The 71,419-nt window shown below is 45.3% G+C and overlaps 2 protein-coding genes and 2 pseudogenes across 2 annotated transcripts; 3 read left to right on the forward strand and 1 right to left on the reverse strand.

Annotated features, from left to right (window-relative positions):
• The first annotated feature begins 5,735 nt into the window (after positions 1–5,735).
• Positions 5,736–6,632, forward strand: LOC120858117 (annotated as a pseudogene).
• Positions 6,633–19,110: 12,478 nt separating this feature from the next.
• On the reverse strand, positions 19,111–47,640 carry LOC120858118 (annotated as a pseudogene).
• Positions 47,641–49,296: 1,656 nt separating this feature from the next.
• HOXC13 (homeobox C13) lies at positions 49,297–57,083 on the forward strand. The gene is made up of 2 exons (XM_040234348.1): positions 49,297–50,117; positions 55,540–57,083. The coding sequence occupies exons 1-2, from the start codon at positions 49,382–49,384 to the stop codon at positions 55,794–55,796; spliced, it is 993 nt and encodes a 330-aa protein (XP_040090282.1). The 5' UTR covers positions 49,297–49,381; the 3' UTR covers positions 55,797–57,083.
• Positions 57,084–65,214: 8,131 nt separating this feature from the next.
• On the forward strand, positions 65,215–66,790 carry HOXC12 (homeobox C12). Its single transcript, XM_040234350.1, has 2 exons — positions 65,215–65,815; positions 66,552–66,790. The coding sequence occupies exons 1-2, from the start codon at positions 65,215–65,217 to the stop codon at positions 66,788–66,790; spliced, it is 840 nt and encodes a 279-aa protein (XP_040090284.1).
• The last annotated feature ends 4,629 nt before the right edge of the window (positions 66,791–71,419 follow it).

Consider the following 71,419-nt stretch of genomic DNA (forward strand, 5'->3'; position numbering starts at 1 on the left):
AGTGAATGCTCAGAAATGGTTGTTAGTAAGAATAGAAGGAAATCTAGCTTCGATCCTCCCTTTTCCAAAATGTGCTGTGTAATTTTCCTAGATTTGTGTGAGTTGTTTCATTGCTCTCGTGACCTTGTGTTTCGTTTCTCCACTAAACTGTAAGGTCCTCTGGGCAGGACCAGGTATTCTTTGATATTATTGAATAATTGATACCTAGCCTAAACCACAGGAGATTTTAGAACAGGTATCAAAAAATTATGATTGGCTCTTCTGCCATTTCAAGTTCATGAAATGTATTATCTTGATCTATGTCAGAGAAGTTTGCTCTGTATTAAGACATAATTCATCCATATTCCTTAAATGTATCCAAAGGAGTCCAAAAAGCCTTATATGTAGTTTGAAGAAAAAAGGAGATCAGGAACATAGGTGCACAGAGAAGGTGTGTAAAAAACCCACAAAGCAGAGTGGGGCTGGCAGAGAATATTGGGCCTGTTTGACTTGGCTGAACCCACAATGAACAGAACCTTCTCTTCCAGGACTGTAGTCATGTACTTTGCAAGTCTGAAAAGACAACCTCCTGGCGTGAAACCGCAGTTGCAGGGTGATCCTGGAGCTCGGGGTTACCTCCGTAACATCCTTCTCTTCCCCAAACTAGAGTTCCCTTTCTTCTTATTTCTTCTTCCAATGAGAATATAATTTTGGCAAGAGTTGATCATTTCCCACTTACTATCTGTTCATTTTGCCATTATCTCTGTTTGTTAACATTTTGGAACCATTTGCAGCAGGTATTTTGTCTCGGCCCAGCTTTTTCCTGTTACCCTGCATCCCTGGGCTTGGCCATCTCCTTGCTCTATCATTTGGTGAGAGTAGAAGAAAACAAAACCCTCCTGATAGCCACTCCTAGAGAAACTCTTCCTGCTGGATCAGACCCCTCAAGGAACAGCTTTCCATCTGTATCAGAAATCTCTTTCGACTGTCGGTATCTAGTTGGTTACCAGAAACGTGGACAATTGAGACGACTGAATTGTTGATGTTCAGTCTCTCAGTTGTGTCCGACCCTGCGACCCCATGGACTGCAGCACACCAGGCTTCCCTGTCCTTCACCATTTCCCAGAACTTGCTCGAGTGCTTGTCCACTGAGTCAGTGATGCTAACCAACCATCTCATCCTCTGTCATCCCCTTCTCCTCTTGCCTTCAATCTTTCCCAGCATCAGGGTCTTTTCCCATGAGTCAGCTCTTTGCATCGGTGGTCAAAGGATTGGAGCTTCAGCCTCAGCATCAGTTCCTCTAAATATTCAGTGTTGATTTCCTTTAGGATTGACTGGTCTCCTTGCAGTCCAAGGGACTCTCAAGAGTCTCCTCAGTTCAGAGATGACAAAGAGCCCTTTCTAAAAAGGTGAAAGGCCTTGGTTTGATGGGGATGGAGCTTAACATCTGAGAATGTATGAGGGGTAGATAACCTTTCCCAACCTTCGTCCTCCTTACTCCACATCAGCATTTGTACTTTGAGATTCGTACAAAAGAATATTTAACAGTGCCGTTCCCCTTCAGCTGGCAGCTTATTGGCTGGTTCCATGACATGTCCCACAAGGGAACAGGTTGATTTAGACAGTAGAAAGCCTCTGCTATTCAGGACACGGGAGTGAGGGAAATGGAGCCAGAAAATGTTTCATAAGACAGTGAGAAAAGAACACGAAAAATACCCAAAGTACTGCAGACCTGCTTGAAAGCAGGACATATTTAAAAGACCCCAAGGACTGAGGTGTTTATAACATGAGTGACGAGTATTAAAGCCAAAAGTTCTCCACTTTCAAATGGGCATATTCCTAAACCTACCAAGCAAAGCAGAACCCACAGCATCCATTGTGCTATTTTATTTTGCCCATATTCATGTGTTGCTTTGCAATTGTTCTCAAGTTGCTTTTGTTGTAAAAGGTAAACTTTTATTCAGTTTACCTTCGTAGGTAAACTCCCCCTGGACAGGATCTGACTCCTCAGAAGAGTCTCCCCAACCAGAGGTGCCCATGTCAAGGCTGTACACAAGTTCAAACGCAAAGATGAACCAACCACAGTGTAAAGCCCAGAATCAACACCCTGCCTCTGAGGACCTCGCTCCAGACTAATATATAATCCAACCATTTCCTTTTCGTGAGACAAGTATTGTCTGAAGGGGTCTGTGTGTGATTTTGAGGGGAAAGGGCAGACTCAACAGCAGAACTCAGGCCCCAGTTGGCTTTATGTCTGAGCCTGTGAAAGGGGAAAAGAAGCGAATCTTCCCTGTGATGGCTGACCAAGGAAGGACGAGCCTTAAGATTCACCGTGGAAAGAGGCTTTTCAGAGCCTTTCTTAGAACAACTCAACTCTTCCAGTTTAGTCTATTCCTCTTCCTTGCCTTTCCCACCTATAATTCTCTCTTGGCAAGAACTCCACGCTGAATATTCTCAAAGTACTTTGTAGACTTTAATTAGTTCCGTGGGAAGTAAGGCAAAACGCAGCCTTCACTCTGCCAACAGGGATGATGGCAGTGGGGGCGGAAGGAAGGCAGGGAAAAGATGGACGACCAGAGCAGCTTACAACCTACTGAAGGCCATGTGGTACAGGAGGAACTGAGGTTAAAATCCCTGAGTCTTAGTACGAATTTCTTAGCCTTCCAGATTCCTAAACAGGTAGTGGGCTCATCCTACTAACCTACTTTGCTGGGGTGCTGTTGATGAATGCTTATAAACCCTATCCTAGATGATAGGTTTGGAAGATTGTTAAGGAAAGCATGTCATTAAGTCCATACTCACCCCCTCCTCGACAAATAGCCCTGGAGGGAAATGGGTGTTAGCCAGCACTGGAGGGACTCCACTTCAATGGGATGGTTGAGGTTCAACAACAGGAGGGCTTTTCCAACCATGAGGGAACTCAAGGGCATGTATTAGGGGGTGATGCTGGGGAGGGGACTAAGGAAGGCCTAAAATGGGTGACACATGGGAAAAAATGGTACAGAAAGATGATCAAGAAGTGACTGAATTCCACTCAAGTCACTGTGGATGGTCGCTTTCCTAAAATCCAGGATACAGTTTTATAGTAGTTTCCTTTCCTCTCTTTCTAACAAAGTAAAACTTTTCTGAGGCCTACCACAAAAGAATTGGGTGTTTGCAAATTAGGGACATGTTTCAAGCCTGGGATTCATCTGTGTTTCTCTAGAAGAAGTATCTGAGCTTTGAAGGTAGAGACTTAGGTTTGAATCCTTTGTCACTTCCATCTGTTTGAATGAATTAGTTACTAAACTTCTCTAAGCCTTGACTTATTCATCTGTAGAATGGGTCCAATAATAGTTCTTAACTCAAATGTTTGTTATGAGCGTTAAATTAAGGTAAAGCCTTAGCACAAAGCCTCACACGTAGCAGCACTTAGTTCGTTTTTGCTACTGTCATGGTCTCAGTCTTTTCTCTGTAGGGTTATCCATTTTGGAGTTTACCCATGGTCTTTTTTTTTTTTTTTATCAATTTCTGATGGTCTCCCTGGTCTGCCTCTTGGCTATCTCCTCCCATCCCTAATTAATGAGAAGTCAGGGAATACTAATACCAAATTCTTTTTCATGTCATTTAGGACAAAGCAGAATTAGGAAGGTTAACCAGCTACTGTAAAAAAAGATCACATAGATTATCATAGCTCTACACACCAGATATGTTCTCATAAAGCTATTAAGTGGCTATTTCTATGTTGAGTAACTTTTAGATGACTTTCTTTATGCTTCTGAAGTAATATTCTCATAGAAATAAGAATCACTGTTAAGGGGAGAGAAGCTAATATTTGAATGTGAGACAACTTCCATATCCAAGTCTAATTGAATCTTCCCAGTCACCAAATAAAGAAGTCCTTATTATTCCCATTTTATGGGTTAAACAACTGAAACTCAGCGAGGTTAAATAATTTATTCAGACTCACTTTTCTAGGGAAGGGATGATGGAGCCTAAATATAGACATAATTCTGGCTCCCAGATCAATTCATTTTCTACTGTATCACACTCAAAGGAGTATTCCTATTTGTAAATGGCCAAATCTATGTGCGTTTAAGTTTCCCACACAAATTCCAGAAGCACTTGATCAATAAATTCACATGATCTTGAGTATTAATTTAATTTTTAAATATTTCCCCTTATACTTTAAAATAGATATGGATCCTCTTTAGGAAATTATCCAGGTCTTCCCTGATGGCTCAGTGGTAAAAAAATGTAGAGACACAGGTCCTATCCCTGATCTAGGAAGATCCCACAGGCTGTGGTGTAAACAAGCCCGCGGCCCACAACTATTGAGCCTATGCTCTAGAGACCATGCTCCAAAACAAGAGAAACCATCTCAATGAGAAGCTTGCACACTGCAAGTAGAGAGTAGGCCCCGCTTGCCACAATTAGAGGAAAGTCCACACAGCAACTAAGACCTACCACAGCCAAAAGTAGATAACTAAATAAAATTTTTTAATTTTTTAAAAAGAAATCATCCACATTTCCTTTCATTAGTCAGTCAAAAAATGACTGTTGCCAGGTAATAATGAGAACATATTTATGATTCTATTCATGTAGAACTCTAGAAAAAGCAAGCTATTCTACAGTGACAGAAGTTAGGTCAACGATTGCCTAGAAGGGCTGAGGCTGGAGGAGTAAATGGCAAAGGGGCAAAAAGAATCTTCTGAGGGGGGAAAAATATGTTTATCTTGATTGTGATGCTGATTCTACAAATGTATTTTATGTTATATTATTCAGTCACTAAGTTGTGTCTGACTCTTTGTGACCCCATAGACTGCAGCACGTCAGGCTCCTCTGCCCTCCATTATCTCCTGGAGTTTGCTCAAATTCATGTCTGTTGAGTTGGTGATGCTATCTAACCATCTCATCCTTTGTTGCCCCCTTCTCCTCCTGCCCTCAATCTTTCTCAGCACCAGTCTTTTCCAGTGAGCTGGCTCTGTGCATCAGGTGGCCAAAGTATTGGAGCTTCAGCTTCAGCATCAGTTCTTCCAATGAATATTCAGGGTTGATTTCCTTTCGGACTGACTGTTTTGATCTCCTTGCAGTCCAAAGGAGTTTCAAAGTCTTCTCCAACACCACAACTTGAAAACATCTGTTCTTTGGCGCTCAGTCTATTTTAAGATCCAACTTTCACACCCGTACATAACTATTGAAAAAACCAATATAGCCTTTCGTTGGCAAAGTGACATCTCTGCTTTTTAAAATGCTATCTAGGTTTGTCAGTTTTCCTTCCAAAGAACATGCGTCTTTTAATTTCATGGCTGCATGGCATGCATTCCATGAAATTACAAATGTATATTCATGTTAAAATTTATGAAAATTTAGAAAAACTGACTGTATATTAATAATCTATACACAGAAGAAGTAATGCCTCATTAAAAGTTATAGTATAAAACAGAGCACCAGGGACTTCCCTGTGGTCCAGTGGTTAAGAACCTACCTTCCAATGCAGGGGATGAAGGTTCAGATCCTGGGTTGGGTAACTAAGATCCCACATGCCATGGGGCAACTAAGCCCATGTGTACCACAATTAGAGAAATTCCATGTGCTGCAAAAAAAGGCAACACATAAAAAAGGAGCCCCCATACCTCAGCAAACAGAGCACAATTTCCCTACACCTCATTGTGTATGAAACATATTTCCCCTCCTGCCTCAGAGCAGCTATGATGGAAGATCTGGACAACAGTCTCAAGTTCCTCTCAGGGAGGATCTTGGACCTAAAGCAATAAATGGAGATTTTTCAAAGTGATGCTGCTTTATGGGGGGACATATCTGATTCTCTTAGTGAGAGAGATAAAGTAAAATTCACTGTTCACACAAAGAGTTCATTGCCAAATTTTTAATAAAATGAGTTTTCTGTTGTTGGAGAGCATGAGAAATTTACCTGGCTTAATGATTCCTTCATTGCAAATGAAGACTATGCACGTTACAGTATCCATCCAGCACTGCCGAGACCTGATTGTGATGCTTCAAGCGAAGAACTACAGAAACTTGGAAAAGGAGAAGGGGCTATGACAAAGGAAGAATTCACAAGGATGAAACAGGAGTTGGAAGCTGGTATTTGGCAATATTCAAGAAGACGGTGGCAATGCACGAGTGTTCCTGTGTTATGCGGCAGCACGTCCTATTTTAAGGAAAGATTTAAATTTCTACAACTTCTTGGAATTTAATAAAGATTTGAGTGTGGGAGGGAAAAAAATAAAAAAGAGAAACTTGAAGATTTCTTTAAAAACATTGTTAAATCAGCAGATGGAGTAGTTGTTTCTGGAGTAAAGTCTGTAAAATGATTTTTCTGAGCATGAATGAATATTCCTTTTAGGATATCATAACTGAGTGAAGGGTACATCTGCTAAATCTGATAGGATCACAAGATCCCACAAAAGTGCTGGCGATGATTGCAATAGAGTTGGTTCTTCATTATCTGCTTTAGGAACTCAGGATTCTACAGATATATGCAAGTTTTTTTCTTAAAGTTTCAGAACCATTTGATAAAACAGGAAAAATAGAAGCACAGGTATCAGCTGATGAGGACCTCAAACTTCCTGATCTTTTAAAATATTACTTAATAGAATTCAAACTGCTAAGGATCTCCTCTATCGGAGATGTAGGTCACTAGTGTATTATTAAAATGCTAACAGAGCACTGAGTAAAGCAAGATAGAAAAATAAAGACGCTCTGCAGGCTGAAATGTCCCAAACAATTATGCTGTCAGAAACTTGAAAAAATATCTCAATCTGCAAAACAAGAATGTACAGATTTTAAAACAAAAAGAGTCACTGCATTCGGGAAAAAATCAGTGTAACTGGCAGAGTTAGAACTGAAGCACGCAAAGGGTAACCGTAGTTGCTACAGAATTGCCTGGAGATGTTATGGAGACACATAGGCAACACGCCACTTTCCTTAAAAAGGGCTGCCTTCCTTCAGATTTAATTCTTTTAACAATTAAAACAAATTTTTTTCTATTTTTTCAGTCACACTGCATGGCATGTGAGATCTCAGTTCCACAGTCAGAAATCAAACCTGCCACCCAGCAATGGAAGCACAGCATCTTACCTGGACCACCAGGGAAGTTCCCAGATTTAATTTTTCTCTTCTTAGTTATGTTAGGCATTTACTGCTCACTGGAAACAAAAGAAACAGATGATAAAGGGCATCTACTCTCTCCTTTTTCTGAGAAACAATGGCCTGGTGCCACCCACAGGACCTGTAGACCTGCGCCTGCATCCCAGAGAAACACAGATCATCGCACCCTCCTTGTCTTCAGATGCCCAAAGTGCTGTCTTTATAAAAGTAACCTCTAGAGCTGTGTTTATTTTATAAATAGTATCCCTTATGGCTGTCAGTCTTTTTTTACCTATAAGTAATGCCTGAAGTTTAACCCTTTCAAAATACATTGTTCAAACAAGGTGAGATTTGTTTGTTTGTTTGTTTTTTGTTTTTTAAAAACTTACACCACCTTAGTTTACTCTTGTATCCCGGTAAAGCATTTTAATCAGACTTATTTTTAATCAATGAACATTTCTTAGTTTGGGGACAGACTTTATGTAATTTTTATAAGTATGATTTCTGAAGAAAAGCAAATATATTAGTATGTTTGTCTTAAACTTACAGACTAAATCAATTATTGTCAAATAAACAGTGATAACAGTGAAATAAACAAACACATTGCCTTCTATACTCCAGAGCAAGCTGCTTCCTGTAGTTGTCAGCTGCCCAGGGGCAAAGGCTGTGTCTCTCTGGTTCTTAATCTCTAGCATCTAGTACAGTGCCTGGGACACAAGTTCTCAATGGGTAGTGAAGAGGACTAGCTATTTCCTCTGGAATTTATACTTTGGGAATTCCCATAGAATTCAAATGTTTAAGCAGCTTGCTAAATATTTATCAAATTGCCCAAAGTGGAAGAGCCATATCAGGAAGCTTAAGTTAAAAAAAGAAGTTTGTGCAGAAGTCAGTTCTCAGTGGTTCCAATTTTATATTTAACCATAAAAAAAAAGTGAAGAAATTACATTGATTTGCTAACTGAAGTTGTTCTGATGTCAACCAACTTTGAGTAGCATGTCTACAGGGAAGAAAGAAGCTCTAAGAGAACAAAGGACTAGTAAGAAGAACATCTATGAAAATAGCAAGCGCTTAAGCGGTAGATTGTAACTGTGGGCTTAGTATTATGATTTCATTCATACATATAGTGGGGAGAGAATATAATAGTGTATTCTCACATCTCACATCGCTTATTCACCTTTGATAGATGATCTTTCCTCCTACTGCCCCCTCCATTAAAACCAGCTAATGCTAACACTCACAACTTCCATCCCCTTGGTCTCTAAATTTTATTATAACCAATAGCCTTTCCAAGTCTCTTATGTTAATTAGGGGCTTCCCTGGTGGCTCAGAGGTTAAGGCATCTGCCTGCAATGTGGGAGACCTGGGTTCGATCAGATGTGGCCTTACTGCTTTTAGATCAACTTCTCCACTTCTGTTCTCACCCCATCTCCTTCCTCTTTCACCTGTCCTTGATCCTTGTTTTCATTTCCCTCACCCCAAATAAATCTATCCTTGAATCTCTTTCCCCTAAAATGCCAATCCCCTTTCACTCTTCAACCCATCATCTTTCCAAAGCTTCCTTCTCTGGTTTTTCCTGTCTCAGTTTATGGAGTCACTGTCTACTCAGTCTCTCAAGCCAAAAACTTTGCAATTATCTTTAAGTCCCTCTCTTCCATTGCAAGTTGATCATCCAGGCTTGTGACCAGTTGAATTGTAGTTCAGAAATATCTTGTGAATACATTTCTCTGCTGTCTCTTCTCTTCTCTATTTTGGCTCGGACTATGATCATCATTACCCTGAACTACTGCAACAACCACTATATATTTTTTTCTACAAGATTGCCGGGAGAAATATCAATAACCTCAGATATGCAGATGACACCACCCTTATGGCAGAAAGTGAAGAGGAGCTAAAAAGCCTCTTGATGAAAGTGAAAGTGGAGAGTGAAAAAGTTGGCCTAAAGCTCAACATTCAGAAAATGAAGATCATGGCATCCGGTCGATCACTTCATGGGAAATAGATGGGGAAACAGTGGAAACAGTGTCAGACTTTATTTTGGGGGGCTCCAAAATCACTGCAGATAGTGACTGCAGCCATGAAATTAAAAGACGCTTACTCCTTGGAAGAAAAGTTATGACCAACCTAGACAGTATATTCAAAAGCAGAGACATTACTTTGCCAACGAAGGTCCGTCTAGTCAAGGCTATGGTTTTTCCTGTGGTCATGTATGGGTGTGAGAGTTGCACTGTGAAGAAGGCTGAGCGCCGAAGAATTGATGTGTTTGAACTGTGGTGTTGGAGAAGACTCTTGAGAGTCCCTTGGACTGCAAGGAGATCCAATCAGTCCATTCTGAAGGAGATCAGTCTTGGGATTTCTTTGGAAGGAATGATGCTAAAGCTGAAACTCCAGTACTTAGGCCACCTCATGTGAAGAGTTGACTCATTGGAAAAGACTCTGATGCTGGGAGGGATTGGGGGAAGGAGGAGAAGGGGACGACAGAGGATGAGATGGCTGGATGGCATCAAGAACTCGATGGACGTGGGTGAGTGAACTCCGGGAGTTGGTGATGGACAGGGAGGCCTGGTGTGCTGCGATTCATGGGGTCGCAAAGAGTCGGACACTACTGAGTGACTGAACTGACTGACTGACTGACCAGACATCTTCCATTCTGCAGCCCAAACTTCTACACCTCCCCCACTGCTGCCACCACCAAAATTATCTTTGTGAAATATAATCCAGTTGGGTCACTCCTCTGCTCAAACTTTTACCTGCATTGCCTATAGGACAGAGGCCAAGCGCTGGAGTGTGGCACTAACTGCCCGTCAGGCAAACTCCCCATCACTTACCCTAGGCTGCCACATTGACTTGCCTATTGTCCTGTGCTCTGTGAAGCCACGTATGTCTTCACATGTTGGTTCTTCTGTCTGAAATGCCCTTCTTCTGGAAAATTTTTACTTGCTCTTCAATGCAGCTTAAATATCACGACTTCTGAGAGGGCTGTGTTCCTCTCTAAAGAGTTGGGTGGTCCCTCCTATATGCTCCTGGCATTTTGTTTATACTTTCTTTTTTTAAAAAAGGGTTTTGCCTCTTTAAAAAGTTATTTACTTATTTATATGTATTTGACTCCACCAGATATTAGATATTCGGTTCCGTTCAGTTCAGTCGCTGAGTCGTGTCCGACTGTTGCTTCCTGACCTGCATACAGATTTCTCAAGAGGCAGGTTAGGTGGTCTGGTATTCCCATCTCTTTCAGAATTTTCCACAGTTTATTGTGATCCACACAGTCAAAGGCTTTGGCATAGTCAATAAAGCAGAAATAGATGTTTTTCTGGAACTCTCTTGCTTTTTCCATGATCCAGCGGATGTTGGCAATTTGATCTCTGGTTCCTCTGCCTTTTCTAAAACCAGCTTGAACATCAGGGAGTTCACGGTTCATGTATTGCTGAAGTCTGGCTTGGAGAATTTTGAGCATTACTTTACTAGCATGTGATGTTAGGTATGTGGGTTCTTTACTTGCAGCATGTGGGATTTAGTTCCCTGACCAGGGATAGAATCTGGGCCCTTTGTATTGGGAGCCCGGAGTCTTAGCCATTGAAACACTAGGGAAGGCCTTGTTCCTATTTTCATCTTAACGTTTATAATGTTGTTTTAAAGTTTTTTGAGAAATCAGTTTTCCTCTACTACCTCGCTATAAACTAAACTGATTCAGGACAGGAATCAAATTTACTTGTCTTGTATCTGCTGTGCCCAGAGCAATAACTGACATCTAGTAGAGACCAATAAACATTTGTTGAGTGAGTGACTGAATCAGCAGCAGTTTTCTCTTGGGTAGTCCCAGGAAGCTTGTGTGAAGTTAATACTACTTCTTAAAATGTGCAAGAGAAAGTGCATTTGAATAGATATGCTATAACTGCAGGGTAATACACCCCAAAGACAAATGCAAATGATATTTGCTCTTTTTCGATTATTTGGATTAGCTGATGTTTTAGATGAACTACTATTTAGGATGAACTCTACCTCTACCTTCTCCCTGTAACGTTGATCTGGGTGAGTATATAATCCTTTCCTTAGATCATCCTCACCACTGTACCTCTCACCCAGAACAAATCGTGAGAGTCATAAACACTACCTCATTCTGGGATAGCAGATCTGGGTGCTCTTTCCTGGACTATTGTGAGTCGTACTCGACAGAATTTGGTGCAGATTTACTTACAGTTTTCCTGGCTGAAAGATTTATTTTAAATGTTTGCTGTTTTCACCTTCTAATTCTGAAATCCTTTTTTTTTCTTTCTTTCTGTTTTTTTTTTTTTTTTTCACTCCTATGTCTCAACCCTAGGAATAGGGACTGGCACATAGCAGATATTTGATAAATAGTTGTTGAATGAGTGAACATTTTTATAATTTTCAGATACGTTATACATATAGAAAAGTACATATATCAAATATAATCCTAAATAGGGCTTCCCTGGTGGCTCAGTGGTAAAGAGTCAGCCTGCCAAAGCAGGAGACATGGGTTTGATCCCTGATCCAGGAAGATCCCACGTGCTGCAGAACAGCAAAGCCTGTGTACCACAAGTACTGAAGCCCGAGCACCCTAGAGCCAGTGCTCCTCAACAAGAGAAGCCACTGCAGAGAGAAGCCTGTGTAGTGTAACTAGAATTAGCCCCTGCTCTCCACAACTAGACAAAAGCGCACACAGCAACAGAGATCCAGCATGGCCAAAAATAAATAAATAAAATTATTTTTTAAATATATATGTATAAAGTTTTAAATAAATAAAACAGATGCCCATGTACTTAATAAACAAACTCAGCAAAGTTGCAGGATACAAAATCAAGACACAATAATTAGTTGCATTTCGATACACTAACAATGAACTATCGAAAGAAAATAATCCCATTTGTTGTTGTTGTTTAGCTGCTAAGTTGTATCCAGCTCTTTTGTGACCTCATGGAAGTAGCCCTCCAGGCTCCTCTGTCCATGGGACTTCCCAGGCAAGAAGACTGGAATAGGTTGCCATTTCCTTCTCCAAGAGGTCTTCCTGACCCAGGTATTGAAGCCAGGTCTGCTGCATTGCAGGCAGATTCTTTACCACTGAGCCACCTGGGAAGCCCAATCCCATTTATAATAATATCAAAAATAATAAATGACTTAGGAATAAATGTATTCTGTGTATATATTTAATGTATATAGATAAATTTATCATTTATATATATTAATTTTTGTTGGTACATTATGATGTTTTGACACCTTAAAAGACCTTTCTGGTTGGGTTGAGACAGCCCTTCCTGGGCTAGCCAATTTTTAAAGTTAAAAAAAAACCAGCTGGAAGCATGTCTTTGGTATGCAAACTAACCACTTGGCAGTCTTGCCTCCTCTAGCTATTGCAGCCCCAGAGGCAAGATTCCTTTGCCTTATCATTCCAAGACTAGATCCCAGGCAACCAGAGACCATCTCTAGAGCCCAAAGTCCACCAAAATTACTCAAACTAACCAACCCTAAGTTGTTTACCTTTCCTGGCCTTGCCTTTTCCATGGAAATCCCAAGAAATTCTACAGCTTAAACTTTCCTGTCACTCCTGTCTTCTGCCTCCTGATCACCCTGGTGTTTTCCCATGTGGTCCCACATGGGGTGCCTCCTGTTTCTAGTGTGGGTGAATATAATAAACTTTATTTTTCCTGAGCATATCCTCTATCTCCTCTTGTGGTTACACCCGAGTGACGGTCTCATCAATAAAATGCAAAACAAGAAACCTAATCAAGAAACTAAAGATTTGCACACTCTAAAACAATGCGGAAAGAAATTAAAGAAGACATAAATAAATCAGAAAATGTCCCATGTTCATAGATTAAAAGACTTAATATTGTTGAACAGTCCATGCTACCCAAAGTGATCTACAGATTCAATGCAATCTCTATCAAAATCCCAATGGCCTTTTTTGCAAAAATAGGAAAAGAAACTTGAAATTCATATGCAATCTCAAAAAACCCCTGAATAACCAAAACAATTTTGAAAAAGAAAAACAAAAATGGAAGCCTCACACTGTCTGATTTCAAAACATATTAAAAAGTTGCAGGGACTTCCTTGGTGGTCCAGTGGTTAAGAATTCATCTTCCAATGCAGGAGATGTAGGTTCAATCCCTAGTCAGGGAACTAAGATCCCATATGCTGGCGGGGCAACTAAGCCTACACACCACAGCTAGAGAAGAACCACAGTGAAGATCCAGCATGGCCAATAATTAAAGAAAAGTTCATTTGTTAAAAAAGAAGAAGAAGAAACTACAGTAATCCAAACAGTGTGGTTTTGGCATAAAGACATACATATAACTGGTGAATAGAATAGAGAACCTGGTAACAAACCCTCAAATATATATATAGCCAAATCATCTTTGAAAAAGGTGCCAAGGCCACACAGTGTGGAAAGAATAATGTCAACAGATGGTATTATGATAGCTGGATATTCATGTGCAAAATAATAAAATTAGACCCGTACTTTACACCAGATACCAAAATTAACTAAAACTTAATTAAATACCTGCATATGAGATCTGAAACTATAAAACTCCTGGAAGAAAATATAGAGGAAAGCTTTATGATACTGGATCTGGCAATGGTTTTCTGGATATGGCACCAAAAGCAAACAGAGACAAATGGGACCACATCAAACTTAAAAACTTCTGTGCAGCAAAGGAAACAATAAACAGATTGAAAAGGCAACCTACAGAATGGGAGAAAATATTTGCAAAAGATATATCTGATAACAGATTAATATATAAAATAAATAAGAAGCTAACAACTCAACAATAAAAAAATCTAATTAGAAAATGGGCAGAGGGCTTTAATAGATATTTCTTCAAAGATTTACATATAGCCAAAAAGGATATAGAAATATTTTAAGCATTATAATCATAGTCAAGGCTATGGTTTTTCCTGTGGTCATGTATGGATGTGAGAGTTGGACTGTGAAGAAGGCTGAGCGCCGAAGAATTGATGCTTTTGAACTGTGGTGTTGGAGAAGACTCTTGAGAGTCCCTTGGACTGCAAGGAGATCCAACCAGTCCATTCTGAAGGAGATCAACCCTGGGATTTCTTTGGAAGGAATGATGCTAAAGCTGAAACTCCAATACTTTGGCCACCTCATGTGAAGAGTTGACTCATTGGAAAAGACTCTGATGCTGGGAGGGATTGGGGGCAGGAGGAGAAGGGGACACAAAGGATGAGATGGCTGGATGGGATCACGGACTCGATGGATGTGAGTCTGAGTGAACTCCAGGAGTTGATGGTGGACAGGGAGGCCTGGCGTGCTGCGATTGATGGGGTCGCAAAGAGTTGGACACGACTGAACTGAACTGAACAATCATTGAAAGTGAAAGTGAAGTCACTCAGTCGTGTCCGACTCTTTGTGATCCCGTGGACTGTAGTCTACCAGGCTTCTCTGTCCATGGGATTTTCCAGGCAAGAGTACTGGAGTGGGTTGCCATTTCCTTCTCCAGGGGATCTTCCTGACCCAGGGATCGAACCCAGGTCTCCTGCATTGCAGGCAGACGCTTTACCCTCTGAGCCACCAGGGAATAGTACAATCATTAGGGAAATGCAAATCAAAACTACAATCACCTGACACCAATTAGGAAAGTCACTGTCAAACAACAGTATACAACAGAAAATAAATGCTGGTGAGGATGTGGAAAATTCGAACACTTGCGCCCTGTTGGTGGCAATGTGCAGCCACTAAATGTACATATAAAATAATATGGAGGTTCCTTCAAAAATTAAAAATAGAACTATCATGATCTAGCAATCCCACTTCTGGGTGTTCATCCAAAAGAACTGAAAACAAGATCTCACAGAGATATTTGCACATCCGTGTTCCTTGCAGCATTATTCATAACAACCAAGAAATAGAGATAATCCAGTTGTTTGTCAACAGATGACTGGATAAAGAAAATGTAGAATGTAAATACAATGGAACATGACTCAGTCTTTATAAAAAGAAGGAGAGACTCTGCTTTGGGAAAGCAAGTGTTCCCCTTACTTGCTGCAAGTAATAAATCCTTCCTTCTCTGGAAAAAAAAAAAAAGAAGGAAACGTTTTCTTAGCTACAGAATGGATGAACTTTGTAGATATCATGTTCAGTGAAATAATTCAATAACAAAGAGAAAAATACTGCCTGAGTCCACTTTTATGAGATATCTAAAATAGTCAAACTCTTAGCAACAGAAAGTAGAATAGTGGTTGCCAGGGACTCGGAGAAGTGGAAAAGAATTATTCAGTATGAAGAGTTTCAGTTTTGCAAGATGAAAAAGTTCTAGAGATGTGCTTTATGCACATAGTTAACACTACTGTACTGCACACCTAAGGTTAAGATGGTAAATTTTTTGATCTATGTTTTTGATCACACACACACACACACACACACAATGAATAGAGTTGCTGGCTGATATGTATCTTCAACTTTAGAAGATAAAACTAAATTGTTTCCAAAGTGGTTGTGCCAATTATACTCTATCCAGCAGTATATAAGAATTTTGCTCCTTATCCTCACCAACATTTGGTATTGTCATCCTTTTTAAATTTTGCCAATCTATGGATAATTCTAATTTGCATTTTATTGATTACTGTAGAGTTTGAACATCTTTTCAGATATTAATTGACTATTTGGATTTCCACTTAAGTGAATGACCTATTCATGTCTTTTGCCCACAATAAAAAATGATTTTTTAAATCAATTCTTTATACATTCTGTGCACAAATTCTTTGTAAGTTATTGAATAGCAAATATCTCCTAGTTCATGGCTTGTCACTTTTTTGATGGAGGCCTTTAAAGAAAACACATTTTTAATGTAGTCAAATTTACCCATCTCGTCTATTATGGTTTACTCTATTTACATCTTGTTTTAAGAAATCTTTCTTTACCCTGAAGCTTTGTGGAATTGATTTTTGAAGAAGTGTGAAAATGGAATAGGAATCCATCAAAAGAGGTACTTTTTCTTTACATAGAAGGCGGATGCCAAAGGTGGTCCATCTACACAGAATTAGAGCTGATGCTGCTTCAGAGAAGAGTTGATCTAACTACAGGAAGGGTTTCCTATCTATGATGGCTTATTGAAGCAATGGAGTCTATTTCACTCTGCTTGGGAGTGGTGGTGGTTGCTTGGGGGTTGATGAATACTAGAGAGATAATTCAACTGGAGGGGAGAGGCTAAGAGTCAAGGGACAGACAAAATAATCCTCCAGTTCTCAGTGAGCCTAAATATATCACTAACAAGCTGCAAGACACAAACTGAAAATAGTGTGTACCACCCTATCCAGGTCACCCTGTCGCTGCTGGCATCCTTATCCCTTATCCTTCGCCTGGAACTTTCTATCTAGTGAAAATAAAACAATCTAAAGAGAATATGGTCAAAACCACAGTGGAAAGGATAAAAGGTAAAGCTTTGAGAATTAGAAATACTCTTCTTGAGGAACAACAGAAGTGTGGATTTATCTTCCCTGGAACCTTTAAAAGTTACACTAAAACAGCTTTGAGTGGAAAAAGGAGGAAACCTCTGGAGCTATTTGGTTCCCTGTGGAGGACTTTTATTTGAGCAGAGGGCCAGGGAGGGAGGGTGTCTCAAGATTGGATCAGCTGAAAAGTCCTTCTCCTTCAACTTGACCCAAGGTGGCTGCCCCAGTGAGGAGAACATTTCAGAAGGAGTCAGCGGACAGGGTTTGGGGAAGAAGAGGAGACAGACAGAAAGACTGGCCTCTAGAGCTCCTAAAGCAAAACAGGAGTGGAGTGAGAAGAAAAGCTCTAGAGTGGTAGACCGACAGGGTGAATGACGCTTCTGGCTCCTGCAAAGGGACATCACCATCAATCTTTAGTTTTTCATCCAAGGCAAGTGAAGGGGAGCAAGAGAAGAAGGACGATGCAACGTAAATTATTACACAGCCCTTGGCTTTCAGAGTCCTGCCAGTAAAAGAGGTTTATGGAGTGAAGCTTCGAGCATAGGGTTCTAGAAAATGCTCACACCACCTTCAGGCACATTTCTTTACATTTGTGCACTCGTGCGTGGACCCCCTCCATGTGCATACTCAGACATTCATGTCCATAGAAAGAGCAGGTATGCAATAGCATGCAACATAATTTCACTACACTTTTCAGATACAATCCTGTCCATTCTTGTGTTTCCACACAGGCTCCAGGCTAGATTCCAGGCTGACGTGGGTTTTATTCAGGTTTGCTTGGTTGAGAGGAGCAACTATAAAGGTGATGAGGAGTTGCAGAAATCTGCACTAAGTGTTCCGAATTGAATTCAGGAAATGATTGTTCTTGAGGAAGGACGTGAGGAAAGCAGTGATTCACACAGACCATTTTAACTATGTAGATGGAGTTAAATTTTGATTTACTAGAAGCAGAGACTGGGGAGGAGGCAATGCCGTTGAATAGACACAAAAGACGAGTCTCAGAAACATCAGATGAAGAATTAGGACTGTGACAACAAAGATCAGACAGGTTGAACCTGGGGTAGTGTCTATCTGTCTCCTCTTTCTATTTCCAAATTCCTGGGAGTCAGGATGCAGCCAGGAGCTGGGGAGAGAGATCTTTGATCTTATGCTTCTTCACGCTCTAGGGAGACGGTCCTGACACCCTGTCTGGGTTTCTCAAGAGCTCACTCAGAGGCCTGCAGGTAAGGACCTTGGAGCCAATCTGTAGCAAAGTCCTGGTTGTTGTGGGGCAGCTTCTGAGACAAGCTGAGAAAGCAAAGGGGAAGGGAGACTCGGGCTGTTGACAGGGCAACTCTGTCATTTCCCCCCTGCAACCCCGCCGTGGTTGGCTCTTACACCACCTACACTATTATGACCTTCCTTTCTTCACTTGATTTCAGAGTTAATGGTCAGGAAGGGACTTCAGGCATTCGTGCTTCAGTGGTAACAACATCTAGGACAAGCATGCAGAAATCTTCCATACATTTAAGAGCAATGACAGAGTCATCATTGAGCCTTGTCATACCATCATTTTAATTGTATTTGTATTTCTTAGCCGTTTATTGCTTGAACCATATGCAATTGCTGACATATTTGGCCATTTTAGTCTACCAAAACCATACTCTCATAGATTTCAACTGAATATGAAGAACCTCTTGTGTGTTTACTAGGACTAGGAGGCGATTTGGTGTAGTGGTTAAAAATCAGAGCCAAATTGCTCTTCTTCTCCCAGATCAGCTCCACCATCTAATCTTAAATAAGTTATTTAACTTCTCTGCGTCTTCATTTCCTCATCCCTAGACTGAAGATAATAGTACTTCAAAGGCTTGTTTTGAGGGGGTTTTCTAGTGGCTAGTGGTTAGGATTCTAGGCTTTCACTGTTGTGGTCTGGGTTCAATCCATGGTTCAGGAACTGAGTTCCTGCAAGCTGTGGGACACAGCCAAAAAGAAAGAAAGGAAAAAAGCTTGTTTTTGAGATTTAAATGAGCTATCACATATAAAGCACTTAGAATAGCACTCAGACCAGACTCTATATAAATAGTGACTATTTTTATACCCTAGTCCTTATCTTTTTTTAAAAAAATTGCTTATTATCTTTAATAATTCTATTATTTATAAATCCTTCCACAAAGGGGCATTATAGTTCTTCAGTTTATTGCAAATATATCTTTTAAAAAGTCAGCCCTACTGTTGAAGCTATAATACAATTATTTTAATTATCAGCACTATACTCAAAAGCACAATGGAGAACATCTTATTTAAATAAAATAAGGATAATATTTCACTGGGGAGTATATCCAACAGATTTTTTTCTCTATATATATCTACACCCAGTGGTGGTGTTTACAGGCAAATTTTAAACAATTGCAAATTTTTTTAAAAGCCATGTTTTGCTCAGGAATACTTTTATACACATACTCTATTGATTGTTTTATACAGTTGTGTCCAACTCTTTGTGACCCCATGAACTACAACCCACCAGGCTTGTCTGTCCATGGAATTCTCTGGAGTGGGTTGCCATTCCCTTCTCCATAGTAGATACTAGTCTGCCAAATTTCAGATGGCAAAATGCTAAGCTGTCGGTCTGGTATCGTCCAGCTAGGTATTTCTTGTTATCCTCGAAAATGTGTCATTGAGAAATGTTGAGATCATCTTGTCACCACCACTTCTCAGAGGTGACCCCACCATGACAGAACATTCATATACTGAAGATTCAAGGCCTAGCAAAAAGCTTCCCACAAATCCACCAGATATCACAAGGTTCTGTTTGACAAGTTCTGTTGCTGATTTCAGGTGCTGCCTTATTTGCTCATTTCTTCATCTGTCCTTTGGCTTTGTTTATGCCTTTCTCAACTCCCTTCCAGTTGATCTGCACACAGCCACTGTGGCTGGCAATCTGAAGGAGAAGAAAGCCACCACCTACTGCAGTTGCTGCAAGTTTTCCAACTTTCTGGAACAAAAATCCCACACACCTGTCACTCACTTCATCCATTACAATCTGGGTGGCTACTGAGTGATTTTCTACTACAGGTCCACAACTGTGGCCAAACACTAGATTCCACCAGTGGTGTCTTTTTACATACTCAGTTAAATCTAACATGTCATAAAAGTCATCATCACTTTCATATTCTTTGGGAGGGGAGTTCTGGGCCCTATTTTTAAATTATTAAATATTTCAGTCATATAAAAAGTATATATTATAAGAAAATTAACACTATGTGCCAACTTTTCAGCTTAGAAATAAATTACAAATATAAGGAAAACCCATGGATAATCTTCCCCTATCATATTAGTGTTCTTCTTTCTCAGAAGTATCCTCCATCTTGAATTTGGTGCTTATCATTACCATGGAAGTTTTCAAAAGCTTTTATTTCATATGTATGTAACATAAGCTATATACAGTATTGTTTTATATGTTTCTTAATTTTTACAAGTGTATCATACCATACTTATCCTTCAGCTAGCTTTTGTTGTTCAGTATTGTTTTCGGTATTTATCTGTGTGGCTACAAGAAGCTTTCATTTATTTATTTAACTGCTGTATAGTATTCCTTGGGCTTCCCTGGTTGCCCAGTGGTAGAGTCCGCCTGCCAATGCAGGTGAAGCAGATTCAATCCCTGGGTGGAGAAGATCCCCTGGAGAAGGAAATAGAAATCTGATTCCAGTATTCTTGCCTGGGAAATCCCATGGACAGAGGAGCCTGGCAGGCTACAGTCCTTGGAGTCACAAAAGAATTAGACACAACTTAGTGACTAAACAACAGCAATAAGCTAGAGATGTAAATTTAAGTTATTAGCATAATAATTTTTCTTGTATTTTCCTCTAATGGTGTTACACTTCTGCTTTTCACCTTTACTTCTTTAATCCAGTTGGAATTAACTTTTTGTTTAGTGAGAAAAAAGGATTTAATGTCCCCCCTAAGGGAAGCCCATTGTCCCCCAGCGGCATTAGTTACATAGTCCAGCATTTTCTCTACTGGTTTGAAATATCAGACGTCAGATTTAAATAGCAGAGGTCTGTTTGTGGGTTCTAGTCTTTTAAATTAGTCAATCTGATCATCCCTATGCAAATATCACACTTACCTGATGTTGCTGTTTTTCAGTCACTCAGTCATTTCTGATTCTTTGCACAACCCCAGGGACTGCAGCACGCCAGTCTCCTCCGTCCTCCACTGTCTCTCAGAGTTTGCTCAGATTCATGTCCATTGAGTAGGTGATGCTATCTAACCATCTCATCCTCTGCTGCCCCTTTGTCCTTTAGTCAGAGCTTAATGTAAGGAAAGAAATAACTCCAGGTATTCTAAGCAGAAAGGAATTTCCCACACTGATGCTCGATGTACGATGCTCACAAAACTGTTGGAAAGACTGAAAGAACAGGAGTCAGAAGGTGCCACTAAACTTGTTGGTTGAAGAACATACCTCTGTGGTTATAATCAAGAGGCCGGAAGCTGCTGCTCCCACTGTCTTAACTGTCAACACCACCCACATCTGGCCCAAAGCTTCTGAGAACAAGGCTGTAGCTGCTACTTATGACTTTCTTAATCAACTACCCTTTCCATGTTGTTTTTGTCAATCAGCACCTAGCTGGTTTGGGTTCCTGGTGGAGAGGCCCAAACCTTTATTCCTGAAGGAGCTAGCCTTTAGGGGTTCTGTCTGCATTGCGGGTGCTCCAATCTTCCATCAGCTCTATCCTAGTCATGGAGCTACTGTGAGGCACCCCAGAGGACCCCCTGCTCTCACTGCAAAGCAACCACTTTGTTTCAGCCCAGCTGGTACAAGAACCCCTTTGCCTGTTGATTCAGTGGCATTAAGGATATAAAAGTTTCCTAGGAATTAATACCTCTAAACCAGAATCTAAGTTCAGAGGGATGAGAAGCAAGAAAAATGTTGAAGTTGGTCAGTATGTGTAACAGTGAGAGAAATCGGGGCTTCTCCGCTGACTCAGTGGTAAAGAATCCACCTGCAAAGAAGGAAATGTGAGTTCAATCCCTGGGTCGGGAAGATCCCCTGGAGGAGGACATAGCAATCCACTCTCATATTCTTGCCTGGAAAATCCCATGGGTAGAGGAGTCTGGTGGACTGTAGTCCTTAGGGTTGCAAAGAGTCAGATACGACTGAAGTTACTGAGCACATGTGTACGTACATGAGAGAATTCAACCCTACATACACTTCTTAGTACCTAGACCCATACATTTTGGCTATAGGAATAGTATCTCCAACCATGGCTCTCTCAGTCAGTCTTACAAGACAGCACCCCAAACTCACAAAGTATCATCTCCCAGCTGGCTCTGTAGTAGAATCTTCATTAGACCCTTCTATCATTTCATAATAGAATACATGTTAAGACTGCTGAATCCTATGAACCTGAACCCACTGCTTCACTTCTTTTGGTGTGTACTTTGGATGGCAGAGATACAGTATGGGTTAACATAATGGTGAAGAAGGCACTTGATAAGTTCATGGATGAGGGGGCTGATAGAAGCATTATGGGCAGAGAAGGCAAATCTGGAGCCAGAAAAAAATGTCTATTCAAGTGAGGCAAAACACAGCCTCTCCATGATGGAAGGGATCACTATAATCAGCCTGTCTTAGCTGATTCCCTCAGGTACAGTATCATAGGCTCATTATTGGTCTGTGCTGTTGGCAGATTATCCTCAGGAGGAATATGGTAGCCAGATCTACTTTGGTGAGAGAAAAATCTGTTTTGTTGCATAATTTCCAACCTGTGCCCATAGCTACTGTGTTAAGAGTTCTCTCTCTATCACCTGAGCAGTTTGATAGAGAATGACTGACATTTAAAGACCCAGGTGATCCCAACCACCTCATTATTGAGACTTCTTGGAACCCTTTAGTGAGTGAGCATTTACCAATCTGTAGTTTTGGTGATTGTCCCTATTGTATCCTTGATTTTTAATTTTAACTTTTACAATTATTATTTCTTTCCATCTGCTTCGACTATAGGGGAGGTTTTGTGACTTTTTTTTTGGTAATTTCTTGAGTTGGAACTTAGCTTTTTGTTTCTTTTTCTTCCTTTCTAATGTATTAAGACAATAAAGGACTATTCTAATGCTATGTTAGCTACATCTTACGTATTTTGAATGTATGTTTTCTTTATTATTAACTCTAAATATTATCCAATTTCCATTATTAGTTATACTTCAAATTTTTTCATGAATTTCCAACTATATGGGAATTTAATATTTTTTTATTATTGCTATCTAAATTAATTGCTTGCATGCAGAGAAAAATGGTCTGTATAACACATTCTTTTTTAAAAATTGGAGTATACTTGCTGTACAATGTTGTGTTAGTTTCTGCTGTACAGCAAGTGAATCAGCTCTGTGTGTACATATAGCCCCTCTTTTTTGAATTGTCTTCCTGTTTAGGTCACCACAGAGCCCTGAGTAGAGTTCCCTGTGCTATGGATAACACCAATTCTTTTCATTTGTTGAGATTTGTTTTGTGGTCCAGTATGTGGTCAGTTTTTGAAAGGTTCTGTATGTTTTTAAAACACATGTGTTATTTCCTAATTGTTATATAAAGATTTGTGTTATTCAAATCGCCTATGTTTCTACTAATTTTTATCTACCAGTGTGCCAGTTACTAGAGCGTTATAATTTTAAATCTCCAACTATTACGGTAAATTTATAAATTTCTTATTATAGCTTTGTTTATGTATTTAAGTGAGCACATAAAAGTAAATGCTATATCTTCCTGGTAAACTGTTGTTTTCATGACTATATAGTGATTACATTTTTTAAATCTTAAGGTCTAATTTTTTAATTGTGGTAAGATATACACACCATAAGACGTACCGTGTTAACCATTTTTAAGCATACAGTTTGGTGACATTAAGTACATTCACACTGTTGTGCAATTATCACCACTCTCCATCTCTAGAACTTTTTCATCATCCATCACAAACTGAAGATTTGTACCTATTAACCAATAACTTCCTATTATCCTCTCCCTGAAGCCCACAGTAACCATTTTTCTATGTATCTTAAAGCTGATTTTGTCCCATCTTAATATAGTAATATCAGCTTATTTGGTATTTTTCCCATTCTTTCAATCTCAAACATTCTATGTCATTATGACATATACCAGCACATAACTAAATTTTAAAATCCAGTCTGACAATCTCAGTCTATTAACTGTTGATGTTAGTCCATTTATATTTGATGAGCTTACTGATAACTTTTGTTTTATATGTACCAGATTATTTTGTGCTTATATTTTTTCAGTATCTCTCTTGCCGCTTTCTATGAAGTTGATGAAAGTTTTGAAAATTTTTCCTTTTCTCCTTTACGAATTTGAAAGTTGTATATTCTATTTCTATTCTTTTCATGATTATTCTAATTTTTAAACAGTGATCTTATTGGCCTAAGCAATATCCCTATTGTCCTCCCAAATAATGCAAGAAACTTGGAACTCTAGTTCTGATCGCATCTCTCTCATTTTATACGTTATTGCTGTCCAGTATTATAACACTGCTTATTTTTATATCCCCAAATTAGTCACTATTACTATTGTTTGCCTAGTCAATGCTTGTTTAGATATACCACATGTTTTCAGTGTCTTTACTCATTGAAACTATTCTCACAATTCTTATTTTTATCTCACTTTCTCCTCCTGGGTTGAAATTTTCTTTAGGAAATTCCCTAAAGAAAATGTCTTTAGTGGGAGGTCTATTTGTGTTAAGAAACTTACTGTGTTTGTCTGGAAATTTATCTATTTCATGCTTACTCTTGAATGATAGTATAGCTGACTAAAGAATTCATGCTGAAAAATTTAAGACTTTAGAACTTTGAATACATTTTTTCTTGTTATCTAGTCTCTTTTGTTGCTTTCAGAAAGTCTGCCATGAATAAAATAGTTGTTACTTTGAAGATAATGTGTCTTTCTCTGTTTGCTTTTTAAACTTTTCTCACTGTGGTTGGAATTGAATAGAACATTCATAGCAAGGTATATGAGTATGGATTTAGTTTAATCAATCCTGCTGAAGATTTCTGCAATCTTAATCTGAGGACTCAGGTCTTCAATTAATTCTGGAACACTCTCAGCCATAATCTCTTTGATAAAACGTGTCCTCCTCCCAGGCTCTTTATTCTCTCCTCCAGAACTACTATATGTTGGACCTTCTCATTCTCCAACTCACCTTATAGTCTCTAATATATTCTCTTTATCTCCTGCATTACCTTCTGAACAATTTCCTCAGCTCTCTCCTCTAGCTTTGTAATTCTCTTTTTACTTATAGCTGAGCGCCGAAGAATTGATGCTTTTGAACTGTGGTGTTGGAGAAGACTCTTGAGAGTCCCTTGGACTGCAAGGAGATCCAACCAGTCCATTCTGAAGGAGATCAGCCCTGGGGTTTCTTTGGAAGGAATGATGCTAAAGCTGAAACTCCAGTACTTTGGCCACCTCATGCGAAGACCTGACTCATTGGAAAAGACTTTGATGCTGGGAGGGATTGGGGGCAGGAGGAGAAGGGGATGGATTGCTGGATGGCATCACGGACTCAATGGACGTGGGTCTGAGTGAATTCCGGGAGTTGGCGATGGACAGGGAGGCCTGGCATGCTGCGATTCATGGGGTCGCAAAGAGTTGGACACGACTGAGCGACTGAACTGAACTGAGATTTTTTTTTATTCACCCACTTAGTTTTTTTTTAAACTTAAAAAAATTGAAGTGCATCACATACGTAGAAGTGTACACAGAAAATGTATTGTTGAATTAATTATTATAGTTACAGTAACAGATCAAGAAATAGAATGTTGCCAAATCCCAGGGGCCTTCCCTCTACATCTTCCCAATCTCACTGTCTTCCTCTCCACTAGAGGTAACCACAATCCTGATTTTCATGGTAATCTCTGTCTTGTATTTAAAAAATAAAAATAAAAACACTCTACCACCTAAGTATGTATTCCTAAACACTATGTTAGTTTCATTTGTTTTCAAACATTATAAAATAAATACTGTATGTAAAATTTTCTGTCTTTGTCTTTGAACCAATATTATACACTAAATATCTACCTACTTTATTGTGTTTATCTGTGGCTCATTCATTTTTGTGTGTATGTTTATGTACTATTCCACTGTCTAATATACCAAATATTTAACTATTCTACTACTATGTTGTTTTCAATTCGGGCTGTTATGAACAATGTTGCTATGAACATTATGGTTCAAGTATACTGGTACATATAGATGTGCATTTTTGTAGGTTATATACTTAGAATAGAATTCCTGAGTCCTAAGATATGCATACCTTCAAACTTATCTGATAATGCCAAACTGTTCTTCAAGATGTATATAAGCACCCCATTGCTCAGCAACCTCACCAGTACTTGGTATTACAAGAATTTTTTATTTGAGCCAATCTGGTAGATATCTAATAGTATCTTATTGTGGCTTTAATTTATAGCTAATAATTTAACTTGCAATTAATGAAATGATACACTTCTATCCATTTGGTTTTTATACTTAGCTACCTTCATAGATATGGTCTGCTGGAGCTGAAAATCCCTTCTCATTCCCTTATCTTTTCATAAAAGAGAATCTAGAAAACAAAACAAGTAAGTATCTACCTACATTTCCCAGGTTCTGCATACAAATTAGATTCCATCCAGAAGATGTATGCATGAAAGATTTGGAAGGCAGAGCAGAGTAGGGACCACCTTTCTCTACTTTCAGTGATGCATTTATCTTTGTGAAAGGAGGTATGATAAAGACAATGAATTGACTGAGGCTTCTGCTCACCTCAGTTCAGTCAGTTCAGTCGCTCAGTCGTGTCTGACTCTTTGTAACCCCGCAGCACACCAGGCCTCCCTGTCCATCACCAACTCCCAGAGCCCACACAAACCCATGTCCGTTGAGCTGGTGATGCCATCCCACCATCTCATCCTCTGTTGTCCCCTTCTCCTCCTGCCCTCAGTCTTTCCCAGCATCAGGGTCTTTTCAAATGAGTCAGCTCTTTGCATGAGGTGGCCAAAGTATTGGAGTTTCAGCTTCAATATCAGTCCTTCCAATGAACACCCAGGACTGATCTCCTCTAGGATGGACTGGTTGGATCTCCTTGCAGTCCAAGGGACTCTCAAGAGTCTTCTCCAACACCACAGTTCAAAAGCATCAATTCTTCAGCACTCAGCTTTCTTTATAGTTCAACTCTCACATCCATACATGACCACTGGAAAAACCATAGCCTTGACTAGACAGACCTTTGTGGGCAAAGTAATGTCTCTGCTTTTTAATATGCTGTCTAGGTTGGTCATAACTTTCCTTCCAAGGAGTAAGCATCTTTTAATTTCGTGGCTGCAATCACCATCTGCAGTGATTTTGGAGCCCAGAAAAATAAAGTCAGCCACTATTTCCACTGTTTCCTCACTTATTTGCCATGAAGTGATGGGACCAGATGCCATGATCTTACTTTTCTGAATGTTGAGCTTTAAGCCAATTTTTTCACTCTCCTCTTGGCTCTTTAGTTCCTGTTCACTTTCTGCCATAAGGCTGGTGTCATCTGCATATTTGAGGTTATTGATATTTCTCCTGGCAATCTTGATTCCAGCTTGTGCTTCCTCCAGCCCAGCATTTCTCATGATGTACTCTGCATATAAATTCAATAAGCAGGGTGACACTATACAGCCTTGATGTACTTCTTTTCCTATTTGGAACCAGTCTGTTGTTCCATGTCCACTTCTAACTGTTGCTTCCTGACCTAGTCCATTCAATAATTTGTAAGGACTTAGTTCCTTGATTTCTTCCTGTTTAAAATCCCCAGGGAGATATTTTTTTTCAGTCCTGAATCCTGACTCATACAATGACTCTTGTACATCACATAATCTAAGATGATATCAAAGGTAAGAAGCACCATTATTTTACTGAATTAAGAAAGCCATTACTGCAATTAAACTAAGACAAATACTTTATTGACACAGAAATTTTTGCTATCTATTTAAAGAACTGGTTCAGACTTCAGATGTAGGTTTTATAGTTTATTACTTGTGTATTCATTAGGAAAAAATAGGAAATTCCCTGACGATCTAGTGGTTAGGACTCCATGCTTTCACTCCCAAGGGCCTGGGTTCCATCTGTGGTTGGAGAACTAAGATTCCACAAGCTGCATGGTGCAGCAAAAAAAGAAAGATATATATAAGGGGAATAAATGAATTAAGGCACTTGTAACACTTCTTCACATTTGGAGTCCATATATTCTGAATGCTTTTTAAATGCCATGCATTTGCATGTAATGGCATCCTCTGTGATCTCAAGGGCATTTCCCAAGAGTGCCCCGCATGGCCTCCAGAATTTGTTCAATGTTGCTGTTATATTTCCCAACTAAAGAATTCCTATACCATGCCCCACTAATAAAAAACTAAATCCCAAACTGGCATGAAGGGAGGCAAAAAATACACACACACACACACACACACACACATATATATATCATAGGAGAATGTGTTTTGACATGTTGCAATTGTTTTCCAGACCAGAACCCAGACCAAGATAAACTTCTTTGTTCTTTCCCTTTACTAAGGAGCACATGTATTAGTTGGAGTACAGTTGTTTTATAATTTTTTTCAGGGAGCAGATATTTTTTCTAATCTTCCTTTTTATTTGGGCCAAAATTTGATTCCTAATCTAATACGACCATTAAAATCCTAAAAAATAATAAAATAACAATAGTAGGTATTGACTGGAGAAATGGAATACAAATTACTTAATCTAATTAAACATATCAAATTGGAAGAAATAAGTAAACCTAAATAAATCTAAAGTTTGTATTTGTTCCTGTATTTATAATATTTATTTATATTCCTGTATTTATAATATTTTAAAATTAACATTCTGATTGGTGTTTAGCTTTAAGAACAAAACAAACAAACAAAAGAAAAACAATCCTTTGATTACCAGGATCAGCAATCACTCCTAAATACACTGTAGAAGAAGCTTCAGGATCAGTTCTCACATTTATGGTTCAAGTTTCCAGTTCTCTTCTTATTTTTGGTCCCTTAGGAGAATTTTCTTTCTAACAAGTTCAGCTATATGTATTTTTTAATTTATATTTTATCCAGTATTTCTAAGTGGTTTATAGTAAAGCATTTTTACTTGCTATAATGCTGGAAAGAAAAGTCCATCTCATTAATATGTTCTACAAAATTTCCATTTAATAAATGAGAAAATTAAGTCTCAAGGAGATTAAATCATTTCCCAAAGCTTACACAGATAACAAATGGTGGAACCAAGTTTAAACCTGAGGTCTTGAACTTCCTTGTTGACTCAGTGGATAAGAATCTGCCTGCCAAAGCAAGGGACACGGGTTTTATCCCTAGTTGGGGAAGATTCCACATGCCTCGGAGCAATTAAGCCCTTGCACCACAGCTACCGAGCCCACATGCCCAATAAAATTTCTAGAAGAGAACATAGGCAAAACATTCTCTGACGTAAATCACAGCAATGTTTTCTTAAGCTATTCTTTAGAAATGATGGAAATAAAAACAAAAATAAAAAATAAACAAAAGCTAATCAAACTTAAAAGCTTTTGCACAGCAAAGGAAACTATCAACAAAATGAAAAGACAACCTACGGACTAGGGGAAAATATTTGCAAATGATGAAACCAAAAGAGCTTAATTTTCAAAATATGCCAACAGTTAACACAAGTCAATACCGGGAAAAAAAAAAAAAACACCAAACAACCCAATCAAAAATAGACAAAAGACCCTAAATAGACATTTCTCCAAAGAAGACATACAAACGGCCAGTTAGGCATATGACAAGATGCTCAACATTGTTAATTGTTTGAGAAACGCAAATCAAAACTACAGTAAGGTACCACCTCACACTGGTCAGAATGGTTATCATTAAGAAGTCTACAAATAATAAATCCTGGGACTTCCCCTGTAGTCCAGTGGTTAAGAATCCACCTGCCAATGCAGGGGACACGAGTCTGATCCCTGGTCCAGGAAGATTCCATGTGCATTGGGACAACTAAGCCCGAGCGCCACAGCTATTGAGCCCATGTTCTAGAAGCTGATAGCCCCAACTCCTGAAGTCTGAACTGTCTAGAGCTTGTGCTCACAAGAGAAGCCACCACAATGAGAAACCCTCCCATTGCAGCTAGAGTGTAGCCTCTGCTCGCTACAACTAGAGAAAGCCCACACACAGCAACAAAGACCCTGCACAGCCAAAAATAAATTAAATAAATAAAATTTAAAAAATAAATGCTGGAGAGAGTGTGGAGCAAAGGGAACTCTCCTGCACTGTTGGTGGGAATGTAAATTGGTGCAGCCAATATGGAAAACAGTATAGAGGTTCCTTAAAAAACTAAAAATAGAGTTGCCATATGACCCAGCAATCCCACTCTTTGGCATATTATCTGGAGAAAAAGCTAATTCAAAAAGATACATTCACCTCAGTGTTCATAGCAGTACTATTTACAAGAGCAAAGACATGGAACTAACCTAACTGTCCACCAACAAGGGAACAGATAAAGAAGATATATACACAACAGAATACTATTCAACCATAAAAAAGATTGAAATAATGCTATTTGCAGCAACATGAATGGACCTAGAGATTATCATCCAAAGTGAACTAAGTCAGAAAGAGAAACAGAAATGCCCTATGATATCACTTACATATGGAATCTGAAATATGACACAAATGAATTTGTTATGAAACAGAAACAGACTCACAGACATAGAAAACAAATTTATGGTTGCCAAAGGAGAAAGTGGGTGAAGGAAGATAAAACAGGAGTTTAAGATTAGCAGATACAAACCACTATATATAAAATACGGAGAAGGCAATGACACCCCACTCCAGTATTCTTGCCTGGAAAATCCCATGGACGGAGGAGCCTGGTGGGCTGCAGTCCATGGGGTGGGGAAGAGTCGGACATGACTGAGCAACTTCACTTTCACTTTTCACTTTCATGTATTGGAGAAGGAAATGGCAACCCACTCCAGTGTTCTTGCCTGGAGAATCCCAGGGACGGGGGAGCCTGGTGGGCTGCCGTCTATGGGGTCGCAGAGTCGGACACGACTGAAGCGACTTAGCAGCAGCAGCAGCATATATAAAATAAATAAACAACAAAATCCTACTATATAGCATTAAATATTGAATTATATTCAATATCCTGTAATATACCATAAAGGAAAGAATATGAAAAAGAATATATATATAAAACTGCGTAACTTTGCTGTACACCAGAAACTAACACAACACTGTAAATCAACTACAATTAAAAAAATTTTTTAGAACAAAAAACAAACCACAGTGGAATGTTGATGAATTTTTGAATGTTCTATTTTAAAAACTAGACTTCTGGAGACCTCCCTCGTGGTCCAGTGGTTAATAATCTGCCTTGCAATGCAGGGACACAGGTTCGATCTCTGTTGGGGGAACTAAGATCCCACCTGCCTTGGGCAACTAGGCCAGTGTGCTGCAAATAGAGGGCCTGCAAACCACAACGAAAGATCCTGCATGACACAACAGAGAGTCTGCAACTATGACCTGATGCAGCCAAATAAATTAAAATAAATCAAATTATTCAAAAATAGACTTCTGGGCTTGAAAGCTACCTTAAAAGGGCATCTTGTCCATCCCCCTGCCTCCAGGCAGAACCACCCTCCAACCATTATTCACAATCTTTGCTAGATGATAATATCCCTGGGATCTAAGGTGCTATAGAAGACAAACTATAAATTCTTTTAGTCAAGCTCAGGCTTAGAGTGAATCTCCCTGGCAGGGTTTTCTCCCTTGTCTGAACTCATTCTCTCCTTGTGCACCTTCAGTCATTCCTATTCACCGGGGAGAGACAAAAGAGCTTTCCTTGTCCTCTTTAAAATAGCATCTCCGCCCTCTCCCCCCTACCCAGTAACTGCAACTGCAAGCCCCTATTGAATCACTCAGATCCTTTAAGCTTTCCCTTCTTTCTTCCTTTTCGGTCATGAATTTTTTTCTTCGCTATTACTTCTGGTGAGTTATCTCCCATTAACGATGCTGACATACAGAACACAGATAAAGTGCTTTATAAATGCTAAGTAATCACACAGGCTTAGCTTTGTGATACAGGTTATCTCAGACTGTTGTGTTATGGGATCAGCACCCTGCTGACATTCAGGATGAAGTTTACCAGCTGCAGACTTTATTTATTTACTTATTTTTTTTTGCAATGGAATATTATGGCAAGTGCCAGGGCTCTAAAGGAGCCTTCAAAAAAAAAAGTGTGCTATTATTTGCTGGTCTGTATGTTCGACATGCATAACTATGTGGATCTTTAAAGTATGCTAACAAAGGTCCGTCTAGTCAAGGTTTTTCCAGTGGTCATGTATGGATGTGAGAGTTGGACTGTGAAGAAAGCTGAGCATCGAAGAATTGATGCTTTTGAACTGTGGTGTTTGAGAAGACTCTTGAGAGTCCCTTGGACTGCAAGGAGATCCAACCAGTCCATTTTAAAGGAGATCAGTCCTGGGTGTTTTTTGGAAGTAATGATGCTAAAGCTGAAACTCCAGTACTTTGGCCACCTCATGCGAAGAGGTGACTCATTGGAAAAGACTCTGATGCTGGGAGGGATTGGGGGCAGGAGGAGAAAGGGATGACAGAGGATGAGATGGCTGGATGGCATCACCGACTCGATGGACATGAGTTTGGGTAAACTTCGGGAGTTAGTAGTGATGGACAGGGAGGCCTGGCGTGCTGCAATTCGTGGGGTCGCAAAGAGCGACTGAACTGAACTGAACTGAATAGGTTTTCAGAATGTGGCTGCTCTGGGAGACCAGAGCAAAGTCTTTGCGTTCGATATTAATCAGGATAAAGGTAGAGAGAGATCCAGAGAGAAAAGGGCCTGAACACCAATTCTGGAGGAAATGGGCACACATCCGTAATACAGACACTCAATCTGCTTAAAATGTTAAAAAAAAAAAAAAAAAAGTTTTGACTACATAGTGCCAAATGGCCAACATAACTGATTTTTTCATTGACTTAACTAAAGCATTCCATCGTGTAACTGCAGTCAGTCTCCAACATTTGGGCAGAACAAGTGACTATAGACCTAGTCATTCTCAGGTTCATTACGTGACACCAATGCAGCCGTTAAAAAACGAAAATTTCAGTCATTAACCCCTTACAATATCAAAAGTCTTCACAATATCAAAAAATTTTAAATTTTGTCATTAGAAAACAGAACTAAAAAATTATTTGGGCATTTTGTGGACAACTATGGTCATCTTCTTATCTTCTTTTTCACCAAACTTTCTGGCCACTTGGATAACACCGCATATGTGATATATGTGTATTCTGACTATAGCTAAGAGGAAGCTTAGAGTTTATAAACAACTTCCACACTTAATGGATGAAGAAACAGAGTCAGAGAGAAAGTAGCTTACCAAAGGACAGTCTGCTATTAGGTGAGAGGTTTGGACTAATAATTCATATATTTTTATTCCTACAGGATTCAGTGCACTTTCCTCTATAGCACACAAGCTCGTGCCAGTTAGATATTGGACTAATTTTTTGTAGTTTGTTAAAAAAAAAAATTAGGCACTCTGTTGCTGGAAGTAGTTGGTTAGCTGATATTCTTTCTTATAGACAAAAAAAAATAGATAAGATGATTTAAACACCATTTAAAGTCTACTATTCTTTTAATTTTTTCTATAGTATGTGAAATGGGCAGCAGTTAATAGCACTTGTGTCTCTGTGCGGATCTGAAATGGTGTATCTTCACATATGTGCTTTTCTAATACAGATATACATATATTAGAAACACATATAAATATGTATATATGAGAATGTTATTCAGCATGTGTGTGTATGAAGGGGTCACTGCTACACTTTCTTCCATGGGATATATACTTCTCAGGCTCCTTCAGCAGTATGCCTGCTAATCTATTGCACTGCTGTATTTGTTGGTGCGTCTTCTGCACACTTTTTCTAAAGGGTTCCAGAAGAAACACAATCAGACCATATAAAGACATGTACCTGTAGCTTTAAACACACTCATGGAGACATACAGACAGGCACATGCTACCACACATTCCTTAGCTTTTCCCTGGATGCTCCCGCAGTAGCTAGAAGATATTATTGCTACTTCAGGCTGGAACTGGGGAAGCAGCTTGCTTTTTCTGTTTACCCCTCTGTTGCTAACCAAAGATGACTGCATTGCCCTCCTTTGCTTGGATTTTACTTCTTTCTGAAAGGTAGCCAGGGCAAAATCTTCCTCTCTTGTCAACATTATGGCCACAAACACCTTTACCCAGAAATTCAAGTTTGGCCCGTCTTTTCCTGCCAGCATTATAATTCAACAGTTTCCTAGCCTCTTCTCCAGTAACTTCCTGTTGCAGAATTTCTGCTCAACCAGACTCCTGCACTCTGCACACCAGCACAGTCTCCAGTCTCTAAACTGCACAAGCTGTTGCCCAACCTGGGGCACAAGCCGTTCCCCACATCTGCCCTCAGCCCCATCTCAGCTCTGAGCGACCTCCGCTCCTTGAGGAGTCTTCTCTGGCAGATTCCTCCAGCCTCTCTTCAGCTCCCGCTCCTCCTCCTTGTGCGTGGACGTCTCTGTCATCTCCTCTGTCTCTCAGCTTTCTCCTCTTTTCTTGCTGGGTCCTGAGCCCATGTTCCACCTCTGCGCACAGATTGGATAAGTCTCCCGGCTGTGCAGGAAACCAGCCTCACCTCTTGTGGTATCCCCGCCCCCAGGGTGGGCAGAGCCTTGCTCTCCGTGGGGTGTTGATTGACAGACTGGCTAGGGTAGACGCTCAGCCTTGATACCTCTCCTATCTCTTTTCTCATTTAATTTGATGTGTTTGGCATTGGTTGCTTGAGAGGTATTTTCGAGGAGGAGAGGAGTGCCGGAGGCCTTCCTCCTGTTCTTTCCCTTCCCAAATAGACTAGTATTTCAACCTGACAGCTCCCAGCCAGTCCTCTGGTGATGGGGCACTGAGGGTTCACTTTCCTGATGTTTTCATTCTGAAGTCTTTGCCAGGGTCATGTTGTTGAAGTCTGCCAAGTGACGGCAGCCCCTGACCCTGCTACTGAATCCTACACATTTTACAGGTACTACCGTTTGACAACGGTAAATTATAGAAGCCAACAGCAAAAATGAGGGGGGAAAAGGGGTCTTGAGAGATCATCTTGGACATGCTCCTGTCTCTGGTCTAGTACTCATCCATTTCTGATCAGGTAAATTAGAAAAGATCTAGTATTCAAAGTGATACACAAGAAAACTGGATACATACTCTTCAATTCCCATTCCATTGTCTAACAGCCCTCCCTGTATGAAAAACATGTTTCATTAAAGAGACCTGCCTCTTCTTTTGACTGAAAGTCCCTTCCCACTTTGGCTGCTCTCAGAAAGTGGAGGATAGTGTATATAGCTTACTGTACACTTGAAAATGTGAATTAGAAGATTGGACATGATCCAGAGAAAATGGGACAAGTGGTCATCCATGATGGATTGATTATTCAATCTTTAAACCAATCTGCCATTCTTTCCAAAGATCAGGCTACTTTCCAGACTGTTTTAGTTGCTCTCTGTGGACATCTGAAATCCCTCCATGCTGACAATTGTAAGCAGTTTCTTAGGTGGTAAGAAATGGTAGGCAATGGGATGTCTACCTACATCCCACTCTATAGCTCTTCCCCTTGAGCAGGCTCAGAAAATGCCACTTAATAAAATGCACACTTAAAAGGTCTCTGTTATGCCAAGCAACTGTTCCTAAGCAGGAAGAAAATGTCATCTGGTTAATTCATCCACTCACTACATATATCTAGATTTTTTGAAATAACCCAGTGAAGGATTGAAATTTTCCTTTATCAGGATGTAGACAGCCCTAAAAACCTATAGCCAAGCAGGATCCACAGATAAAGTAAACTGTATCATTAACACTTCTGCACTTGGCATGCTGTTGCTGGACAGGCTTTCTCCCCACCTGGTGACCGCAAGGCTGGCCTGAATGGCTTGGCACTGGCTATAAAGAGGGATGCCAGTATCTCAAAAATGCCAGAGTCTGGCAGGCATTTTAACTATCAGACAACTGCTGTGATTTCTATAAAAGAAGAAGTAGAATGCAAAACAGAACTGCAGAGAGGAAAGGACCCAGTTCCTAATATTGGAAAGGGCCCAAAACCAGGAATTCATTCTCTGAGAATGAGCCTAGTCTACAATCTAGGCAAGATGATGGGAGAAGTTTGGGTGAACTAATTCAAAACAATGTATTCTCCTTACCTTTGGAGAAATGCTTACATACCAGCCATTTTTGCAGGAGACAAGTGGGGGCCATTTCTAAACAACCTAGTGAATGAATGGTGATTCTTTACTCAAATTTGGAAACACATCAGACTAATAATTCAGAAAACCTACTTAAAAATCATAAATTGTCTAGACCTCCACTCTCTTGTCTATATATCCAGTTAAGTAACTAATGGCCAAAGTTCTGCTTCATTTGGTGCTGTGTACCACTACAGCAGCCCTCATCTGGTTAGTTTATCTAAACTCAAAGTCACTGGACATTGTTCAAACCAATCCCCCACTGTCTCCACCTCTCAAACCACTAGTTGATCTGAAACAGCAGCTGAGGATAGGGAGAGGGAAAAACTCAATGCTAAGTAATAAGTCAAAACTACCCCCTCCTTCCCTCTACAGGCATCTAGACTGAAGCAATCCCGAATTAGGGAGAGGAGAAGATATCACATTAAATCAAACTCAGGGCCTTGAAGATACAACAGACTGGATATTCTAATTACAGATTTGAAATTGTATATATGACTTAAAGTTGTTATCAGACTGTCACCTAAGAAGAGGCAGAAGAATCTTGGAGCCTCTTGGAGTTTTAATCCCAATAAAGGTGACCGAACATCCATTGACATTTATAAGGGATGATTTTGTTTTTAAAGAGCATGTTAGTCAATAATAAAATCCAAAATGTACAGTGGATCAAACACAATAGGTTATTTCTCCCTTGGGTAAAGTCCTAGGCAAATGATACCTGTCAGTGGGCATTTCTCCATGTGTGATTCAATGAGCCAGGCTCTTCCCTTGAGAATCTCCACTGTTCCCTAGGGCCTCAAGATTAGCATCAAACAGAAGAAAGAGACAGAAAGCATTGAGGGAGCGGATGGGGGCACATCCACTTATTAAAAGCTTTGGCTAGAAAATGGCATTCCATTAACAAAAACTTAGTCACGTGGCCACATCAAAATACAAAGGAAGCTGGGGAATGTAGTCCAGCCGTGAAGAGCTACCAGATTTGGGGGAAATAATTGCTATAGAGACCAACCTGGAAAATCCTCAAGAAGAACCAATGGTTCTACAGCACCTTTGTAAGAATACTTCTTTCTTCAAAAGGAAGAGCATCACTCTCCAAAGAGATCTTTTTTCCCAGATGGCATGTGTTGGTGAATGCGGGAGAGAAAAGATGGGGGAGGAAAAGAGAGGACTCTTGTGAAAGAACAGAGGGTTCTGCAATCAGGTAGCCATGCAGATGGACAGGGTCCTGCAGCTTGCCTACCCAGACCTTCCACTCACAAGAGACTGGGTTCTTTTCCCATGGAACTTCTGGCCTCTTGTGTAATGAAGATGTGCCTAAAACCCCTAGGTCTTGGGAAGTGTGGAAGAGAACACAACCCTAAAAAACTTTTTGTTATTGAAAAGAATCCAATACAGCTTAACACTGGACACAGAGGCCATAAAAATCCAGTGAAAGGAGAAGAACTGCCTGGTCTTTCAACCCTAAACAAAATCATATTTGACACGAGGGTAATTCCAAAACTGGATTTAAGGTGTTTTTGTTTTTTTTTTTAAATGCTTCATTCTGGTAAGATCAGAAGACACATCTGGCAGAGATGACGTCATCTCAAGAAGAGTTTGAATATTTACAATTAAAAACAAAAAAACACTTGCCTCTCTTGGCGTCTCACTCCTGATGGGAGCAAACAGCTTCTTCACTGGATTTATCACCTAAGGCAAAGTTTCCAGCAACTTGTTATCTAAATTTCAGGCCTCTGGCTCGCTATTAAAAATAAAAGGGTATCTCCGTTCTTCCGTTCTTCCCTAGATGTTCCATTCTGCAGAGACACTCATTACCTTATTCATGTATGTGTGAAGAGAACGTTTTCCTGTTCCCCTAGTTTCACTGGAGTTTTATCTTAAGCACCCTTCCCCGCTGGGTTTCTTGAAATAATCTGGAAGTCGTGCAGGAAAAACACACTGAGGGAGACGCGGGGTCTGTCAAATCCCAAAGCAAAGAGCAGCGGAGGCTTTCTAAGTAAAATGAAACGGACTTAGGGAGGAAAGAATTCGTTAGTGCAGACACTTAGGGTTGAATTTACTCCGGGTCCCCCGCAACGCCGTGATGGAGTGGAACGTCGTTTCTGGGAGTTCCAAAGCTGCGAACTGAGGTCTTCGGAGGCGTCGGGGGTCCGAAGCCGTGGAGGATCTGGGGTTCCCGGTGCTGGACCCCGCGGAGGCGGGAGATGAGTACCCACCCGCAGCGGCCGAAGCTTGCACACTGCCTGGACAAGGAGGCGAACTTCTGGAAAAACGGTTTTGAGGAGCCATCAGTCCTGGAAGGGCGAATGCGGTGAAGTGATTCGGTCCCCTGCAGTGAAGGTGCTGGCGGCCTCGGCTTCTGAGAAGCGCGGGAGGCGCTGGGCCGATGCCGGGCCCTAGTGAAGCGCGCATACACACAAGGTCTGCTAGGAATGTTTGGAAACACGTTTCTCCCCATTCGAGGATTTTTTTTTTTTTTCCTCTTCTTTAAATCTGCTCCCCTCAAAAAAAACAAAGATGTGAATGGGTAGATACCACCTGGGAACTGAGGTTGTGACTCGTGCAGATTTCGTTTGGTTCAGCCTGAGAAGAAAAGGGTCTCCAGGCCCCAGGCTGGGAGCGGGGACGTCTGTCTGAAATTGTGCAAACCGTCTGGGGCTCCTTTGGTCGCGCAGCCGCGACCCCGGCTGCCCAAAGACTCAGGAGGTTCCATGGAAGTAGGCGTCGGGACCGCTGGATCCCAGATCCCGGTGGGGGAGTCACAGCTCGCACCCCTCTAAGTTACTGCCCGGAAGGCGAGGGTCAGCACACGAGGCCGCAGGGCGGGAAGGGGAAGGATTCTCGTGCTCAACTGCGGCCATTCTCTGCGCCTGATTTCATCAGTTCTCCAGGGAAGATGAGGAAGCTGTTGGGGAATTAGATAGGAAGACAAGATTCTCGAGCAACTTGAAAAGCCTTGGGAGAGAAAAAAATAATTCGACTGAAGTTTAAATAAAGGTCTGGAGCGAGATTATGACCCCGCCGGCTTTTCCACTGAAGACCCTCCCCCATTAGTCTGTACCCCCTGAGCTCGCTCCGTCCCCCGAGGGCAGGAAAAGGTGCCTTTTCGGCCTTGAGATGGGGGACTCTCCCCCCACAGTTTTAGATTCTCGAAACTGAAGCTACCTTGTCATCAAGGCAGATTTTGAAATTTCACAGGTATGTTTCCTGTTCAAATAGCACGGCCCGCATTCTCCAGGTTCACCGTGTGGGGCGGGTCATAGACGCCAGGTTGTCCGTGGACGGTGGGGGAGGGGGGGAGAGCAGTACTAGAAAGCATCTTCACGATGAAATCCTGAAAACATTCTCACAACTCTTTCTCTCACCTTTGGATTGATTATTTGTGTAATTTAGGAAGAGGAGAATTTTGATTGCTTGTGGAGACTCTCCTGGATGGAGAGGAAAAAGAGAGAGAGAAAAAAAGGAAAATCTAATAGAGACCAGTGCAGTATGCTCCACAATGGTGGAACGGGTCCTTTGTGCATTTTTCCTGGCTTAAAAGGACAGAATCTGCCTTTCCAGGGCACCAGTTCCTCTACCGATATGGCTTCTGCTGTGATGAAGGGCACAGAACTAGACACATTTGTCAGAACGCATATATGATATACATATGAAAGAGGCAGTGAGCAAGAGGGAGAGAAAACATGGGTTTTCTCCTTATGTCAATGGAAAACATATTCCTTGGACATCCAGGGTTTTTTCCAGGTTGATCACAGCGGGGTAGGGCTAGCCCCCTCCACAAAACCCTTAGGCTGAATGCAATCACAGAGTGAATTTGGGGCATCAACCCACTTGAACTGGTAGATTCAGATCCATATTCCAAACTGGACAAAACATCTGAGAGATTCCTGCCTGCTTCAGAGCCTAAGGAGTGAGCCTTGGGCGGCCAGCATGCAGAAAGGAGGGAAGTCTCTTCTGTTTGCACTCAGACAGCCAGAACTCAGGGACTAATGGAGCAGTCATTTTGAGGGAAGAAGGGATGGGACCGGACTTTCTTCTTCCTAGGACAAATACATTTGGGAAAACTTTTTTCCCCCTAAAGAATGAGGAGGCTAAACTTTAAAAGGCCGCTCTTCTTACTGGCAGTGTTTGAAAAGAGAAATTTGCCACTGCTTATGAGTGCCCCTGCCTCTGCCATTTGAAGGACAAAGTATTCTAAAGAAAAAACTTAGTATCAGAAATTTGTAGGCCTATAGTATATATGAACTAGGTTTAGAAGTACAACTAAACCTAAACTAAACCTAAACATATCCAGTTGGAGGGGATACTGTCTTCATGAGTTTCTACATGAACCATGCATGACTGTGCCACCTCATACATATTATATAAGCAAATGGTGACAAACATGTAAATATGCAAATGGCAACAAACACATAGCCACCCATAATTTAATACCAAGATCCCTAACATCTAAATGATTTGCTTTCCTCCTTTACCCTAAGGCCAATTAACATTTAGGAAGCTTTGCAGAAGTCTCTTCTCAGGGCTTCTCTGCCTCTGGTCTCCAGCCTTTCCACCCACCCATCCACCCACCCACTTAACCCCACTTAAAAAAAAAAAAAAAAAAAACAGGGATTCTCTCAACTCTTTGGGAGAAATCTTTGTAAGTGTATGATCTTTTTAGAAGACCACTTTCCTATCCCAAGACTGGACACAAGGCATAGAGAATAAGGGGAGGGGTTTCTTCCTCTATTTAGGAGGTACCCTTTCCACAGGAGCAGGCAGGCAGACAGAAAAAAGCAAAGGAAAGCTGGCTGATTCTTGGACACGGCACTGCTGGTTATCAACAAAAAATCCGCGTCCTTTCAAATAAGCACGGGAACCCCCGGAGGCGCAGGGACCAACTTCCAGGACCATCAGATCGCAGCAGCACGCCCTTGAATTCCAGGCACCCGCGCGGATCGGCGCCTCCCCACACGCCCAGAGAGAGCTCTCTGGGATCTCATTAGAATCCGCTCTGCCCCACAGAGAAGTGTACTCACCGCTGTGCTCGGCCATCAGTGCCCACGGAGGGCACCCAAGTGCATCAGTCAAGATTACGGGTGTGAGTTGTGATTGTGACTGTCCCCTGGTTCTGCGCTGGCGCCACGGGGAATGGAGCCGGAGGTTGCCGGGGCGGGCGCCCGTCCCGCTGTCCTCACGGCTCGGTCATTGATGCTCCTGGGTGAAGCGGCTTTCGCCAAGCTTCAGTTTAGGCGTAGTGAAATCAAATACTAAATAATTATCATGTAAAAAACAAACAAAATCAGCCTGTTAAAATTAACGGAAGAGCTCTCAAAGTCTTGGGAGCAATCCACAAAGAAAAGAGAAAGGAATTAAATGCTGGTGCCGCGTTCCCGGCGGAGCCAGGCGGCAGTGATTGCTCTTACTGAGGGAACTAGCCATCCAGGCTCCAGAAGTGACCCGAATCTCCTAAAAATCTGTGCAGAGGGAAAAAACGCTCTGAAAGAACAGTGCCAACGCCTGGACTCTGCCAAATTTGGCTAGATGGCAATTTGGTTTCTGGCAGGCACGTAATTCCGCTAAGTGATGGCTGGGGTGAAATGAGTCTGAGAATTATATACTGCAAAGTTCATCCTAGATATTGTCAGACATGGTGTCTTTATTCTCTCTTAAATAGAAGGCTTTTAGCAAAATTGTTAAGAAAAAGCATTTCTGCCTTACATACATGCCTGAATACCATCTCTGCTTAATAGCTAACTGCATCAGGGAAAACACTGGTGAGGGTGGATTATCAAACCCATGTGTCTGTGTCAATATATGTTTTTACCCACCAAGCCACAAGTCCACCAGACTCCCCACACACATCTCAGCACTGGCATAAAGACAATTAAAGGCTTGGCTTTCCATTAAAAAAAAATTAAATGTGATTATGTTTCATATTCAAGGGAAATATTATTAATTTTTTTACAAAGAGTACCTAATTAGATGGAGATGGGTATCTGAGGGTACATATCTTATGTTAATATTTATCTAAAGTTCCCTTAACATCTAACAAAGCATATATTACATATTTATTTGTTCAGTGATGATAGGTCTATAATAGATGAGAGAAATACATCTATAGTACTTCTTCGGAGAGAATTTCATTAATAAACCAAGCACTGAAAAAATTACTAGTGCTTCAAATTATGGATGAAGATTCTAGCAGAAAAAGTTGTCCTAAGTCCTCAGAGTAAGAGAAGAATTGCACAAGGTTTCCTTATCCCCTTAGAAATAGCATCTCTGCGGACATAAGGGTGATCTTTTCTCCCATCCATTTGCTTATAGTGGCTCAGCTGAAGGAGAGAAGACCACCATTGTAGAGAGCTGGAGTCAGAGGATCCTCTTGAGATCTCCCCAAGCTCAAATCCTGGCTGTGTTTCCCTTCCTTTCACCATCCTCAGCCTACCCCCACCTCTGCATGATCAACCTGTCTCCATGCTAGCACAATGCACAGCCATCGCTGTGCGTGTTCCCCAGCCTGTGAACCATCCAACAGTGTTCAAAAACCAGGACCCTACAGTCCTGCTCCCCAGAAATGCTGAAGACCATCACGTGCAAGAGGTCTGAGGTGTCCTCTGTACCTTGAAATTTACTTTTCTCTAAGTTAAATTTCCTCTGACTATGCAAGTGAGTGTGGTAATCTTTCAGAAGAGAGAAAATGGATGTCCGAATCCTTTCTAGTTCTTTAGATTTCATCGACTTTACTGCGTGAATGTACAAGACCATAACTAAGAGAGAAAATTCTTCTAAATACACTCTAGAGAAGGAGAAACTGGGGTTAGAAGGAGGAGACAGTGAGGGAGAGAAAATCTAGCAGTCCCCTCCTTACAGCTATCATAGGGACAGTTTCCTTCCAGTCACTAATAGTTCACCAAATTCTATCTTTTCAGGAAAGTGGAATTAATTGCCACCAGTAGAAATCCTGTCCCAAGTACCTACTGAATCTTCCTCCTGCCTTTTTGCTCCATATTTCTCATGCAAGATCAGCTATTTTAGCAAAGAGGTGTTCTTCCCCCTTTAGTTGAGTCTTGGGTTTTCATTTCCCTCTTTTTTGGAGATAGGAAAACTACATTTTCTTTCTTTTGGTGAGGGATCTTCTGAAAGTTCTTTAATTTCTGGTGTCCAGCTCAACTATTTTCAAATTAGAATGATTAGAATGTATCTTCTAATGTTACTTCTGAGGGTATCTGGTCATGGGGAGAACTAGGCTGTAATCCATTTAGAGTATAATTTCCCCCCCTTCCTCATAATGAAATATACATACAACCTCTTACCTCTCTTTCTACCTCTTAGGAGCCACTAAACTCCAGGAATCAGCTTCATGATGGAATTGAGGGCAGACTTGTACCTAGTTAGAGAAGAAATGTTCACCCCTTCAGCTACCCCTTTTATATTTATTCCTTATTTGGGACAGGAAAAACAGTCCATTTTGATCCAGAAAAATGCTGTATTGAGGTTTACAATCCTTTCTCAGAAAAAGGTTATTTTCCATTTTCTTCTTTTAAAGTAATCTGAAATCTTAAAGAAACACACAGAAAGGCGAGGGGGAAGGGAAAGAAGGGAAGAGAAGAGAAGAGATGATCTGTCTCCTTTCTAGAAGCCCCAAATTTAAAAGATGGAAGAAATTATCAAAAGTGATAAATACCTTTTCAAGTGTTCGGTTTGTTGGCTTTCTGACCAAAAGTGCCTGTTGTTAGATCTCTGCAAGGAAGTCAAATACAACCCCTAGCAAACACCCCTCCACCTCTTCCCCAACCCCCCTCAGCTCCCTTGTCTAACTTGAAAATGAACTTGGACTTCCCTCTCAGACAGGCCCTAAAACCAGGAGAGATTTTTATTTGTCTGTTTTTAAAGGGTTTCCAAAAAGGAGGAGGTGTTTGGGGGAAGAGGAGGGGGACAGGGTGCCCTCTTCCACTGCAGAGATGGAGTAGGGGTAGGGACTCTGGGCAGTAAGAAGATACTTTGTTAATTTTCTTAACTCTGTTTATTCCCAGAACTTCTGTCCATGTTGGGTGGCGGGAGGGCAAGTGACTGGCAGAGTTGCTGCTGAAAAAAAAAAAAAAAAGGAATAGGAAGAATGAAAATTAGAAAAGGGGTGGGGCTGGGAAGGAGAGGTTGAGGAAGGTTGGAAAGGGTCTCTGTGAGGAGCCTGGCGGGGCTGAGAGGGCCAGGATGGGAAGCAGTGGAAGAAAGAGGGCTGAGGTAGGAATCCTGGAGCCCACTGGAGGCTACCTGATCCCCCCACTCAACCACAGAGCACAACAGGCAGGGTCTGTGATTGAGGGCAGGCTGGAGGAGAATCCAGGAAAAGACTGGAGATGGCAGCCTAATCCCCCACCTTCCTGTGGATCCCTGCAGAACCAGAGAGGAATGTTTAACTGACTTCCCAAACTCTCAGCCAGCACTGCAACCTTAAATTGACAAAGAGGCTAGGTTTCCCTGATGTCTAAGAGAGGGAAGTGAATAGGGCCTGGAGGAAAGCAAGTTTGGGTTTGAGAGCAGAAAGCAAATTAGGAGCAAAGCAATGCTTCAACCCATCCTGGTCCCATCTTCCCTCAATCGAGTGGCCCAAGGAGGGAGAACAATAAAGGTGGAAGATGCTTCAGACTGGAGGAAAGGCCTGGGTGGATCTCCTCTGAGTCCAGGCTGTGAGGGTAGAGAGAGAAAGTGGAGAAAGTTCCAAAGGAATCCAGGAGCCTGGGAGTGCCATCTGCATCTTCATGCTAGAGCCAGGGAGGTGGGGGGAAAGGAGTCAAGGAGGGAAATGGGCAGGGCCAGGGAGTCACAGGATCAGTCATTTTTCTTTCCTTCCCCACCAGTATCACCCTTTGTGACCCACTAGGAATTTCCGCTGAATGTGTGGAAGGCTCTACCATAGCCCCCCTCCCCCCTCCCCCAACTCCCATCCCTTCCTGTTTGTGGCCTCTCCATCCCCCCAAACCCCCTTTTTTCCTAGTTAGCTCAAGTCCCATGTCCTCTGTCCTCTACAAACCTCCTCTTCCATCCTGCCTGCAGCTTGTATCCTGGACCTGAAAGGGCCCCCCAAACTCTATGCCCGCCCACCAGGGCCCCAAGTCTGGGCAAGAATCCAGACCCCATGGTGGTAAGGCTCTTTGTTCTCTTGCAGCCTCAACTCACTCCCTCCTCTTTTTTTAAAACTGGAATTTCTCCCATAAAAAACGGGGGCAGGAGCTTCAGAGCTTCAAACTCTTTTTTTTTTTCCCCTTCCTCTTTTCTTTTTTCTGGAGAATATAGAAGAAACAGAGGAAAGGGAGCATGGGGGCAGGGAAATGAAGGGAAATCAACTGATGCTTGATTTCCAGAGAAGGCGATCTGGGCACTGAATATGGGACACATCAACCTCATTTCTCTCATTCCCTTCTCCCTAACCTGGTATTCTAGCTACACCCACCCTGCAGTGTGTGCAGCAAGTTTGAGAGTTCCTGCTCCAAATGCTGCTAACTTACCCCTCCGACTTGGTCTCTAACACAGCAGGCCAGGAATTTCATCCCTCATCTTGAGAAAGACACAGACATCTGCTTCCTCATTTTCCTGGTATTCTCCTGGAGATGTCTAAGTAGAGAGCTGCTGCTGCTGCTGCTGCTGCTGCTGCTAAGTGACTTCAGTCGTGTCTGACTCTGTGTGACCCCATAGACGGCAGCCCACCAGGCTCCCCTGTCCCTGGGATTCTCCAGGCAAGAACACTGGAGTGGGTTGCCATTTCCTTCTCCAATGCATGAAAGTGAAAAGTGAAAGTGAAGTCGCTCAGTCATGTCTGACTCTGAGCGACCCCATGGACTGCAGCCTACCAAGCTCCTCCATCCATGGGATTTTCCAGGCAAGAGTACTGGAGTGGGGTGCCATTGCATTCTCCGAAGTAGAGAGCAGAATGAGCATATAAACTGTGTATCCAGAGAAAGAAACAGACCAGCAGGGATCTTTATTTGCACAGAGAGGATTGGAGCCAGATATCTTATTGCATACATTTGAGCTTTATCCACAAGAACATGTGCTGAAACAGTGCATGGAGCCTGCCCACAACCCCAAAAACACAGGCTAGGCATGTGCACGCACCTACACCGTGCGCGCGCACTCACACACACGCTTCCAGTAGGAAGGCACATCGAATATCGCTTTTATATATTGGAGCCTCTGAAAACAAGAATTTCAGAGTTGAACTTAGCAGTGAACCCAGTCCCTAGAGGACGCTGAGGGCAGAGCGGCTCCCGTGGTCTCGCTATCACAAATGTCCCTTTGAAAAAAAGAGCGGAGAGCGCAGCCCGGGGCTTCTGTACGGGGCTAGAGGATCTGCTTTCCATTTTCCTTTGGTATGATGAAATGCTCCGTCCTTTCCTCCACACACCAACATCACAATTAGAGACCGAAGGGTCATATTCCTATTCATTCCTCTTGACTTCCTGTCAACCGCAGTCCAGCTCCATCAACCGTCCGCGAAGCCCCGGGCGGAGCGAGGTGTGGCCGCGTGGTAGGGGGTGAGCGAGCGCCTGGGCCGAGGATTTCACCGCCTGGCTTTCTAGGGCGGGATCGCCTCATTGCTTCTGAGATGTAATTACGACTTTTCCAGTAGTGCATATTCTCCTGCAGTGTTTAATTTGCTTTTATTTGTGTCTCAGTGAGATCCACATTTTTTTTTTCCGGGGGAGGAGGGAGAAGCGACCTCAGGCTTAAAGTTAGTTAACCGACAAAGCTTTACTTTGAGCCTCCTGCCCCAGGCTCTCTCCTCGAGGCCTCGCTCCCCACTCCCGGCGCGCCCCACTCTTGGAGTCGGCAGTTCCAGGTGCGGAAGGTCTTGGGGAACTGAGCGAAAAAGAGTGAGGGATCGTTCAGAGCCTGCAGATGCTTCTCCAGCACTTTAAACCCCCTGAGTCCTGAACTTCCCACTCTCTCTAGTCTCCTGAGGGCCTACATCTTCGGCTGGTCTTCCTTGAAGGAAGGCGACTTTCCCCTCTCTTTCCACCAGTCGCTAAATTTTGGCCGCACAGCGCCCCTAATAAATGGAATTGTAAATTTGCTGGGTTAATTAAATCTATATCTCATTGCAATAGGAATAGTTAATGCCCTTATATAAACCTGGAAAAGAACATACTATTAATTTTGTTTATTGCTGGGCCGCCGGTACCCAGAGCCTTTCACTATTCTGCCCCTTATTCCCAAAGGCTGGAGGGACTCGTCTGTCTTTGGGTTCTGGCGGGGTGAGGACGCGTTGGGCTAGACCATTCCCCAGACCCTGGAGTGAGTCCCAGGAATGGGGTTGCCATTTCAGGCCCTTTGTTCCTCCCGGCTGCACCCCATAGCCTGGTCCACCTTGCCCCGGGGGTTCTTTGCAGGGACCCGGACCCCGCACTTCAGAGGAGGGAAAGCCAGGGCCTCTCACCACCCCAACATCTGCCTCTGGGAAACCGGCGGACTTCTCCACCCACCCACCCCCACCAGCCAGACAGCAGGCAGACTTGGGGGCCAAGGTCACAGGACCCAGTCTAGACTAGCCAGGCCGTGTTTGCTTTCCTCCTTTTATCTTGACCTTGGGGCCCCCCCGAGAAAGAGAAGCAAGTTTCTTAGCCAAGAATTGGCTCCCAGCAAGACCCACCTTCCCCTCCACTCGTCTCTCTTTCCTCCACCATCATTGCCCTCAACACGCACTCAAGCTAGCCTGCTGACGTTTCCAAGATTCCTGATATATTTTTCTTCCTACTGTAGCTAGCCCAGCCCGAAGCCTTCTTTCTGGAATTCTGAGATGGCCTGTCCCAATGAAGATCACACAGACAAGGATTACAGCTCTTATCCTAACTCACCCACGCCAGGGCGCTCTCCATCGTCAAACACGACCTTGCCCCTACAGGGAGAAGGAAGGCGGCTGGCCCCTGGGCCAGATCTCAGTACAGACCTGGCCACTTGCTCTCCTTGAGTTGGAGGGATCCAGTGGGTTAGGCTTAGCCGAATGCTATTGCCTCAGCACGGCCTGTGTGCTGTCTGGACAGGAGCACCCAGCATTGAAAATGTTTAGCAGCAACAGGGAAGATGGAGATGCCGCAGCCCCTCTCCCCTCTTTTTTTCTCTGTTTATTACCGCTTCTCCTCAGGGAGGCCCTGTGCTGAAAGGGAATATGGCTCAATCCCACCGAGATGCTCTCTGGAAAGGGGTATCCAAACTGAGCACAGAAGTCCGACAAGTCGGGAAATTGGGAGGAGAGAAAAGGGTGGCTTTTTTTTTAAAAAGAAAATTAATAAATTGGTGTTGATTTTTTTCTTGAAAGATTAGGTAATTTCAAAGCATTGAAACACTTCACATTAAAAGGGAGTGACCCCAAGAACGCTCTGGGAGCTAAAGTTGGGGTTATCCGGCTGGGAATTGCGTTGATCCAGACTCTGCCTGGCCCCTCAGCTTATGGCCTAGAGCGGCGACGGATCCGCGGGGCTGGGGTCGGGCTTCCTGGGGTCTCCCAGAGTAGCGCCTGGGAAACGTTCCTCCAAAGGGGCAGCGCTGCCTACTCTCCCTCATGCCACATTCCTTTTGTATATGGATCCGAGAGCGCGTGCTCTGGTTCGCATCCAGGGCTTTTCAGCTTTCCTAGACCGAATCCCTGCTCCTCCTCCCCCTTTCCTTTGAAAAATCTCACTCCGGGGCTTTTAAACTCTACTGTGTGAGAAATGCCTCCATTTCTCTCCTTTATTCTATCTCAATTTTTCATTGAGAGCATCCTGCCCTCGGTGTGATGATGTTTGTGTCTGGGAGTTATTACATCCTCCCAGTTTTCTGCTCCGCTGGGCAATGAGACTAGAGAGGGTCCCTGTCAGACAACTGGAGCTTTGGAAAAAGTGTATGAAAGTCGGAAATGGAAACCCAATCCCGACGTCAAAGTCTTGCTGCTCGGCGTCGGCGTCGGGTTCCAGCCAGACCCGGGGCTCCCTACTCCTTGCCGGTGCGCTTCCGCGTGCTTTCTAGATTTTTTATTTATTAAGAAAAAAAAATACGATGTCTCCTCCACCCTTAGCTCCAAGCCCCAATCCAGTCAGAGACCTGTGCGGGTTGGAATCAGTCTTCCCCGTACGCCTCCTCAGCCTAGGAGGAAGCGCCCAGGAACAGTCGGTTCTCGCCAGACCCCTTTGCGTCGGCCAAACTCAGCCTCACTCTCCTCACTCTCCCTCCCCGGGGCCTGCCAGGGGGCGGTACCCTGTCCCTTTAAATCTCCCAGCTCCCTCCTCTTGGCCCCCCTGAGAGCCAATCAGCAGAGACATCTCCCCTTTCGCCCCGCCCCGCCTCTAGGGGTGGGAACCCCAGGAGACCCAACCAGGAGGTCACGTGCACTGCCGGCGTCACGTGAGCGCGAGAGGGTGGCCTAGGGGAGGCCGGCGGGAGCCGGTGATTTCTTAATGAAGTGTACCCGCATGCGTAGAGGGAAGGTGGGGAGGGCGGTGGAAACACCAGGAGGAGGAGGAGGGGAGGGGTGGGGAGGAAAGGGAGGAGGGATGGGGGAGGGGAAAAGGGAGCGAGGTGTCTCCCTAGCTCGCAGCCTCTGGCAAGTGGAGTTTTTAAAAAGCTCGAGCAGATCATGTCATGACGACTTCGCTGCTCCTGCATCCGCGCTGGCCGGAGAGCCTTATGTACGTCTATGAGGACAGCGCGGCGGAGAGCGGCAGCGGCGGCGGCAGCGGCGGGGGAGGCGGCGGCGCGGGCGGAGCGGGGGTCGGCTGCAGCGGAGCGAGTCCCGGCAAAGCCCCGAGCATGGACGGGCTGGGCAACAGCTGCCCCGCCAGCCACTGCCGCGACCTGCTTCCGCACCCCGTGCTGGGCCGCCCGCCGGCTCCCCTGGGCGCCCCTCAGGGCGCCGTCTACACGGACATCCCGGCCCCGGAGGCGGCGCGACAGTGCGCCCCGCCACCGGCGCCCCCCACCTCATCCAGCGCCACCCTGGGCTATGGCTACCCGTTCGGTGGCAGCTACTACGGCTGCCGCCTGTCGCACAACGTGAACCTGCAGCAAAAGCCTTGCGCTTATCACTCGGGCGATAAGTACCCCGAGCCGTCGGGCGCCCTTCCAGGTGACGACCTGTCCTCCAGGGCCAAGGAGTTCGCCTTCTATCCCAGCTTCGCCAGCTCCTACCAGGCGATGCCCGGCTACCTGGACGTGTCGGTGGTGCCTGGGATCAGCGGACACCCAGAGCCGCGTCACGACGCGCTCATCCCCGTCGAAGGCTACCAGCACTGGGCTCTCTCCAACGGCTGGGATAGTCAGGTGTACTGCTCAAAGGAACAGTCGCAGTCCGCCCACCTCTGGAAGTCTCCCTTTCCAGGTAAGGAAGGGTCCCGAGCGCGGCCGCCGCCAGGGACCCCTCCCAGCCCCGTCTTGCCTGGGGCTCCGCGCCCCAGCCACCCCCGCCGTCTGGCCCTGGCGCGCCGGCTTTGCTGGGCTGGAGATGGAGCCGGCCGGGCGAGCTGCGCTGAGGAATGCGCCGGGGAAGAAATCTGCTCCGACACGTTCCCCGGAGCTGCCCGGCCGAGAGTGAAGCAATCAGAGGCGCCCAAGCGCCGGGCCGCCGGCTCCGCTCCAGCCGGGAGCTTGCCTCCTCCCCCTCCGCCGGGCTCCAGTCTCACCGGCGGCTCTTGGCCCCCTAAACCCGCTTCCGGCCTGAAATGGGGGGTGGAGTGGGCCTTGGGTGCCTTGGAATCTAAAACCATTAAAACAAAAACGCTCAAGCCACCGAATCAATTGGAGGAAAAAATAAGAACCCCAAGCATTTTCTTGGCCTGAATTTCCAAGAACATTTAGGCACTAGACAGGTGTTTTGTTGTTGTTGCTGTTTTTAAAATACGAGTCTAATATGCCGGGGTCTACAGAAATGTAGATTTTTAATTTTAAAAAGTTTTTTTTTCTTGATTTAAGAATTTGACCACGAATTTCCTGATTGTTGAGGAGCAAGGGAACTGAAATCTCTGGAGAGGGTTTGGGGAAAAAAGGGTGTTTGCATCCCTCTCCTGGGATATAAAATTCTTTGCCTGTTTGTAGGGCTCATATCCTGTGTGTGTGTGCGCGCACTACCAACTCCGCCAAACGTCGGGGAGAGAGTTACCCATTGCCTTAGACACAGAAAGAGGGGAGTGAGGATGAGGTTTCGGGGGAAGGCTTGTATTTGAAGTAATCAGGTCCAGGCCCAGGCTGGGAACCCCTCGGAATTGTCTGGCTATGTATTTGGTGGGGGATTGGAATTCACTGGTGTTCCTTTCCCTCTCCAATTGAGACTATCTCTGAACAGGAGAGAATCCCGCAACACCCACCCTCCACTCCCCAGAGGAAAAGAGCAGATCCAGAGTTCTCAAAATCACATCAGGAGCTTTGGATTCAGCGGAATGCTGAGAAATCAGGATTCAGTGAATCCAGATCTTGAGTCTGCTCTAATTATATATAAGCAGAGCTCAGTGGGAGAGGGAGGGGTCCTGGGGGCCCAGAACAGCCATATATGTTTCCTTCTACTACCCGGAGGGCCTCGTCCTGGCTCTCCATGGGGACCCAGGGACATTTTCATTGGGAAGACCTGAAGACCTCCTTAGGGTGGGCCTGAAATTCCTCTGCATCCGGGATTGGGGAAAGAGCAGACAGTTAAAAAAAATACTGGATGATGTTACAAAGTATAGTAAATAATATTCTTGTAAATATTCTAAGATGACTTAGTATAATACAACTGACCAAGGTGGGACTCACACTAGACACCCAATTTCTGACTGCCAGAAGATTTAAGGATGATGGAATTTCAGTGCACGGTAGCATGCATTACCTACTCTGCATTGACTATATTTTTATATAACATGATTTATGTTGTTAACTACCTAATGTGAAACACATAATAACACTTTTCTAGAAGATAAACACCTCACATGTAGGTGTACAATAATGTGTTGTGGAGATATGACCCTTTAATTTCCCATCTCACCTAGATGGGAAGATCCTTGGGAGGTGGGGATTTAGCAGGAATTCCTGAAGCATGGGTAGCTGGTAGCCAACAGACCATGCTAAGGGGCTGAAGAGCAGAGGGGCCGATGCCCACCAGCCGCACTGTGGGCAGAGCAGTGAGCAGTTGGTTTAGTGTGAAGAGGGGACGAGAAGGAGCTGCTCTGGCATTGCTGTGTCTGCATGCGGAGTGAATGAGAGACTGGAGAGGAGCTCAGAAATAAATCTGAGCTAAATAAACACCTTAAAGATGCCGAGAAAAGAAAAAAAAAAAACCTGCTAAAAGTAAGCACTTTTTGATCACAGCCTCCTAGGGAAAAATATCTTTTACATAAAAAAAATCATACAACCCAACTGAGATTTAACATACTTGCAAATTATGGCATGAAAACGGATATAAAACCAAATATGTCTCAACAGCTTTGTGCTCACACAGTCCCAGTGTGGAAATAGAAACCGGCTGGTGTATCTCAGCGCAGAGGTACAGGCAAAAGGCAGATGAATAAGAAATTATCTTCAGACACCCTCCATCTTTCTACCCACACAGAGCCCTTTTAGAAGTAGTGAGATTGCCAGATAACTCTGTCTATGCAATTGTGGTTTGTTCGGCAGCATCTCAGCATAAACACTACTGTCTCTCTTCAGTGCCTCTGGCTCTGAGAAACCTCATCTGTGGCAGTCTAGGCTGGTGTGGGAGATGAAGGCAATTGTTCAGAAAGATCCAGATAATTAGGGCCAAGATGAGTTGTGGCTTCTCCCTTCACCCAATTATATAGACCCTTGCTTTATTGCTCTTTTTTTTCCTTCCTATAGTGAGGGTAGACAATTTTTAATTTTGACAAGAGATTCCAAGAGAGAAGGTGGGTGTGGTGGGGAGACAGGGAGAGACAGAGACAAATAGGGGGAGAGAATAATAGAAAGAAATAATGGGCTCTTCGGGTCATACTGAAAGTCTCTGTTGATAAGCCATTGGATTTTGGTTGAGAAGAGTGGCTAGGATTTCTAGCAGAACTGGGTCCTCTTTGGAGCCCAGAGCCCTGTTGTGGGAGAGGGTGGGCAAGATCTAGTGGGTGGTAGAAACATGAACATAGGACCCCAAGAGAGAGCTGTGGCTAAGCATCAATCCGATTTTTTATTTGCTCCTCAAAAGTGTCTGTTGGGTTCCCAGGTATGAAGTAGGGTGTGTGTGCATATGTGTGTGTACGTATGTGTGTGCCTGCATGCCTGCGTATTCTCTGAAGGGAGACTACAGAAAGGTTGATTGTAAAATTAATCACCAAGTCCTCTACTTACTTTAGGTAGTATAGACACAACTCAGGGCCTAAATTTCCAGATGTCACCGTATCTATAGATCCCACTTCCTTTCCAGACAAGACAGAAGACAATGAAAGGGAGCTTCTTTGAGAAAGCAAGGCTGAAGGTATTTCCCCAGCTGCCCCAAATAACTGGCAGTTTGGTCTGATCCAGGGAAGGCTTGGCCAGATCAACCCTTGGCATACTGTAGAGAAAAATAACCAATTTAGACCAGTTATCTGCTTTTTAAAAACTGATTCTTTTAGGGTTTATTGATTAAACCTCATGGGAAATTTATAGTTGGGGTTTAGGAGAGCCCAAATCAGGTAGATAATTGTGAGCTTTCTCAGAAAGTGATGTTTAACAAATCAGGGACAATTATCCAGTTAGGTCAGGAACACAAACCCACTTCTATCCCATTTGTTCTCCAGGGAAAAGGAGGTATTTTAAAGCTAAATTGTACCAGGTGGTCTGTTTCCATTTTAGAACTTACTGTGTCATTATGTTGAGCCCCCAAATCTGGTTTTAAAACCTGGCTCTGCCACTTGAGGGTTGTTTTTTTTTTTTTTTAACCTATTCTGAGCCTCAGATTCCTTATCTTGTAAAATGGGTTTAATAAAATAAGCCTTAAAAAGATGTTCCAAGGATTAAAAAATAATAACCTCATATTATCACTACTTACCTTCTGTGTTTTACTGTTGTTCCAGATTCATCAATTTCTCAAATCATAGTTACATCTGTAAGAGCAAAACATATTTGAGAACTGAGAGGTTTTTTTTTTTAATTATCTTGTGCAAAAAAAAAATCCTTTTTAACATAAAGGATCTGCTTTGCTAAAGTGAAGTTGTTTTATTTTTCAGATTTAAAAAAAATTTAGCCTGTTCCTACATAGGCAGAGAAAAGTGACAAGTCCAACAATTTTCTATAGAAATTGTCATCCTGGAGACAGCCAGACCAGGCCATTGGAATCTCCTCTCTCCCATATTCTTTCCATGTACTTTATTTCCCCCTGCCTGTGACGGTGACCTCTTCTTTCCTGTCCTATGTAGACAAAGGTCTCTGAAAGAGAGCAGACCCAATGAGAAAGGGGATAAGGAAGGTGATTCATGAAGGGGAGGTGAGAACAGGCATTTCAGAAAGAGCTTTGTGCCCTTATTCTAGACTGTGTCTACACTTCCAAAGGGCAGTAAGAATGAAGAGGAAACCTTATTCAGACCTACTCATTAGATCCTGCAGGAAGAAGTCAGCCAATTACATTTTTTAAAGTTGAGGGGTGAGTTATTCAGATCATCTCCCTAGTTCCTTACTTTCCTTGAAAGTGTTGCAAGGACCTTTCTGTTGACAGGGGTGAGGTTGGAGTGGAAGAGGGGCCGTAATGACGCACATTAGCCTTTAGTTCCTATGACATTCTCATAGAGCAGAAAGAAATTGAACTAGCAGTGGTATGGCAAGGTATTTAGAGTTTAGGATTAGGGTTCCTGCATGGGTTGGAGAGTTTCCTTCAGCCTTGGTGGAAAGATGAGGATGGGGAACCAGATCAGAATTGCTCTGTCTTGGTGAATGGACATTTGAGGAAGGGCAGGGGAGGGGCACTGATTTCTTTTTGTAGAAAATTTATGTGAACTGCTGGTCTTAACCCAAGAGGGCTCTCTTGGTGTGTCTCCTCTGGCCGGCACACCCTGGGGTGTGGACTCTCTACTTCTAGGGACCTGATTTTTTACATTCTCACCTGGGATGTTACTAAGTGGCTTACAATATTGGACTCCTTGAGAGATTGGCTCCCAGGCAGTCTGGCTTCACCTGGACACTTTTCTCTCTAGCTGTTGGTGCTGGCCACAGATTCCCAGTGCAGAGCCAGTGACCAAAGGCAAGAGGCCCCACTTGATGGTCTGTGCTGACTGAAACAGTCTCCCTGCCCGCCATGCTCTCCCTCAAGCATACAAAAGGACACCTTCCTCTAATAATTGGGCAGAGTATAAACTGACCGATTCCCAAGTGATCTAACTGGTAGGAAAGAGGAATTTTCCTGAATACTTGCAATCCTGCAGGCTAGCCGACTAGGATGGAATTTGGAGGGATCCCTCTACGGGAACAAGGATTCTGATAAGGAATGCTGTACAGAACCAGATTGGAGGCTGAGGCAAAAAGAAAAATCAGTAGTACTGGTCCTGTATTCATTTAAAATTTCGGTATTTTGTTTATCATGAATTTTTTGATAATCATATAGGTGTAATATATAAAACGTTATTTATCTTGATTTCTGAGCTTTTGGCACCCCCCCCCCTTTAAAGTTTGAGCCAGAGGTAATACCCCAGTGTCCTCACTTCAGCTGTGGCCTTGGTAATAGAAGAGGTGCAAAGGATTTGGGGACAATCCGCCTGCCCCCTGTGAGTCCCTGTGCCTTGTGCCTCTACAGCCGTTTGTCGGGTCCAGCTGTGTGACTCACTTCCTGCTGCCTGCCTTCTTTCTCCCCCCAGACGTGGTCCCCCTACAGCCCGAAGTCAACAGCTACAGGCGCGGGCGCAAGAAACGTGTGCCCTACACCAAGGTGCAGCTGAAGGAGCTAGAGAAGGAGTACGCGGCCAGCAAGTTCATCACCAAAGAGAAGCGCCGGCGCATCTCGGCTACCACAAACCTCTCGGAGCGCCAGGTCACCATCTGGTTCCAGAACCGTCGGGTCAAAGAGAAGAAGGTGGTCAGCAAATCGAAAACGCCTCACCTTCACTCTACCTGACTGCCTACCGGCCCCCGCCCTGTCTATTTATGTCACCGATTTGTATCATATCTGAACTCACCAGAAGGACCCTTCTCCCGGGTGCAGACCAATATTTAACGCTAACCAGAAAGAGGAATGCAGGGAGGCAGAAAATATTAGATGGTGGGCTCTGCTGTCCTCTACTTCCCAGCCCATTCTCAACCCCCACCCCTATGCAGATGGAACCTACCTGGCCTCAACAGCTTTGGAGGTGGGTCTGAGTGGACTGTGGGAGAAAGGCAGCTGGCCTCCACTCCCTCTGGCCTTCACCCCTCTCCCCTTGCCAGAAAGCAGAGTGGCAGCGAAGATCATTCCAGCCAAAGCAGAGTTGGGGAACCCTGAATGATCCCATTCTTGCCTCATCCTTTGCCCCGGCAGGTAGACAGGCATCCCCACTGAGGGTGCCACCGGGGTGCAGGACCTGCTGAGCTCCTACTTTCCTTTCAGTCCCTCTTCCTGCTCCCAGCCCCTTGGCACTCCTTAGTTAGGCAAGATATCCCAGTTAAGATTTTCTGTGCATATTTTAAAAGTCTCATTAATGATAAGTATTAGGGATCTGGCATCGTGATTGGAGTACAGACAGCACTTAGGTTTTCTTTTTTCTTATCTGTTTCAACAAAAGCTGGAATTGGCCGAGGACCGCCTATCCCCTCTCCCACTTCAAGCAAGGAAGTGAGTTTCTCTGGAGCCGCAGGTGCCCCCACAGCCTCCTCTGTTCTGCTTCTGGGTCCCAGAAACTTCGCCACGCTGCTAAATATGTCTTCTCTATCTCTCTGTCTCTCTATGTTGAGGCTGAGATTAGGGCAGGCACAGGAGCAGAACTTTTTTTGTAAGGAAAGGACAGACTTCTTTTCCAAGGGGATGGAGAGTGGGTCCCCCAGCAGATTCCTTCTCCAGTTGCTTCTCCATCAAGGCAATAGCTGAGAAGGCCTCACACTTTCACTTTTACTCATTGTCCAGAGGAGAGCCATTTTCTTCCAGGAGCCCAAAATAATCACAAGTAGCCAGCTAATTAGACCCAAATGACATTTCCCTCCTCAAAGGCCACCTCAGTGCTGGGGAGGTGTGGGGGCTCACCTTCTCCTTTCCCACTGGCGCATTACAAAACAGTGTTCTTTTGAAATGTTCATCAGAAATAGGTTTTTTTTTAAAAATGTTGTGTATCTGTATATAGTATTGTGGTGTCTAAATGGCAATGTACTGAATGCAAAAAGAAAAAAGAACCCACAAACCTGTTTTTAAAATAAAATCTTTTTTTTGCCTTAATTTTATTGCTTGCATTACTTCTGAAACTCCTATCCACTGGCTCTATGGGGGAGACTCTGTTGCCCTGACACAGTCAGAGTTGGCCAGGGCAAGAGTACTGACATCACACCAGCCTAGGTACATCACAAACTCATAATTCGCTTTGCTTAAGGTTTTTAAGTTAGTCATTCAGATTGTTAATAGTGTCTAGACAGGAGAAAACTCTTTACCATCCTGATGCCCCAAACAAATGAGTAGGTTCCGGAGAGAAGGATGTGATCAGTGACTAAAAAGGCAGCAGGTTAAGTGAGTTCACTTCAGTTAGTAGTCAGGGCTCAGATCCGGATCCTGGGGCTGAGAAAATGGCCATCCCATCTGGGAGCTGGATGCTCTGGTGGTGGTGGCAGCAACTGGGCTCTAATCTTAGGTTCTTGAGGCCCTTGTGCCCCAGAGGGTCCCAAATCCTTGCCAACAGTTCAGAGCTGGAACTAGGAAGTAGTCCCCTTAGCCAACCCTGGTGGGGGGCGGCATGCAAGCTCAGCATTCCCAAGCTGCTCTCTTTTCTTCCCCACCAACCTGCTCAAGAGGTCAGGCCCCAAGGATGCTGTGGGCCCCAAGTTTGCTAAGCCAACCTTGCTTCTATTCTCCAGCTTTCTTGGGAACCTCAGTCTTCCAGGCAATCAGGAGCTGTGTAGACTCTGCCACTAATTTGTTTTCACTGTCGTGTCCATCTGCGCCCATCTTCCTATCCGGCTGAGTTAATGAGAACATTAAGTTGTCAGATTAAAAGATTTTTAAAAAGCAATATAGCCTAAAACAATGTTATCTCAGATTAAATCTTTACTGCAACAACTTTTATTTATATATGATATTTTTCCTCTCCTGATATACAGAAAGATTGGAGGCACTGGATTGGAATTCAGAATGCTCCAATTTCTCTTTGCCTAATGGCTGATGGTCTTCAAGTTTTATTTAAATAAATGTTTGGTGGGGGGTGTGATGCACACACAACACACACACTGATTCTGAGAGACTAAGACAGACTGAAGAATTCACCCTCTGTGGAGCCTCTGCTGCTGATGTGGCTGCCGATCCTGCTCTCTCCATCTCAACCCTGGATTAACTAACCAAAGAAGCCCAGGCTGAGCAGTACAGATTTAGGAGTTGCAAACAGATGAATCTCCCAGGAATAAGGTTCATTCTTAAATCCATCTCCCCTTTCTCTCCCCACTCACCACTCTAACCTCTCTCCAAAACCCCTCAGTCTTCCCTGAGATGTAAAGAACTGAACACTAAATGTGTGTGTTTCATCAGAAAAAAGGAAGTGAGTAGACAAGAGACCTCGGGGCTTCCTTAATAGACCCACACCCTTCTCGACCTCTTGAGGGTACACTGGGTAGTCCCATGACACAGCTGTAGACACCGTGGAAACTTGGAGGCTCAGTAGGGAAAGAGAATTCTAAAGTTCTCTAAGGCATCCTTCCACTTCTGCACACAAACCCACATGAAGTCAAATGAGCGAGTCTTCCCACACGGAGGGACCCGCCGGAAGGCCCCAGAAGGGGGCGATGGAAAAGAGAGGGAAGGCTGGTGCGGGCTCACTGGGACACCAGTGACCCAGGCAGGCACTGTGGTGCTTCTGAGTCCCAGTGAACCCCAGTGTTCCAGGGTGTTTAAGATGCCACCCATTCCCTGGATTAACTATGCCTGGAGCAGTTTTGGGGATGCCTCTCCCATAAAAGTAAGCAGGTCTGAGAATGGAAATTCCTGTGTGAGACAGGTATTATATGAGTGTGTATTCTGGGGAGACACACATTCCCCAGAGTTGGAAAAAAAGTATGATTCATTCCCTGATTGTGTTGGTTCCTTACCTGTCCTTCCTCCAAGAGTTGGCATTCTCACTGGGGAACTCTGTGAGACATTCCTATGAAAGGGTGTGTGTGTGTGTGTGTGTGTGTGTGTGTGTGTGTGTGTGTGTGTGCATGTGTGCACGCACATGCCTGTGTGCATCTTTGTGTGTGTGTATGGAGCCTCTGATTAGTGCAGAATTTCTCCAGTTTTTACTGCCTCTGTGTGTGCATGTGTAACAATGCTGTCAGCGAGCACTCATCTCAGGTGTAGAGTGTGTGTTTTCTTCATTCAAATTTGTAAAAGCTTTTCTTTCCAAGACCAGTCTCCTAGTGTCTGTGTGAGGGTGAGGATGCAACAAATATGAAGTGTAAGGGGATAGAAAAGGTCAGAAGGACTGTGAGCATTGCGGTGTCCTCTTCTCTGGGACTGAGGTTCCTGCTATCTTTCTCATAACCCAGCGGCATCGCCTGCTCCCTGTGACTCTGTGGCCAGGGCTGGGGGACCTGGGAGAGCCAGAGCCTCACAGGACTCTCGTTCTGGAGATCACTCTACCAGGCTGCCAGGGAGGACTCTGTTAGAGCTCTTCCTGATTTGGGGGAGAAAACCCCTTTTCCACCCATATCTTAGTCTTCAGATCTAGGGCCAGCACAAGTGGCCTTTTGGCCAGTAGTCAGTCTCACAGCCAGGAACCCACCTGAGGATGCAAGGCCAGCAGTTCTCGTGAGACTCCTCCATGGCTGTCTCCAGACCAGACCCTTTTCCACAGGCGGCTGGTCAGCAGGGCTGTGTGGGTGTAGGTGGGGGCAGCCCCTGGGACACTCTCCATCTCTCCAAGGATTGAAGCTGGGGACCCTGTAGCAGCCCCCTCTGTTCTGTTCTGAAGAGACCCCACACACCAAGATCTACTTGAGTCTGACTTGGATGGTGTGGGAAGCCCGATCCTCAAAAAACTCCAAGCCCTGGATCAGGCAGATGTGTATCCAGACCTGCGCTGCTGGAAGATGGAGGGGCCCTGAGGAGCCAGGAGCTTCTGGGAAGAGAAAGGGGCCATAGCCTTTTCGCAACCAACCAGGCTCTTCCTCTTTTAGCCTTGACCGTGACTAGGTCTTTCTGACCTTGACATCGCAGGGAGCACTGGGAAGGGGGGGAGGATGGAAAAGGCCTTGATCTTCCTGTGGCCAGAGAAGGAGAGGGCCACTCGCCCCCTCGACGCGCCATCCCCCTTCCCGCCAGAGCCCGCCGCCTCTGTTTACACACAGAGGTGTCGTCTGCAGTCTAGACAGGACGCTAATAACGCCCATAAAAGGCGGCCTCTCCAGAGATGCTCTGCAACTCGGCTCCCGCGCGCCTACCGCTGGCCGAAGCCTCCGCCTCCTCCGCCCCGCCCTCCTCAGATACCTCGGCTGGGCTTGCGGGCCGCCTTGGGGAGGGGGCGATCCAGAGGGTTTCTGGAGGCTGAGATCCCCTGCCCCGCACCCTTCTGAACCTCTTCAGTCTCCAAAGGTAAGTGGGCCCCCGTTCCCGCTCTTCCAGCCCAGCCAGCCTCGGGGTTAGCAGCTCATCCTCCTACCCCAACTGGCCTCTCAGGCCGGTCGCCCCCACGCAATCCGCCTGAGCCCAGGACCATCTCTGCCCCCGCCTGGAACTGGAGACTTGGTTTGGGAAGCAGTTGGGTAGCTGGGCAGAGCAGATCTCAGCCTTTCCCCTGAGCAGGACTGGCCAGAGGCCATGGTCAGAGGGAGCGGCTGGTTGTGTGACAGAGGGCACTCTAGGTAGTCCTCACCCCATGCTGAGCTTCGAGCTCCACGGAGACCCTGGCCCTGGGCTCCCCTTACGTTGCCAGTGGCTGTAGGTGTGGTGTTGAGGAGAGGGTGCTTTTTTTTTTTTTTTTTTTTTAATTTGGTCTCCACACCTTTCCTGACACTCAGTAATTCACTAGGCGGAGGAGATCCTCTGCTGGCGGAGGGAGAAAATGTCAGAGCCGCGAAACTGGTTAACTATTCACGCGCTGAAAAGACAGTGAAAGTGAGGGAAGAAGGCTCAGGTGAGGAGTGGAGAGATGGTCTCCCAGATGTTCCCGCCTGGGACCCCTCCCCATCCCTTCCTCATTTCCTGAGTGGCAATCGGGCTGGGATCTTGTGGTGGGAGGGGGCCCAAGGGAGCCACGGAAGACTTGGAGGAGGTAAGGGCGCTGCTGACCCCGGCTGTTTGTGTGAGCCTGAGAGCCTGACTGGGGCCCCTCACCCAAGGTTCCTCTCACACCCTGCTCCTCCAGGCTGCAGAGCCCTGGAAGACAGCACAGGGGGAGGGACCTTCCAATCTTCTTGAGTCGCATAAGGGGGCCTGGGAGACAGGGGGCTCTAACCCCTGGCTGAGCTAGCGAAGCAGAAGAAAGAGGAGTCTGAGCCCCCTACCACCACCCATCAGCCTTGTCTGAACCCGACAATATCTTGTCCCAAGCCCAAGATGCCCCCAAAGGACGACCTAGAGAGAGCTAAGAGGTCGGGCTGGGGTGCAGACCTTCCCCACCCGACGCTTCTCATTTCCCCTCTCTGGGCCAGCCCAGCTCCTGCTCACCTCCCTTCGGGACCCAAGGCCCAGCCTCATTTGCATACGCGGCAGAACCACTTTGTGCAGACTAGGCAGTGACCTTGAACTGGGCCGCCTTGGCCTCTCGACTGACTGGGGAGAAGGCAGCACCGCACGGAATAATTCCGACCTCGGGTTGGCAGGGGAGCCGGACCATGGCAGGCAGCTCACAGTCATTCCGCGGTGGCCTAAGCCACCCGCAGCCGCCCTGCGTGTGCCACCAGAGCTGGCAGAGATTTTTTAATAACTCCTTTCGCCCGGCTCGGCGGTGGCGGGGACTCGAGGAACCGCGCAGAGCCGGCGAAGATGTCGAGGCTTAGACAGAGCCCTGTCGGGAGAGGCCGCGGGGCATGCCGCTGGTGGATACGAAGAAGCACGAAGGCGGCCGGGGGGGGGGGGGGGGGGGTCTTCAAGGAAGTGCTTAGACCACATCCTGGTCTTCAGTTTTAATTAAACCCTGAGTTAATGAATGCGAGGGGATGGTTGAGCCAGGCCAGCTGCAGCAGGAACCTGTGGTCCAGCGGCCAACAGGCAGCCCACCTCTTCTTGTGATTTTATTAATGTGTATTAGAGTGGGCGCACAGATCGCTCCGCGCGTCCGGAGCCCGGCTCTGGCCGTTACAGGTTTTCTTGTAGGCTGGCAAGTGCCGACGGATTAAACCCGGCTGGAAGCGGCTGTCCAGCGTCTCGGGCTGTCCTACGAATTATTCTCACCAAGTCCGGGTCGGCTGCTGGCGAGCAGCTTTCCCCGAGACTGAATTTAGCTTCGCACCCGAGCCTCCCGCCGGCCCCGGGGACCCAGGCTGGAAGCTGTCTCTGCAGCCTTTTAATCCGAGCGGGGTTAAGGATGGGCGTCTGAGCGGCGTGTGCGGCGGGGAGCCTTAAAGCCGTACAGATCCTAGGCTTCCAAGAGGAGGCTGGGCGCCTAGATTGCCTGGGTCTTTGCCGGGGTCCTAACAGCCCTATAATAATCCTAGTGATCCTTGAGGAGTAGGGTACCGGGGATGTGAATTTTGCTGATGGTCCTCGGCAGCTCTTGCCTAGAGGAAACAGGGTCGGCTGCACGGCTGCACGGAAGGAAGAGGATTTGTGTGTGTGTGCAAGTGCCAGGGTCCGAAACCTGGGGGAAGTGGTGGCTGGTTTTTTTTTTTTTTTTTTTGATGGGACCAAATCGGACTAGGAGAAACTGCATGTGAGGAAGAAAGAAGTCCTCACTCCCACCCTCATTTCCGCGGCGTTTCATCTGCCGCCCTGTGGCCGCTGCTCCGCGTGCTCAGCTGCCTGGCCGGGAGGACAGCGAGCAGAGCTCCGGGCTTGAGATTTTCGAGCTAGGGAGGGGTGGGGAAAGCCTAAGACCTTTCTCCTTGCACCCCCCTTCTAGGAGACTGGAGTCATCTGGGAAGGGAAAAAAGAATGCGGAGAAGCCTCCACCCCATCAAGGACTAGTGATTATCCCGCAAAGCTCAGATCGGCGTCCCCCACACCAACAATAGCGGCTGAGCGCGAGGCCTGGAGGCCTGGAGACCTCGCCGCCGGCGCAATGTTCTGATTGAAAACAGCAACAATATTAAAGTCACACCCTGTTTATCTTTATGACCCCAAATAACCCCCAAATAAATTTAATTAAATATTCAATAACGCTTATTAATGCTTCTTGAAAAGAGGGCATAAATAAGATATTGGAGATGCTGTGACATAGAATTCGCAGCTGAGGGATGCTCCTCTGTGCAGTCGCACAGCCCCTTAATCAACTAGGCACAAAAAGGCCAGTTCAATTCTGCTCGCTCCTCGCCTCCCCGACTGTCGCGGTTCTGACTGGAGGTGACTGCGCGGGGCTGACATCCCACCGCTTGACCTCGCTAGGTTCCGGCAAGTGGGCCCGGCGTGGGGCGGGCTCCTGGGGGCAGAAGGGACCTGGCCAGGCCGCCTAGCTGGCCAGGGCGGGGAAGAGGAAACGGGGTGAGAGCGGAGGGTACCGAGCTAAGAGCTGCGAGTTGTGCCGGGCAGGGAGACGCCCGCGCGGACACATTTCTGTTGGAGTGAGCAGCTATGGTTTGAGATATGAAATTGCTCGAGAAGCTCTGGAATTCAAAGAATCTGCATCCTCTCTGCCGTGTCCTGCAGAATAGAGAAAAAGAGGGAGATGAGAATCTTCTGCTTAGGTCTGCTTTTGTAGCTTCCGCTCATTCTCAGATATTTAACTTTCACCCACGTGGGTTTCTTTCTCCCATACTCTGTCATCTCTCTAGTTTTCTCTAAATCTGGTGTATTCTCATATTTAGACTTTTGCTGGACTGTTAATCCCACCTGGTATTACTTGAAGCAATGCTTTGAGCTTTGGCTCAAAAGAACCCAAAATAATAGCATAGAAATCTGAGTGTTATGTCTACTAGATTCCAGTAGAATACACCTTGTTTCGAAGGGAAGGTTTGTTTCCCTTTTCATTTTAATCTGCTTGACTGTGTGTCTGTGGACTTGGTTGAAGTTAGATTGTGGCTTCCAGATGTCCATTAATTTTGCCAATGGTCTGCATTAGATTCTCAGCCTTCTGCAAAAAGAGCTGTTGGGGTTAGCACCATACATATAATTTTAAATCCCAAGAAGATAATTCTCTGGTGTTCCTTCCCTCACTCCCAGCACACCTACTGAGCTGGACGCTGTTATCTGTGGTCCCAGCAGTAGGCTAGGCTCCTTCTGGGGTGTGAGTGTTTCCTCCGCAGTGGGAATCAGGGGCCTCTCCGGCCAGCCAAGCCCTGCTGGGAGCCCAGAGTCTCTTGCTGCAAAGACTCCAAGAGGACAGCCCCCCCAGAAACCCCTCTGACCCACAGAAATGGGGAAGAGTAGTTCAGCCCTCTGAGTTTTCAAGAGCAGATGGAGAAGTCCTCATTGAGCTGGGAGCGTCCTTATTCTGCTTCTTCCGTCTCTCTTCTGTTATTCTTCCTCTAACAGTGAATGAAGATGTGAGGCTGGGTGGCTCCCAGGTAGAGAGTGGGGAAGACCTGGCATTAGTAATCCTCCCTGAGCCCCTCCTGGAGGAGAGGACCCCACGTGTCTCCCCAAATTCCTGAGGAGAAAAAGCCGAGGAAAAGAAGCTGGCAGCGATAGGGCTGGAAGAGACAGCTGCAGGAAAACCTGTCTTTACCCCCACTTCGCCTCTACTGTAAATAAACCCCGAGCCAAAGGGCTCATCCGTCTCCTTAAACAGCCAGTAAACTTTATATGACACAATATCTAATAGTAATTTATTGAGGATATATTGTAAATTCCAACGGTTTTAGTTAATAAAGGAGCTAATTAAAGAGGGACAGGCTGTGCTCTGGCCAGCTGCTGGCCAGAAGATAGTACATCTGGGAGGGGGGATCTTGTTCAGGTTGCAGAAGCGTGTATGTGAGGGTATTTTTGGTGTGGCTTTTTTCCTCTTGCCCCGTGTCGGGCGATTACCTCGATCTCTGCCTTAGGTTTTATATGATTTTTTTAAAAACTAGAAGTCAGCGAATAAATCTGCCCCCGCGGTTCGTTCACTCTCACTCCCCTCTACTGGGTAAGGGGGAAGTTGGAGTTGGTGCAGGGTGGGGGGATTCTCTGTCCCCACCCATCCCCCTGGCGGCGGCGCCCACGTGAGCCGGACGGCCAATGGGTGGCCGGTGCAGGTTTAACTATGTTTAATGTCAGATAGCAATAAAGTAGAAGCTGCCGGTCGGGCCCCGCGGAAATGGGCGAGCATAATCTCCTGAATCCCGGGTTTGTGGGGCCGCTGGTGAACATCCACACGGGAGACACCTTCTACTTTCCCAACTTCCGCGCGTCTGGGGCGCAGCTGCCCGGGCTGCCTTCGCTGTCCTACCCGCGCCGCGACAACGTGTGCTCGCTGCCCTGGCCGTCGGCGGAACCGTGCAATGGCTACCCGCAGCCCTACCTCGGCAGCCCGGTGTCTCTCAACCCTCCTTTCGGCCGCACGTGCGAGCTGGCGCGCGTGGAGGACAGCAAGGGTTACTACCGCGAGCCGTGCGCCGAGGGCGGCGGGGGCCTGAAGCGTGAGGAGCGCGGGCGCGATCCCGGCCCAGGAGTCGGGCCCGGGGCAGCGCTGCTGCCGCTGGAGCCGTCGGGGCCGCCAGCGCTCGGTTTCAAGTACGACTACGCGGCAGGCGGTGGCGACGGCGGCGCGGGGCCCCCGCCCGACCCGCCCTCGTGCCAGTCGCTGGAATCCGACTCCAGTTCGTCCCTGCTCAACGAGGGCAACAAGGGCGCCGGCGCGGGCGACCCCGGAAGCTTGGTATCGCCTTTAAACCCCGGTGGCGGGCTCGCGGCCAGCGGTAAGGACCTCGGCCCACTCCGGACGGGACGTCTCACTCGGGCGGGCAGTGTAGGACTGAGCTAGGGCCGCTTAGGGTGACAGACTGTGCGGTGAGGAAGCGCTTCTTTAAAAAAAAAAAGAATTGGGGGGGAGCCCTATAAACATGTAAATATCCCCATAAAAGAACTAGAGAGATTCTCTTTTTGCTTGACTTGCAGCCGGAGGGGGCAGGGAGCTCCGGAGACGGGGGATTCTGACAGACTTCCAGGCCTAGGGGCTGGGGACCCAGAGCATGATCCCTGCCTGCCCAGGGCCTCTCTTTCCACCTTCCCACAGGCCCCCATTCCCTACTTTTTTTTTTTTTTTAAAGAAAGGCCAGTGAATATGGTTTACTCTTGTCACTAGCTCATGTCTGTTCTAACTGATCAGGGACTCCATTCTGGAGGATGTGAGAGGAAGGGGCCAGGATATCCTGGAGAAGAGATTTGAGGAGAAGTGAGAGGATAAGAATCTAGAAGGTTCTGGGATGCGGCACTGAGAAGTAGGGTTGAGGAGGCCAGGAGAAAAGAGTGAAAGGGGAAGAAGAGATTGATGAAGGCGGAGGATTTGGTGGGGATGGGAGTCTTTGAAAAACGAGAGGAAGAGCCTCCTGTGGGTTGTTAGGCCAAGGTGAAAGGGGCTTGGCAAAGACTGAGGGTATGGGGCTCGTCATCTCTTGGTCCTCTGGTCAACCCTGCTGGTTCGTCTCCACCCAGGAGCACCCTGGTACCCGATCCACAGCCGCTCACGGAAGAAGCGCAAGCCCTATTCGAAGTTGCAGCTGGCGGAGCTGGAGGGCGAGTTTCTGGTGAACGAGTTCATCACACGGCAGCGCCGGAGGGAACTCTCAGACCGCTTGAATCTTAGTGACCAGCAGGTCAAGATCTGGTTTCAGAACCGCAGAATGAAAAAGAAAAGACTTCTGTTGAGGGAGCAAGCTCTCTCCTTCTTTTAGGGGGCCAAGACACGGGTGCCAGCCCCAGACTGAGCCTGTCTCTGGCGGACAGCAAGAGGGGGTGCTGCCTGGGACACAGTCCCCGCTTAGAATGCCAGGCATCTCTTGCAGGTCCTCCCTGGACGTCCTCTTGTCTCTTTTGTTCGTGGTTCCCTCCCACACACCCCCAGCAGACCCTGCCAAGTCCCAGAGACAAGGGAAGAACCCAGCCAGGGAGAGAAGAAGCCCACAGCTGCAGGTAGGGGGTAGGGGAAGGGAAGGCTGAGGCCCTGGGGAGGGGCTAGTTTGACCCCAGGGATGGGGGCTTTGGGCCTCCGGCTGAGGATCTGGAGGTAAGGTGACTAAGATGCCCCTCGCACCACTTTCCTTCCATGGTCTTTGGTCAGTCTGCCTGCAGGAGGAGGCCAGGGTGGGGACAGTGGGGCCAGTGCTCTCAGAGCTTGCAGTTGTTGGGTTAGGACTGGCCAAGAGGAGGGAGTGAGAGTAGAGTATCAGCAGAGATTGGGGATGGGGTCAGGGTGGCTCTGGGAGGGCAGGAGGAAGTGGGGAAACAGAGGAGGAAGTGTGGTTTGAGAGAACAGAATGGTCAGCAGTGCCTAAGTCCGGTGGGGCCTGGGTCCTCCAGGCCTGGACGCGGAGCAGGCAAAGGCATGAGAAGGCAGGAGCATTTTGCCGAGCCGGCTGTGGACGGGGCGATCATCAGCCTTAGGTCCCCTTTAGAGCAGGCTACCCGAACGCACCAACCGTGCTCCTGGTCCTCAGCCCCCTACACCGAGGCCCCTGCGCCCATTCGCTGACAGGTGTGCCGCCATCCATTCTCCCTACCGTCCAGGCGGCTGCGGACCGGAAGCCGCAAGAGGGGAATTGAGAGCTGAGCAGACGCAATCTCAGGTTCAGTAGCCACCCCAGGGACCCCCACTTGGCTCTCTGGGAAACCCGGGAGGCTGTAAAAGGAGCTGCGAAGCGCAGCATTGATTGGCCAAGAGAGTTTCTGGCAGCCGCAGCAGATCCTCTCTTCCCGCTGGCGTTCATGGTCACGGCCGGCCGCAGGCTGGACCAGGATAATTTATGAGGCGGGAGGAGAATCCGCCCCTAAAAGGGGCTACCGGCCACAGAGGCCCCCTGCTCAGCCCGGGTTTCCCAGGCTGGTGACAATGAAGGAGGTGGGCGCTGCAGCCCCCCACCCAACTCCTTTCTCTCTTACCCACCCCTCACTCCACCCGCTCCCCAACGTCCGCCTTTTGTCTGAAGATCCGGTGCCTCTGCCCCCAGGCCGAGGAGCCATGGGTTAGGAGGACCAGAGGAAAGGGAAGGGCACATCCCCAAAACCCACTGTAGGCCAGAGAGTGGCTTCACCCACCCACCGAGAGCCTTTTATTCATAGCCCCCTTCCGCCGAGGCCCCACCCCCATCTGGGTAGATGCCAGGCTGAGCTTCGGAAAGAGAAGCAGTGAGGGAGCTGGCCTGCCTTCTTGCACTCATTTTTATTCCTCTTGGTGAGAGTCTCTCACTCATCTGCTGACCCAGCCTTGACAGGAGGCAGAGAATGAGAAGCCGGGTGGGGTGGGGGGAAATCATGGGAGTTAAACCCAGCCTGATAGTGTGAAACTGGCCTGCTTGCTTGGAGCTCTTACCACCTGGGGAGAGTCTCTCCTTCCACATCCTGGAAAGGCAATCCACAGGGCCCCCCACTCTGCCACCAGCTTCAAGGCCCTGCACAAGATTGTACAGCGGCATGGACAAACAGGCACAGCTGCCCAGTACACCATTGGGCCTACACCATTCTGACTGTATTTGCAAGCGGGCAGACTCATAACCCCAAATTCAGCCCTGCAGAGTAGCCTGTACAATCACATACCCCCATCCTCCACTGGGCACCTGACACATTTCCCCACCAACAGTAACCTATGTACAAATTTGCAAAAATCACTAGGCTTCCAGCTTGTCTTCGCACTCCCCTGTGGGCTGGACCTGGGTGTGAGGCACTCCCCTCTTTGCCAGGTCACCCATCTACCCCTTCATTGAGCCCCTCCTGTGACCTCTTGGGCTCTGGGGTGCTGGGTTTGAGCTCCACCCCTCCAGCCTGACTCTTACAGCTTCATAGAGAAGAGAGACCAGAACACTCCAACAGGGGTGGGGGAACAAAGATATGCAATATTCTCTTCCTGTCGCTTTAAACTTCTGTGAGCGTCTCTGTTACTCTGTGTCCTCCTCTGTGTCTGTTGCTAGTACCTAGAGTGACCCTTGTGGGTAGATACCCTTTTTCCCTCCTTCCCCAGCTCTCTCTAGTGTGCTGTCCTATGTGGATGTCTGTCTCTAGCACGTTTTCCCTTTATATTGTCCTTGTACAGAGTTGCTTCATCATATTAATAATAATTAAAACATGATGGTATGATGATGTGATTTTTTTGAGAGAAAAAATTTTAAACTGGCTCCCTACACATGGTCTCCTCTGCCCAGAAAGAATGGGATCCCCAACCTCCTAGCTGTTCACCTACTTTATTTTCTCCAGCTCAGATGAATAATAAAAATAATAAACCTACAATAATAAAGGAAGAGCGGTTGCATGGGCAACAAAAATATACGAGCAACCAAGATCTGTTGATGAGCTGCCATCTCCAGTCCTAAGCAATTACTAGCAGAAAGAAAATTGAGGGATGGTAGATGAGTGGGGAGGAGAGTGATATCTGAGGAGTCACAGGGTTGTACAAATCATGTGGACAGCCTGGGGGAGGCTGACACTACCTGTGGGACCACAGAAACAAAGTCTGAGCTGCAGGAACTCCCAGAAGTGAAGCCAGGGTAGGAGATGGGATGGTGAGAGTGCCATGGGGTATAGGGCAGGGGCTGGTGGGTCCACACTTCAGCTGTATGGTTCTAGCTCTGTGGATTCACTGTGAGAGCACATCTGGTGCACTGTCAGATGACTGGACAGGGTACTAAAGACTGATTGAAGCCGGTGATATACGCTCCATCCCTGTCAGCCGTGGTCCCCTTCAGGTCATGCTAGAGAGGGGCTCTGGTCTGGGCCAGAGTCTAGTCCCAGCTGGGCCCACGAGTCCTCTGCACCTCTACCTCACTCCTTCCATATGGATGAAGGGACACCCTCCCTCTGCCTCCACCACCCATGAGCCTCTGGTCCCCAAGTTTCCCTTTCTTACAGCCAGGCTCCAGTCACGAGTCTTCTCCACATTCCCCCTTCACCCTCCTAGGCCTGCTCCAGAATGGCAAGAGCCCCCCGAGAGTTCAGCCTCCTGAGCCAGGCCTCCTGCCCTGAAATCTTTCTTTCTCTTTCTCTCCTCCTTTTCTTACTCCTGCAACTAGAAAAAGTACCAAATTCAGACCAAATCCCATCCTCCCTTTGCCCCAATCCCCTACTGAGTGTGCATCTGAGGGGTTCAGGCAGAAAGGAGATCCCAAACTTTGGGGGTACTTATATAAAGGGCCCACAGAGTTCAGGGGAGGGTGGGGGCTGGACAGCTTCTGGAAGCCTTGAGCTGGGTGTGGGGAGGGACTGGATTGCTGCCCTTAGGTCTAAATAAAGGGTGTGGGGGGGTCCTAAATCCCAAAGAGACTATCCTCTTCTTAAGCCACATCTATACAGGGAGTTAACAGAGAAAGCATTTTTGGCTAAATAGGAAAGAAGGGAGGTCAGGAATTACTGACCTTCAACTTATTCCCTTGATTTATCCCCAGAGACAGTGAAGATCTGAGAGAAAAGTTTCCTTGTTGTGTGTTGTCTATGCAGGCCCCGAGACTCAATAACTGGGGAAGCTGTTGGGGAAGAAGAAAACACTATAACCTCTTCCCAATGGCTAAATAACAAGTCCTTGGCTCTCCTGGACAAACGGAAGGTCATGGTTGGAGCTGCAACCTAAATAACCCAGGGTGCAGTTGAACTCTGTATCTGGGCAAAGACTGCATCTATTTTGCAATTGTTTGTCTGGTTTAAGCCTTCAAACTACAATTTACTCCACTGATTTAAGACAAAGCATCCTGTGTCTGTAATTGGGTCTTGAGGGACAGGAAAAGGGGAGAGTTATCTGGATAACTCAGGTAAAAAATAATTTTACTGTTGTGTATGTATAAGCTTATACCACTCAAATAAGTTGTGTATTTGGCCCTGATTATCACCCAATTCTACTCCACTCTGCGCTGCGTAGACGCAGCTTAGGGTATTTTAAGCCACTATCAAACGGACGGGAGATGGGCCCGGCAGCCCTGGTTCTGCGGATGCTAATGCAGCCGGAAACCCGGCGAGATCGATGGCACAGACCCAGAGTCAAGCAGGGACCGCCGGCCCCATCTTCGAACAAAGCAAACCCCCGGGACCTTGGGTTCCGACCGGCCAGAGCGTCCGCCCATCCTCCCCGCCATTACCCGGAAAGTAGGAGAGGATTGTAGGCCCCCGACCGGTGTGAGAAACGCATACTGGCGCCCCCAGCCCTCTCTGTGCGGCGGGGACACGGAGGCGCCGAAGGTCCCAGCGTAATTAAGCGCGAGGTGGGCTGCAGGCCGAGGACCCCACCGCCGCGTATAAGCCGAGTGTTTGGCTCGACCGGCCGCCCTACGGTGTATGCCTCCGTCGAGAAGGAGCTGCCGATTTTCCGCGGGGAAGCGTGCGTCTCC

The sequence above is a fragment of the Oryx dammah genome, unplaced genomic scaffold, assembly GCF_014754425.2.
Source record: "Oryx dammah isolate SB20612 unplaced genomic scaffold, SCBI_Odam_1.1 HiC_scaffold_29, whole genome shotgun sequence".
Classification (NCBI taxonomy): domain Eukaryota; kingdom Metazoa; phylum Chordata; class Mammalia; order Artiodactyla; family Bovidae; genus Oryx; species Oryx dammah.

Coding starts and splice junctions, on each gene's coding strand:
- HOXC12 (XM_040234350.1), top strand. CDS start 65,215: ATGGGCGAGCATAATCTCCTGAATCCCGGGTTTGTGGGGCCGCTGGTG. Junction 65,816..66,551: donor TGGCGGGCTCGCGGCCAGCG/GTAAGGACCTCG, acceptor GTCTCCACCCAG/GAGCACCCTGGTACCCGATC.
- HOXC13 (XM_040234348.1), top strand. CDS start 49,382: ATGACGACTTCGCTGCTCCTGCATCCGCGCTGGCCGGAGAGCCTTATG. Junction 50,118..55,539: donor CTGGAAGTCTCCCTTTCCAG/GTAAGGAAGGGT, acceptor TTCTCCCCCCAG/ACGTGGTCCCCCTACAGCCC.